The following is a 72,089-nucleotide window of genomic DNA, read 5'->3' as shown; positions in this document are numbered from 1 at the left end:
AGCCCCATAGCTCTTTGGAACACCATCCCCTCCTTTTTCTAGTGGGTGAAGAGTAATACTGCATTATTTAAATGTCTTTTATTTTTTATTTGATAGCCTTTCTCTTGATGGCTTGTGTAACTTGTTTGTTAGATGACTGTTAAATTTAAGCACTCTGCAACTTGGAGTTCACAACCTTTTTTTTTTTCTTCCCATAGCTAATCAGTGTATTATTTCAAATTTCAATTTGTATACCCATAAGTGCTGAATAGTCGTATTGAATTATTTCATTCATTATGGTGTGAAGGTTTTTTGTCCTATTGAGTTTTTCTGGGAAATCAATGGTCCTTTGACTGTCTCTATATCTTCTGTGTTTAGATCAGTAAATTTTGCTCGTGTAATGAGAAAAATTTCCTTTAATGTTATTTTGTTGGCTTTCCTTCTAGGTTTTTCATTGTTTATATAGATATGTATGTATATATGTATGTATATACTTTCATTACCCATCTATTGTTCTCTTTTCTTTTTTTATTTAGATTTACAACTGTAAAATCAATTTATTTTTGCTGCTCATTTTTTTGCTCTTCATGAAATAATTTCTGCTCCCATAATTAGCATTTATTTTAAACCACTCAGAAAAAAATTTGCAGTTGCAAATTTTCCTCAAATTTCATAGGTTCCACTGGCTCAATGATCTTGGATCATTGTCCTTCATTTTGCACTATTTATCCTTAGATGTCTGAACTCATTGACTACATCTGGAGTCCTTATTGACTACTGTTGATTTATGTGTTTGTGTTCAATATCTTTGATGTTCCTGCTTCCTCAAATTTTTGTAATGTCAGTATTTATCATCTTATTTTATTTATCACCTACTTCCTGACTCCCTAATCTCTGCTCATGATTTCCTTTGTAGCTGAATCTCAGTGTGCCAACCTCCACTTGCACTGGATAATTTATGGTTTTTCATCCTAGGTGTCCATCCCAAATTGCTTTTGAGTGGTCAAGACTTGCCCGGGTGGGCTCTTCTCCCTTAGGTTTGGTAGAGTATTTCACAGTCTCCAACACTCACAATGTCCTATCCTACTGACCTATCCCATTATCTCTATTATTCAGTTTTCTGAACACTAATCAGTGGTTCAGAGACTGTTTTCCCCACACTGGGAGTTCATAACTTTACAACATGTAATATGGGTCCTTCCTGGTTGTAACACCTGATAGGAATTTTCCCTTTGAGGCCTGTGGCTGAACTGATTTGTGTACATCGGAGAAAAATTCTGTAGTCTGAAGCTAGTATCTCCATATCACTTGAAAGAGGAGGGGAGAACTGGGGTACAGGAGTGGGTTTTGGTGCAAACTCATACCATGTACTTGCGTTTGCTAATGCAACTTTGCTGGGAGGAATATGGGAAGTAGAGGAGGGATACAGAGTGAGCTAAGGGTAATGTACAACAGTTCAAACTTCTCTTGAATTCTGGGTGTCATATTTCATGGACACAAAGGAGGTTGCTTCATCTTTGGTGTATACCTTCTGTTTTGGAAAGATCTGAGATGTTGTGGGGATTGGAGAATATGTCTAGACGGCCATCTTGCTGCTAACATGACCTGAAAATTCATATGGTCCATTATTGTTTTTTTGCTCCTTGCCAGGTCCAACATAAAGCAACTCTTCTTGAAGCATTTTTTCCATATATTCAATTTTTTAATACATAATAAGCCCTTAATAAGTGCTTTTCAACTATTGGCTGACTGGCATCTAAACTAATATCTCATTCTATCTATCATCTATCTATCTATCTATCTATCATCACAATAAAGTCTCAGTATTCTATAACTAATTTGAAAATAAATTGCAAATCTGCATTGGAAGTGAGAGATTACTCATCTGGGAAGTCTTTACAGAAATAAAATCCCAGGTTGAGCAGTTATTCCTATTGTCTATGATGGGGATTACAACCAGATTCACTTCTTTGAAAAGAGAAAGAACATACTCAATTGACTTGTCTCACTACCTGCCAGTAACTGCCAACTCTTAGTTCAGCCTGTTCTCTACTGTAAGCATTCATGTCAGACACTTATCAGGCTAAGTGCTCATCTACTTATGCCTGGGCCAAAATCTGATCCTCCAAAACATCTTTTCAGTTCTCTTTAAAAATTATCTTTCAGAATGTAATTTTTTCAAACTGTCATAGTGACTCGTAGTCTCTTTCTCTAATGGCAAGTAACTTTCAGTTCTAAGATTCTCTATTGTTTCCAGAAAAATCCTCCCCCTTTATGTCTTCCTCTCAAAGGTATAGCATCTGTTCCCAAATGCTATGTAGGAGATAATACTTAGGCTAAGATGTACTAGTGGTGATTTCTAAATTTGCTATTTTATAGTACTTTTCCAAAATTAAAAATATATATATATATATATATATTCAGTCCATTTCATTTGTCCTTGTGTGTTTGCTTAGGTATGATATTGTCTAAAACCAAAGCATTTCCATTTTGTGAAATGCTGATATGTGAGATTATTCACATACCCATACCCTCATGTCTTCTGGATGAATCAAAATATGAAACCATTTGCTCTGCTAGCCTCTATGTCAAGATGATTTTCATAACAGTTTCAACTAGTGTTGACTTTCAACTCTGTGTCATTCCACTTAGTAGCATAGAAGCAAATTGGTCACAAGGATCAGGGTACTAACCCAATCAATTGTAATTTCAGAGTTCAATTAGGAAGTATTTTAGTGTTCTTGTGAGACTTTCTTAGTTTTCATGGTGGTCTCAGGCAGCAGAGAGTCACTGTACACCATCCTATGTTCTATTCCCTTACTTTGATATTATCCCACAACCCTAATACCAGTTCTAAAAGTATGTATGGTGGATTAGGAATTGAAGAAGTTATTATTGTGTTGATAATAATGTGAGGACTATTAATTCTATAAGATGACTTTTCACTATTTCACATTTTTAAAATGTTCCTGGAAGCTTTTAATCATCATCCATGATGAAGCAAAATTTCTGTTATCTTTTTGTATCACTTGTAATTAAGTTATGATGTTCTTGGACAGTGAATCAAGCACACAATTCTGTTTTCCCAAGTAATTTGAATTTAAAGGGGAGCAGCCTTAAACAAAAGCATTAGATACAGTAAAAGTAACCTACTTTCACATTTTGAGTAGTCAAAAATCATTGCAGTAAAATTCATTCACACTATTTGTTTCTATCAATATAGTAGTGAAAGCATTCAATTATTTTTTTCAGGAAGTTGAATGTTAATATCCTTTCTTTATGCACCTCAGTAGTTTAACATAATGAAAAGAAAACTATATTTATTGGCAGAAATTCTACACAGTTGAACTTTTAAGAAAGTCCCACTTTATTTCTAGCATACATGTGCATCAAAGACAATGAAAATGCTTCAAAGACTTAGCTTCTGTTACTAATTCAAAGAGAACATATATGGAATGATATAATTGTGAGTGAAACTTAAAGTTAACTTTCATGCTTTGGAATAGGAAATAATAATGAATAAGAGCAATCTTTTTGTTCTAACCTAGTCAATGTACTGGATAGTCAAATCCAAACTTTGAATAGCCAGCTCCCTGGGACTATAGCTTCAAGGCTATCCAGATCACTAAATGACCATTTTTCCTGTATTTTTCCCCCATGTTATATTGCCCTTATCTTTAAGTCTACAATGGCCCAACCCTTTGAAATTAAAGATCCCAGTTGTCAACTGAAACTAAATGCTTCATTTTCTTATCCCACAAAAATTTTAAACAAAATTTTTGTTTCATTTGTCAAGAGAATAGGTACTTATTCAGACTTTTTTTCACTATAATTAAATATAAGCTTTGAATTTTATAAGCAATAACACAGTTACAAGAATAAACAAGAAGAAAAGAATAAATGTTGCTATGTTTGAGGGGGAAACGCCCTTAATATTTTTTTTCATTTAATTTTCAAAAGTATTTATTTAAAAAAAACATATAATGAAAATGGCCATAATTCTCTAGGCTTTTATAATTGAAGAAATTAATATCCACTTAAATGTATATCATCACTTATTGTAGTTCATTTTAAAAATTCAATCAATATGTTGACTGTACAGTTTTAAGTTGTGAATTATTTGGACTCAAGGCTCCTCCTTCCCTCCCCTGCCTCTCTCTTTCTGTCTTTCTCACTCACTTATTTGCACACACACACACACACACACACACACACAAACACACACACAAGCATATACACCCCAAAACACCATTCACATACACACCAAAACACTCAAAAATCACTTTAGAAAATGACATAACCTTATACGTGCATAGATTAACCATTGGAAGGAATCTTTGGTATTAGCTCATGACTAGGTCCTAGTACAATCTCTGAATTTTACAGTTGAATAAAATAGGATTGGATTTTTTTATTTGATTGCTTTAGTGGTTAAATTGGTACAACTTAAACTCCCATATTATTTAGGAAATATTTTTTTTATTATATTGGTTCAAAAATTGGGAGAATTGTATCTCCTCTCTCTTTTTTATGTTATCACTAGTATTTATAGAACTATATGAAATAACAACAGGGATGTATGGAAGGGTATCCTTAATTATATATTGTCAACAACATACTACTGATATTGCTATATGGCAGTAAAAATTGAAATATCACATTTTTCAAATTTCAAAACTTGTATAGCAGAAGAAAACTGAGTAGTCCATCATGAATGTCATCAGACTTCACCACAATACTAAAAGAATTTTAAAGAACAGTAGTAAAAGAGGTTAATGAAAAAAAATAGATGGTAAGAAGAGGAGTTAATAGGTAAATAAATATTTATTAAGTACTCATGGTATTTCAATCATTTTGCTAAGCACTAGGGACATAAAAAGAGGCAAAAGACAATTCCTGACCTGAAGACACTTACAATCTGGTGGGCAAAGCCAAGATGGAGTAGTAAAAGCAGAGAATTGCTTGATCTCATCACTAAATGTATCCAAACACCTGTAAAAATGACTGTAGACAAATTCTAGAACTCCAGAACCCAAAAATTACATTGTGAAACACATCTCTAGCTCAAAATTCTGGAAGCCCAACAAGAAGTCTATATTGCACTGGGCTGGGAGAAGAACACAGCACAGCATGGGATGCACTGGGCACAGATGGGACAGGGGACTGTATCACTGGCAGCTGTGGCAATTTCTAGACTTCACAATCCACAAATGCTAAGAACAGCATGGAAGGTCAGTGGGGAAATTCTGTGGGACCAAGGTGAAAGAGGAATGTAAGGTCCAGTCCCAGACTTGAAGTGGTAGAGGTGGCAGCAACAGCAGTGGTTACTTCCAGAGCTCTGAACTTGTAGATGGTGGGAGATCCATAAAGGGAAACAAAACCCCAGAAGCTAGGAACAGTACACCCACCCCTATGCCTACCCCCCACTCCCCTGAATTAGAGTCCTGCTTTGACAGGGAGTTAGAAAGTCAAGTATTTGGCTGGGAAGATGAATAAGCAGTGTAAAAAAGTCAGACTATAGCAACTTACTTTGGTGCCAAAGAAGTTAAAAGAAAATACAACCAAAAGAAGACAACAAAGTTATAGTTCCTAAATCCAAAGACTCCAAGACAAATATGAACTCATATTAGGCCAGGGAAGAACTCAAAAACGATTTTGAAAATCAAGTAAGAGAAGGAGGGAAAAAAAATTGGGGAGAGAACTGGTAGTGATGCAAGAAAATCATGAAAAATGAGTCAACAGCCTGACTGAAGACCCCCCCAAAATACTGAAGAAAAGAATACCTTAAAAATGGATGAACCCAGGGCAGAGCCAAGATGGTGGAGTAAAAACAGAACCTCTGTGTGCCTCTGGCTCCCATCACCTTGAACACTTGTAAAAAAAAAATGGCTCTGAGCACACGTTAGAGCTGCATAACCCACAAAGTGAAATGGAGAAACAAATCTCCTGCTGAAGGCAGTGTGGCAGGCTGACAGGAACTGTCTATGGTGGCAAGCTGGGAACCAAGCAAAGTTCCATGTGAGTCACATGGTGTTGGGCCCTGGGTGGCCCAACCAGCAGCAGCCTGAGCAGACTTCAGGAGAGTGAATCACCAGCAGCTGTGGCAATTTCCAGACTCCTCAAGCCATAATCCCAAAAAGAAAGTAAAAAGTCAGCAGGGAACTCTGTTGGAAGCAGGTGGAAAAGAGCTGGGTCTGTCCCCTGCCCCCAGGGTGAGAAGTGGAGGAAGAGGCTGCAGTTGCTGTCGCGTGGCTGCCTCCAGAGCTAATGGCCTGCAGATTGTAAGGGGACCGAGTGACCGTTCAGAGTGTGAGCATTCACGCTTCAGCCTGCTTGGATTTGGATCATGGTCTTGGGGTGTGTGGCCAGTGTGCCAGAGCTTGTGGGGGCTATAGAGAGGGCATGTTCCTAACACCTCCAGCAGCTGTGAAAAACCCAGCGATTTTTGGACATAACTCTCTGCAATCTGGAAGCAGAATTCTAACATGACAAAGGGCTCAAAAGTCAAGTAATTAGCTGGCAATATGAGTAAGCAGAGGAAGCCCAAACAGACCATAGAATCCTTTTGGGGGGACAAAAAGTATCAATGCATGGACTGGGAGGAAGACAACAAAGTTAGAACTCCTGCATCAAAAGCTTCTAAGAAAAATGTGAATTGGTTATAGGTCATGGAGGAGGTCAAGAAGGATTTTGAAAATCAAGTAAGAGAAGTGAAGAAAAAATTGGGAAAAGAAATTAGAATGATGTAAGAAAATCACGAAAAATGAGTCAACAGCCTGCTAAAGGAGATGACAAAAAAATACAGAAGAAAATAACACCTTAAAAAGAAGACTAACCCTAATGGCAAAAGAGGCCCAAAAAGGCAATGAGGAGAACAATGCCTTAAAAAGCCAAATTTTCCAGATGGAAAGGGAATTTCAAAAACTCACTGAAGAGAATAATTCCTTCAAAATTAGAATTGAGCAAAAGGAAGCTAATGACTCTATGAGAAATCAAGATACTATAAAATAGATCCAACCAAATGAAAAAATAGAAGGCAATGTGAACTATCTCATTGGAAAAATAATTAAATACCTGGTAAGTTCTGACACTTTTATTTTGCTGCCTAAGAAAGCTCATTTAAGAAAGACTGAAGAGAAAGTTTTATTCAGAAGTGAATATGGAATATCTAAACCTATATTTAAAAATTGTGCATCAGTTTTACTAGTTACACTGGTATATAATTCTGCATCACTTTGCCCTTTCTTTGTATGATCACTAAGATATTTCTCTTTTAATAGGAATTAAATAGATTATTTTCATTTTGTTTTTGAGAATAATTTGTGTAATATTTGTACATAATTATCTTTGCATGGATTAATCTGTCAATAATTTCTTTTAAATTCTCAGTTTGGTTAGTATGAAATTGCAAACAGCAAATTCAGTCCTTGACTATTTCAAAACAGAATAGACTTTATCAGCTCAAAGTCACAATTTAAAATGGCTCCCGAATTAATCTTCTCAAAATTTAGGTCTGACCATGTCAGTCTCCATGCTCAAAAGTCCCCAGTGGGTTCTCAGGCTATTTCTAAGATTGGGAAAATGATCCATCAAATATTTTAACTTAATCTTGCATTTGTAACAGTCAGCTCTGTGAATTAGCTCATTTTAAGTCTTAGAGCCTCTTTCCATGTGGTTCTCTCTTTTATGGTTATAATAAATTTGTTCTAGATAAAGAGTCAGGAGTAATATCTGAATCACTCAGATATCGCACTTGGAAAAATTCCTAACTTTTAAGTAGAGGTTTTGATTGCTGCTTTAATTTATACTCATATTTATCTCTAGTTAAATCCTAACCTCTGTGGTTGAAGCAATGTTGAAGGATGTGTTTGGGTAATGAAGCAGCAGACTACTAGGTTTTGGATAGACAGACTCAGAGATGGAAAGTTTGGGAAAGTCCAAACTTTTCTCTTTAATCTTCTGTCAGTCCTTGAGTAGGTGAATACAATTGATGGCTTCAGTCCAACTCAATTGCTCTGAGATTTCTATATGGAGAATGGGCTTTCTTTGTATCTCTTTTCTTTAGATAATTCATCTCTATTTTCTTTTTCTTTTTGCTGTTATCCTCTAGGTTGGCAGTTAATTTAAATCTTTAAGACTCCAATGTCTCCTCTCCCCTTCTATCCCTTGGAATATCCTTCTGGTTTTTAGAGTGCCTAATTTTTATTCAAGTTTCTCAAAATTTACAACTTTGATTCAAGGAGTCTTATAGGCCCTGTTGACACCTAGTTATTATTGATTAATGCAATCAAGAACTCTTATTACTTTAAAAAGCTATTTACTTTTAAATTGGCTGGGATAATCAATGGATATCCCACTCTTATTTGTTTTCACCTTGAATCCGATTCCCTATTTCCGAGTTTGATCAAATTACATGTTGATTTTTTAAATTGCACTCAGATTAGGTATGAGGAAGGATTCTATATCACTTGCACTGACCCCATTTCTTCTAAACTTTGCTTATTTCTAGTACTTCCCCCTCTGTCTCTATTAGTTGGTGACCATCTGCTCTATTCTAGAGTCTATAGCTTTCCTCTCAGTGCAAGGAATTATACGGTATCCGTCATCTCTCCCAAATTTGACAAAAACTGCACCTACTCCTGCTACTTTCACTCTATTCTCAACCAGTTGGTAGACCTTATACCTCATTAGTTTCTCAGCACCTACCTAAGGCTCTCCCTGGCTCTTAACAGCCTCCCCCCTCCCCTCAGAGACTGTTTACTGTACCAATATACTCATATATCCATGTAACAGGTACTGAAAGCAGCAGCACTAGCCAAGAGAAATATTTCATAAGTAAGAGGTCTTTAAGGTATGAAAATTTTAGTGAACTAAAAACTACCTATGAGTAAATAGTATGGCATGAACACATGACTAACATGAACATCTCCTATATACAAGAAGGATTAGAAGTCTTCCATTTGGCCACAAAGGGCAAGATAAGAAATAATGAATAAAAGTTGCAGAGATTAATATCATAAGAAAAAAATAACATTATCAGAAATAAGCTGCTGTGGGAGAAAGTGTATGCTTCTTCCCTTCTGGTCCTCAAGAAGAAACTGAAATAGTACTTCTTTGGGACGTTGTAGCAATTAATTCAAATATGGTTTGAATTAAGTGGCCTCGATGGATTCTTCCAATTTTGATTTTGTGAATTATCACTTGCGAAAGTTATAGAAATGTCAGCTTGTTCCAGAATAATAAAGGGATAAGACACAATGAAGTGCAAATGAAACTAGTAATTATTATTTTTAATACCGTGATAATGATAATAGAATTTTCAGGCAGGTATTTTTGATCCTTTCAAAATTTCTTTGTAAAGTGAATCCCACATTAGTTTAAGCACACCTAAGGATTCTGAAAGTTTCTTTGAAGTGATTTCTAAGATAAATGATACTTTGATCTTCTAACTGAAGGAACAATAAAATTGTAACAGAAGAAATTTCATTTGTAGTCTTAGGTGTCCATGATATGTAACCCCACTCATTAGACTGACAGGAGGTTTGTATTTTGTGTTCTTAATTTGGTCCCTCAAAAATAACAGATATGGTGAAAATTAAAATAGGAGACTACCCCCAATCTGAGAAATATCAGAATATGTCTGCTACCCACAGTCCTCACAAGGTAGCTCTTAAATACAAGTCTGCTTGTCAGTATGTAGAACAGGTAATTTGAAAAATGATTTCTAACATTTTGCCTATGAAATATAATGTATCTAGGACTAATTATGCCTAAATTTTCTTCCTTTCTAGGATGAGAATCTTGAATGCATAAACAGAATAGCTTATTCAGCTTGTAAGGAGCAGGCTGACTTCCATTTTATAGTATTCTGGGAAGAATTTAAAAACAATGACCTTCAAGGTGACTAAAATGAGTTAGGAACTCTTCTTTTCTTTACTTTTTGGGGCTCATGGGGTTGAAGTGAAGTGTGGAATATTTTATAAAGATAATTCCTTACTCCATGCTACCTACACGAAGTAAAAGTTGATGCTCATCTAGCATCAAAGAATAACAGAACTGTTTAGATTACTAGTAGAGCAACATATTTCTTTTTTCACAAATATGTTATTGTGGCAGACAAATTTTCTTTTTCTGCCTTTTATAATGTATGAAATATCACCATTTTCTAGATTAGCATTTCATTCTGTGGTGACTTCTCAGCTCTCTTTCTAAACAGTTATTTACCAGCACCAGAATGTTTGTCTTAAAATCATAATCAAAGTAACATGTATTACATCATCCTGATAAGACAGAGAATAAACAACACATAAAATCATAAATCAAAGCAGAGGCAGCTAAAGGATTGCAACTCTATCTAAAAGTTTAAAAGTCAATATACAGAGGTCTATTCTTCACTTAAGAGGTAGGCACTTGAGGAGCTAGAAATTAATGTTCATGTGAGTGAGGCAGAGGGTTTCCCATACAAAACATGAAAATGATTTTGTAACTAGGGATTCATTTAATGACAGCCAAGGCCACATGCTAGTAGCAATGCCAAATGGCAGAATCAGGTCAATAACTAAATGATTGACACAGGTTTCAAAGAAACAAGAAACCAAACTTTCCACTCAGCATTTTTCCTTATTAATTCTCTCTCCAGCTTCAAAGATAGTTTAGAATACAATCTGTAATACCTGTGTAAATTAGCAAAAATGCATAAACTTCCTCTATAATTCATTTATCCCTAACCTTAAATAAGGACTAATGAAATTTCTTTTCCTATTTCTTTTCCTTACTTCTTTTCAATTTCAAATACTGAATTAATAAGTTCACAGGGTCAGACAAAATCCTTCTTAATTTCCTTGGAATGTATTACCAATATCAGACATTGTCAGAAACAAATTAGAACAGGTAGTGATATAGATTGCAGTCAGTTTTGAGATTTTTACCCTCTTCCATTATATTTCTACCCCTTTTCAACAGCAGGTGGATGTGAGAATCTAAATATTCCAAACTTGCATGTCAAAGTCTCTGTAGAAGGGATAGTATTACATAGGGTAATACTAGGAATACAAAATTTGTGAAAACACATGGATTATTAAAAATTGAGTCAGCAGAACTTGGTAAGAATCAATCTTGTCTTGGTTTTTTTACCTCAGGTCACTCAACACTTTTGGCAGCATATATTCAATTCCTGTGCTTATGTAATGAGACCAAAATGCATTTAGACATATTTTATCAGAAAATCACATGATGTTCAGACAGAAGCAGATTTTAGACATGATATAAAATCACCTTCATTTTACACACAAAGACTCTCTGTCCAGAAAGACTAAGTTACTTGTAAATGGTCATATAGCTAGAAGTAACAAATATAGAACTAGAAAGGTGGTCTCCTAGGTCTTAAATTCATGGGACTATGAAAGAAAATAACCCAAAAGACTCTCATTGTATTTCCCCAACTCACAATGTTCAAGTAATGGTTTTATTGGTTATGTGAAAAGCTTGAGAAGTCTCTTGGAAACCAGTATTCCTCATGAATCTTATTGTCCGGTAAAATACCTGATATTGATGTGTGTGTGTGCGTGTGTGTGTGCATGTGTGTGTGTGTGTGTGTGTACAAAATATGAGTTTGTTTTTTTACATAGCACTTGCTATTTCTATCTGTACTACACCTATACTTGAGAAGAATGGTGCTATCAAAAGACTGCAAAAAGGATCTATGAGGGTCTTACTTGTAAAATGGGTTTTTCTTTCTCTTAAAATTATCAGAATAATATCTCAAAAAAGAAAATAATTTCACCATCTTTACTATTATCAATGCAATTTGACATGTAAAACTGTTGCTCCAACTTTGAAAATTCATTACTAGAAAATACTCAGAGCCTGAATTTCTCATTAGAAACATTTGGAAGTCAACCATGTGTGCATGTTTGTGTGTGACTGTTTGTGTGTGTACACACACACACACACACACACACACACACATATATATATATATATATATATATACAGCTGTTTATTCCATTTTTCTCAAAAGTTACTACTTCATTTAATTAGAAAATTTTACATCTTTGTTGAAAAAATTGTACGTCTTTGTTTTAAATTTCTCCTTTAAAAGAAGAAGATCTTTCAAGGACATAATCTTACACACAAACATATTACTGCCACCAGCTCATTTACTTAGCTGCTTAGGATATGGACTTAACTATCCATTTAAAGGGATAACAATGATATCTTTCATACTTGTTTCCTTTTATAATATTGCTAAGGTGCTTGAGTATTATGGTAATAATGTTTGCTATATATTTAAAATACAGCTTTATGTCCCATGGTTAGAGAAATTTCCTGTGAAAGGAATATAAAGGCACAGGGTTATCAAAGCATCAAGACTGATGCTTCAGACCTAAGACTAAGAGCACAGAATAACTTAACAGAAGTATAAGATAGAACATACTTATTTCTGTTTGATTTCAGGTGAGAGTTGCAGTTAACTTTTTGGAACAGTTGATCATGAAGAAAATATCTACATTATTCACAGGGTTTAATAGCCAGGCATGGTATTAATCAAGTGGGAAAAAGTCCTGTTTGAAAAGAAAATCACACAATAGGAAAGCTGAATCAAGGGGCCCTACCTCTGACTATGTCAATGTCATTCCACCAACTTTTCCTGAAAACAAACCTTCTCCTTAGTAGTTCTTGGATCACACTCTTTTTGAAAAGCTTGTGACATTTTCCTTGAATGGTAGACTACTGATAAAATAACATTCCCTTCCTTTTTCCTTTCTCTCATATGCATTTACATTGATGGTCTTAAATTCCCTTGTACCCTTCCCATGCCATCTAGAAGGAAAAAAGATATACCATATAATTTCTGGCAGGGATTGGTTAAGAAATGCAGACTTAATAATTTCTACATCACATGGTCTTAAAGAATATTACCCCAAATCATGGCAAACACTTCTTTATAGTTATCCTAAAAATCTGTAGGAGTCAGAGAGGATTCTTGGATGATGGTGGAGTAGGTTAGAAAATTTCAAGTTCTCAAGATTTTCTTCCATGAAATAGAGCACATCTTGGTGAATAAAGGGTAGAAAGAAATAAGAGTAAGGGCAGAACAGGGGTTATCTTGGGAAAATCAGAGAAGACCTAAAGCAAAATCCTTGGATGAGATTTCCTCCCCATGAAGGGTAACTGACTCCAGTGTAGGATACCCTAAAACAACTAGAATCAAGCTGCTTAAACAAGCAGAATATAGCTCTTGGATTATTTGGTTTGATAAGGCTGCCTCTGTCCCAGCCATAGGAAATTTTACTCCCAGGTCAGTATTAAGAATTGGGTGTCTGACCTGGGGGAGATCTAGGAAACCTCTGCTGAAAAATAATGCCAGATACAGCAGTGCTGCAAAAAGCAGTGTGGGGAGAAGGAACTAGAACACTCCTGGTGAGTACAGAAGAAGTGAGGGGAGACTCTGCTGACTATGGGTACTTTCAGGAGCTTGGAAGTCTTGACTTGAGTTCAAGGTCATAGGGGAAAAGTGGAAAAGATCAGAGACCAGATGCACGATACCCCATACCCCAGGACTAGTGGTGATTGTAAAATCTAAATTATTACACAAAAATGCACAGGCAAAGGAGAATAAATTCAACCATAGAGAGCTATTATGGGAAGAGAGAAGACCAGGGTTCATCTCCACAGAAGATACCAAAGCAAAGAAATCCCCCTCTACTCCAAAGAGTAATGTCAAATGGTCACTTGCCCAAAAAGAATTAACTGAAGAATTTTTATATAAAAGACTTTAAAAACCAAATAAGAGAAATGGAGGCAACATATAAAAGGAAAAATAAGAAATTACACAAAAAAGGCAAGAAGATTGTGACAAGAAATTCAACCAATTAGAAAAGGAGATTCAGAATCTTAAGGAAGAAAATTACACCTTGAAAATTGGAATTGGGCAAGTGAAAGCCATTGAATATGTATGTATCTATATCTATATATAGATAGATAAAGATAGATATAGATATATGGATACAGAAATTATATAGATAGATACATAGATATATAAACATACATATATACACATGTATACATATATAATGAAAAAATAGGAGAGAATGTGAAACAACTCAAAAGAAAAAAAAAACTGATCTAGAAAAGCAGATCAAGAAGAGAAAGTATAAGGATAATTGAGTTACCTTAAAGTTTTGATCAACAACAACAAAAGAACAATAAATCTGTGACTTTCCAGGCAAAAAGTGATGAGATCTAAATGTTGTTTCCTTGCAAAATTCATAGATTTATTTTCATTTATATTTAGAACAAATTTTATAGAGAAGTAAAACTCACTATAACATTCCCACAATTGCAAAAACATTTAAACCATAATTTGGAAATTTGTAGTACAGAACATGTATTTTGATTGCTGATAAATTTGTGATACCATAAATTTTTCCATATTGGGGAAAAGATCCTTATCTTTCTTATCTGTGTTTCTTTTGTCTGCCTCCTTGACTTTTCCAGGTCATTAAGAGATTATTTCTCAAGAAAAAAAATATTTTTAACTCTTCCCCATTGTAATGATAATTTGAAGGTCTTCCCTACCCCTTAATAAGCCTAAAGGAATGTGAACATCTTCCTCATCCCTTAAGATGCCAAATGTAATCACATGGAGGCTGTGGTGAGAGGGTTTTGTTGAATGGGTGGAGTAGGAAGGGATGGAGCAGGAAATGAATCAGAGAAGTTAGAGTAAAGGGAGAGGACACAGGCAAGGAGACAGCTAGGATTGTGAGTGTTTGTTTGTGGGAAGTCCTGAAAAAGGGAAAGACTTTGTGATGGTGGTGCCTTCTGCAGTGTTATTGTATATACATTTCTTTGTTGCTATGATAAATTTGGCTTTTGGATGATAGAATATTTTGGTTCTGTCTTCCATGTGGAGAGTCTGTCATATTTTGTGATTCAGAACTACACTGACATATTCATAGACCCCTTTGGTTCTGTGAATATTGCTTTGACAATACACTCCGTGGGCTAATAAGGCCCCAGGAAAAAGCTGATTTGTCTTTCAAATTTAGACAATATGACAAGACGATCACCACAAGGGCACTTACCTACAAAGTTCTTTAGTAAAAATTCAGTATGTACAAATGAAAGTCTCCCCTATATGTCAAATTCTGGGACCATTTAAGATTATTATACATCTTAGACTAATTTGACTAAGAGTGTTCCTAGGTGACAGCTAAAGGGACTTTCCTTATTTAATTCAATCTGTCTGAGCTTTGTTTTTAGTTACCCCCCTTGCAGCTGGGAAGAATCCACTTGCCAGGTATAAGTTACTTGACAAATATGGTTATTTGTGACTGTTGGCAGGGCCACTTATGCACAACGGTTCCTTGTAAAACAGTGATTCCCCAGCCCCTTTTTAATGGGAAGTCCCACTCTTCCTACTAGCTAATTATAGTGAGAGACCTAAGACTTAACAACCCCATCCCTACTGCTCTGGTCAGTAACAGTGAGTGGTCTGGGACTTAACTTTATAACTTCCCTAAAGGGGCACCACTAACATACATATTTGATCACTCCTCAGTCTGATCTAGGTGTCTCCCTTGAAGAAAAAAAAATCTCCAAAGGGCCTGTACCTTAAGGGTATTTTCTGGGTTTTCTATTGCCAATTATGCCCAAATAGTAACACTTCAACACAGACAGGACAGGAAGACGAACAAAGGTGAAGTTCTTTTATCAAGGGATTTACTTGGTTCAGAAGAGGTAGGACAGAGAGGAGAGTCAGATTTCTGGAGCAATCCTCCACAGAGAAACCCCCACAATGAAAATGGCACCTGAATGGTCTGCAGGTGGCAGTGGAAGACTCTCTAAGAAACTCCTCCAAGGATGAGCCTCCCCCCAGCCTCCGCCAACCCCAATTCTGTTGTGGTTGCCAAGCTCTTACTACCAAAATCAAGGTCAACCAAGATACAACTTTTCAAGTACTATCAATTTATTGACAAACTACACCTTTGCCAACAAGCATGGTCTTAGCCCTTTCATAAAATTTAAGACCCCCACATGGGGGGGGGGTGTCAGCTCTCTGTTATAGACAAAAGGACTAGCTTCCAGAATACAACTCAGAATCACAGACAGGAAAACAAAATGATTTGTAACAAAATGTGTATGTAGCATGAGGGTCTAGCAATAATCCTTCATTCCATACTATTGCTAAAAATGGCCACTGTTTGAGTCCACATTAGAGGACAGTTTAGCAAGAATTAACAAGGTCCTGACCACCTTGCATAAGAGACCAGACTCCCTGGCATCCACTTCCATCCTTCAAGGATAATGGATTTCCTTAGAGCAAGAATAGAACAGTGATTTGCAGGATAAGTGAACTTCTATACATAACTAAGAGGCAATGATTAATTTATTGGGAAGCTGAATTTCCAAACTTAACTCTGACAAAAATGAAACATGACTTTGGCAGTTAGAAAATGTCAGCAGTGATACAGAATGAAATCAATAAAAAAATAGAATCATTTTGATTTTCCCAATTATCAATATCACTCTCAATTTTTCACTCTTCTTCACTTTACATAACCAGTTGTAAAATCTTGCAATTTCTTCTTCTATAACATCATTTACTTTGATGCCCCCTTTTTGCCACTCACCAATCCACCATCCTCCATCTACACTTTCTTCACATCTTTTCATTGGCTACATTCCATTACTGGAAACCATTCTTCTATCATCTTCATCTATCATATCACCTAGTTTCCTTAAAATATAATTCCAGGACCTGTTATACATGAGGCTTTCTCCTGATCTGCTGATGTCCAATCATTAGTGACTTGTCATCCCCCAAATACACACACACACACACACACACTCACACTCACACACACATGCATCTATATGGAGAGTTGTGTGTATATATGTATAAAAGGGGAAAAACAGAATCAATTTTTATCTAGATTATACATACATCTATGTATGTATGACATGTTCTTCTCCCCTAAAAACATTATGTGTTCTTTGAGAATAGGCACTGTTTTCACATTTGTCTTTATATCTTCAACCCCTAGCACAGTGCCTGCCAAATGGCAGATTCTTAATAAATTTTGTTGATTAATAGATTAGAAGTGACTCCAAATGTACACCATTCTGTTTCAAATTTATTATCTGTCGCATCCAGATTCAATATCTGGAAAACTTATTGGGTCTTTAGTGAATAAGAACATATTTGATTATACGAATCTTAGAATTGTAGACAGAAGAGCCTCGAGCTTTTAACTGTAGACTTCATTTAGCATTTCTCAGAGGATGGCTTATTCTCTATGAATTACAAAATGATTAAACTAAGGAAAATGCTACACTAGGTAATTTGAATATATATAATTTTCAAATTAATTTAAATTCTGTTTAATCTGGGGCCGATTTTACATATGATATATTTAGATACAGCATTTAGAAAGAAAAAAAGAAGCCCTATATAAATACACTAACCATAGAATCTTACAGTAGAATTAGAGCTATGCCAGATATTACTTGGACTAATTCTCTCCTTTTAGAGAAAAAAAAAAGACTGAGGCCCAGGTAACTGATTTTTTCAAGGTCTGAGAGCTCAGCATTGACATGACTAGAACATGAATATACATTATAATTTTGCCATGATGTGCTCCTTTTAAAAAAATAAAATCACCATTTTATTAGCTTTAATTACTTTGTGGAAATAAAATCTGTTGTTTTAACTCTTTAATCAGATTTCTCTGAATTATAATGCTAAAGGCCTTTTGAACAATAATCAACACCTAAGTTAAGCAAAATATAGTATTTTCTTTCAATTATCAAATTACCTTATAACTTTATGTCATGAAGTGGTACTGCATGAATGAAAACTGACTACATGACTTGTACATGAAAAAGTGTTTCCAGGACTTCACCCCAGCCACAAATTTGCTAAATGGTGAAGAAAATTCTCTTCACACCAACTCAAGTTGTCAATATTCTATAAAATGATTGCTTAGGTTTCCTTTTGGTGTACAAATGAGTATTTAGCCTTAATTTTATTGGCAAGCCTTCAATTTGTGTTCTGTAAGTCTACCCACTATTTAAAGTAGAAAGTCATGGAAATGAGACTCACAACATAGTCCAAACGAATGTAGACTTCTTGGGTCTTGGGTGAATTCATCCCCACATTTAATCATGTCTGCAGGTAGAGTCAGAAATGAATGAAACAACATAACAACGAAAGCACAAGCACTTAACTCAGAACCCGTCCGAGCCTTCATTATCCACTCAGCAACTTCTCACCAAGCGGCTGCAGCGCATAAGGCACAATCTTAGGCCCCGTTGGGGAAATAAAAATGAATCAATGAATAAAGCATTTAGTAGGCAGTCATTGTGTATAAGGACTGTGCTCATACAAATAGAAAAATAGGGCAGTTCCTTCTCTCACGGAGCTTACATTCTTACAGAAGAGGCAGAACATATGGAAGCTTTTAGCTGCAAATCAGATGGAAAGGCCTCACTGTCATAAGGTGGTGAGACAGTCAAGGACATTATTCTTTAATGTCATTTCCACTTAAAAAATCAATCTGAATTTGAAATATTTGATAGTGCCAAGGATTTTTATGGAAAGAGCTTCTTTTTCTGGGACTTTGATAGATATTAATATACTTCCAGGAGCAGTTGCCAGGATAATTCTTCAGAGACCTTTCTTTCCAACATTATGGCTACAGAAAATAGGCTGGAGGCATCCCTGTTCCAAAATACCTTGGGTTCAATATTGTGGACATTCCCTATCAGGGTCAGAGGAGAAATAGTGAACAAGCAGTGGTGATAGTTTGACTTATTTGGCACCTGATGCTGACTTGTTTGTCCTTTATACAGCAGTTATAGGGAGATGGTAGAGATGGCTAGCTATTTCTCCACAGAAATTTTACTTGGATTATAGCCATAAGGCCTAGACTGGAAACAGATTCTTTGGTCTTGGTTGGGTGTGCTACATTTCCAAAGATATTTTTAATTCTCTTTTTGGTGGCAATTGTTCAGCAGCTGTTTCTGGTAGTGATGAGAAAGGTGCCCTTATCACAATGATTTCTCCCCTTATTGATTTCTGTAAGGACTGGCCCAGAAGTAGGTGAAATTTTTTGGGTGGTACTTTTTCCAAAGGCCCTTAGGTTTAGGTTACCAGGATGTCTCAGGAGTTGAGGAGAAATGGAAATGAAGAGAATGGATGAACAGCAGCTGTGGGAGTTGCCAGAATTTTCAACTAATAAATGCCAAAAAGACAAAATGAGATGTCAGTTGGCTTTGGGTACAGGGGATTCCAGAGAGTGATATGGCCTCTTCCCCTGGAGGGAGAAGAAGCTGAGGGGCTGAGGCTGTGCTCAGAGCTCCTGGTGTGCAGATTGTAGGGGGATCAAGCAAGCAGTCTGAGGGGTAATCATGCTTGCTTTAACCTGCTTGGATCTGGATCACTATCTTGCGTGGAGGTCCTGGGGTGGTGACCAGTGTGGAGGGTTCAGATATTGAAGCCAACTAATAGCTCCAGCAGCTGAGAAGACCCCAGCAATTGAGCCAAAGCTACCCCTCTGGTAGCAGACTTTTACTGTGGCAAAAAGCTCACAATTCAAGTAATTGAGGGGCAACATGAGCAAGCAAAGGAGGCAAAGGAAGAAGAGCAATCCCATATTGGATTCATATTTTGGGGACAAAAAGGATCAGAGCATGGAACAGGAGGAAGACAACAAATTCAGAATTCCTGCACTAAAAACTTCCAAGGAAAATATGAATTCGTTACAGGCCATAGAGGAGCTTAAGAAGGATATTGAAAACCAAATAAGAGAAGTGGAAGAAAAATTGGGAAGAGAAATCAGAATGATGTAAGAAAATCAGGAAAAGAAAGTCAACAACCTGACTGAAGAAAATAATATCTTAAAAAATAGACTAACTCAAATGAAAAAAGAGCACAAAAACACAATGGAGAGAAGAATTCTTTAAAAAGCCAAATTTTCCAGATGGAAAAAGAATCTCAAAAGCTCACTGAAAAGGATAACTCCACAGAATTAGATAGAAGCAAATGGAAGTGAGTGACTTTATGAGAAATCAAGATACTATGAAAGAGATCCAAACAAATGAAAAAAGTATAAGGTAATGAGAAATATCACATTGGAAAAACAACTGACAAAGAAAATAGATCCAGGAGAGACAATTTAAAAATTATTGGACTACCTGAAAGCCATGATCAAAAAAGAACCTAGAAATCATCCTTTAAGAAATTCTCAAGGAAAATTGCCCTGATGTTTTAGAACCAGAAGGAAAAATAGAGATTAAAAGAGTCCACCAATCTACCCTTTAAAAAGATGCCAAAAAGAAGAAAACTCCCATAAATTTTATAACTAGGTTACAGAGTTCACATATCAAAGAGAAAATAGTACAAGCATCCAAGAAAAAATAATTTCAGTATTGTGGAAACACAATCAGGATAACACGGAATCTGGCAGCTTCTACATTGGGTGACAGAATGGCTTAGAATATGATGTTCCAGAGGTCAAACCACCTGGGACTAAAACCAAAAATCGCCAACCCAGCAAAGCTGAATATCATGTTGCAGAGAAAAATATGGTCATTCAGTGGAATACAGGCCTTTTAAGCATTCTTTTTTTCTTTTTTTTTTTTTTTTGTATTTTTTACTTTACATCATTCTTTTCACAAGATTTTGGGTTACAAATTTTCTCCCCAGTTTTCCCCTACCCACCACCTGAAAACAGCGATCCCACCAATATCCCCTCCCCAATCTGCTCTCTCTTATATCTTCCTCCTTCTCCATGCTGAATTTCCAGTAGGGCATGGTGGATCTCTATGCCCCAGTGCCTATATATCTTATTTCCCAGTTACATGTAACATAATAATAATAATATATTTTTTAAATATTTGATTTTAAACTTTTAAATTCTAGATTATTACCCTAACTCCCTCATCACCCACCCTAACTGGTAAGATAAGCAGTTCAACATAGGTTGTATAAGTATATCTATTCAAGACATTTCCATAGTGGATATATTGTGAAAGACCGACTATATTTCCCTCCATCCCATCCCACCCAATATTGTTCTATTGTATACATTGATCCTGTCCCTTTTCAAAAGTAGGTACTTCCAACTTCCCTTCCCCCAAGCTTTCCCTCCTTGCCATCATCTCCTCTCTCATTCCCTTCACCCCTACTCTCCTACAGGGTAAGATACCCTATTTAATGTGTATGTCATTCTGTCCCTTAGCCAAAATCATTGAGAATAAGCTTGATTCATTCCCTTTCGCCTTCTTGTTCTTCCCCTCCATTGTAACAATTTTCCCTTTTGTATTCTATGTGAGATAATTTATACCATTCTATCTCTCCCCATCTCCTCTCATTATATTTCTCTCACCTCTCAATTTCACCTTTTAAGTATCATCCCTTCCTATTAAACTGTTCCTGTGCGTTCTGTCTGTGTTTACCTGCACACATATAAACACACTCACATATGTATTCATATGCTCATATAACCTCCTATATAGACATATATCTAAGTATACATGTATATACATTTATATTGCCTTCAACTAATACTGAAAAAAATGTTTCATAAGTTAAAATGATCATTTTTCCATGTAGGGATGTTAATAATTCAACTTTGATAAGCTCCTTATGATTTCTTTTCCCTATTTACCTTCTCATACTTCTCTTGCTTCTTGTATCTGAATATCAAATTTTTTATTCAACTCTGGCTTTTTCATCATCAATGTTTATATGTCCTCTAATTCCATTGAATGACTACATTTTTCCTGAAACATGATACACAGTTTTGCTGGATAGGTGATTCTTGGTTGTAATCCCAGCTCCTTTGACCTCCAGAAAATTATATTTCAAGACTTCTATAACTCAGTGTAGAAGCTGACAGATTCTGTGTTATCCTGATTTTGTTTTCACAACATTGAAATTTTGTCTTCTGGATCCTTGTAGTATTTTATTCTTGATCTGGAAACTCCAGAAACTGGCTATAATATTCCTAGCAGTTTTCTTTTAGGGATCATTTTCAAGAGGTGATCAGTGAATTATTTCAACCTCTATTATTCCCTCTAGTTCTAAAACATCATGGTGATTTTCCTTGAAAATTACTTAAAGGATGATTTCTAGGTTCTTTTTTGGATCATGTTTTCAGGTAGTCCGTTAATTTTTAAATTATTTCTCCTGGATCTATTCTCCGGGTCTGTGGTTTCTTCAATGAGATATTTCACATTGCCTTCTACTTTTTTCATTTGTTTGGATCAGTTTAATTGTATCTTGATTTCCCATAAAGTCACTAGCTTCCATTTTCTCAAATCTAATTCTGAAGGAATGATTCTCTTCAGTGAGAGTTTTTGGGATTCCTTTTCCATCAGGCAAATTCAGCTTTTTAAGGCATTCTCCTCATTGCCTTTTTGCCTTTTTTGCCATTTTAGTTAGTCTATTTTTTTTTTATGAACAATCGGGGTTAAGTATCTTGCTCAAGGTTACATGGCCAGTTAATTTTGGGTGTGATGCTAAGTATCTGAGCCTGGATTTGATCCCCAGGTCTTCCCAACACCGGGGCCAGTGCTCTTACTTGCTGACACACCTGGCCACCCCTAAGCAACTGGGGTTAAGTAACTTGCTCAAAGTTACACAGCCAGATGTTTTGAGTGGGTGCTAAGTGTCGGAGCCCAGATTCAATCCCCAGGTCAACCCGACACTGGAGCCAGTGCTCTTACTCACTGTGCTACCTGGCCACCCTAAGTTAGTCTATTTTTTAAGGTATTATTTTCTTCAGTCTGGTTTTGGGCTCTCATTTTACAATTTTCTTGCATCATTCTCATTTCTCTTCCCAATTTTTCCTCTACTTCTCTTATTTGGTTTTAAAAATCCTTTTTAAGCTCCTCTATCACCTATAAGCAGTTTATTCTTTTCTGGGAAGTGTCTGTTGCAGGAGTTTTGACTTCATTGTCTTCGTCTTGAACCATACCTCAATCCTTTTTGTCCCCAAAAAAGGAATCCAGAGTCAGACTGCTGTGCTTGCCTTACTTCCATCTTTTGCTCATGTTTCCCCTCAATTACTTGACCTTTGAGCTTTTTGCCACAGTAGAATTTTGCTACCAGAGGGTTGGAACTTTATCCCAGTTGTTGGGGTTTTCTCAGCTGCTGGAGCTATTAGTTGGGTGCCTTCTTTGAAGCCTCCACACACTCTACCACACTGGTCATGCACACCAGGACTTCCACCCCAGAGAGTGATCCCTATCCAAGCAGGTTAAAGCAAGTGTGATTACCCCTCACACTGGTTTTTTGTTCCCCCTACAATCTGCAGACCAGTAGCTCTGAAGCAGCCATATGGGTCCAGCTGCACAGCCACAGTGCCTCAGCTGCTTCCCCCTCCAATGGGTAAAGGACTGACTGCACTCCTGAACTCCCAGTTCACAAAGTCCACAGAGCACTGACCTCCCATTTTGTCCTTACCATCTGTGGGCTGATAATTCTTAAATCTGCCACAGTTGCTGGTGATCTGAATTCCCTCCATTTGCAGGCTTGTTGTGGCTGCCCTGACACTAAAACCATGGTCTTGCGTGGGGCTGGGCTTGGCTTGGCTCCCATCGTGCTGTGCTGGCTGCTTCCTGCCAGCCTCCCTGGCTGTGCTCAGCTGGAGGTTAGCTTCTCTGTTTCATTTTGTGTCTTCTGTAGCTCTAAAGTTTGTTCACAAAACTTTTGAAAATTGGGACACCATACTCTCCAAATTGCAAGCAGAGCCTTACCTTAATAAATGTTTAAAAGTCAAGGAATAGGCTGGGAAAATAACCAAAAAATGGAAAAAGAACCCAGACTATAGAATCTTACTTTGGTGACAAGAAAGATCAAAAGAAAAGCTCAGGAGAAGACAATAAAGTCAAAATTATGCCCAGAGCCTCCACGGGAATTACGGATTGTTCTCAGGCCATAGAAGAACTCCAAAAGGAGTTTGAAGACCAAGTTAGAGAAGTAGATGAAACGTTGGGAAAAGACATGGGAATGGTTCAAGAAAATTGTGGGAAATGAGTAAACAGTCTGCTGAAAGAGTGCCCCCCTCTCCCCCCAAAAAAATATACTGAACAAAATAACAAACTTAAAAAAATCCTAGGACAAATGGCAAAAGAAGCTCAAAAAGTCAGTAAGAAAAAGAAAACCTTATAAAACAGAATTAGTCAAATAAAAATGGAGTTCCAAAAGCTCACTGAAGAATACAATTTCTTAAAAATTATAATGGAGCAAATGGAGGCTAATGACTCTATGAGAAAGCAAGAAATTATAAAACAAAAATAAAGGAATGAAAAAATAGAAAAAAATGTGAAAGATTTCATCTGAAAAACAATTGATATAAAAAAATTGATGCAGGAAAGATAATTTTTAAATTCTTGAACTACCTAATTGCCATGATAAAAAAAGAAACCTAGACATCATATATCTATAAATTATCAACGAAAATTACCCTATTATTCCACCACAATCAAGGTATCAAACGATTTAGCAGCTCCTACATTAAGGTGATTGGAGGGTTTAGAACATGCTTTTGGAAGTCAAAGGAGCTAAGATTAAAACCAAGGATCACCTACCCATGGAATGTAATCCATGTGGGAAAAGATGATATTTTATGACATAGAGGGTTTCAATGCATTTTTGAGAAAATTTCAGAGCTACAAGGACAATTTGACTTTCACATACAAGATTCAAGAGAAGCATGGACAGGTAACAGGAAAGAGGAATCATAAGGGATATATAAAATTTGAACTGTTTACATTCCTACATGGAAACATGATATTTGTAACTCATGATACCTTTCTCTTTCTTAGAGTAGTTGGACAGAATATATGTAGACTGAGATACACTGTGAGTTGAATATGAAGGAATGATATCTAAAAATAAAATTAAAGGGTGAGAGAGGAATGTACTGGGAGAAAGAGAAAGAGAAGAAAGAATGGGGTAAATTATCTGACAGAAATGAAGCAAGCAAAGTTTTTACAGTGGAGGGGATGACTGGGTAGGTGAAAGGGAATTAGTGAACCTTACACTTATCAGAATTGGCTTAAGGAGGGGGGCGGAGCCCAGATGGCTGAGTAGAAGCATGACCCTCCCCCAGCTCTGGCTTCCACCTTCCCCAATCCATGTAAAATGGGGACTCTAAACAAACTTTGGAGCTGCAGAACCCAAAAAATGACACAGAGAAGCTAACCTCCCACTGAGGACAGCCCAGAAGGCTGGCAGGAATCCAACACAGTGCTCTGGGAGCCGAGCCGAGACCCACACTGAGGCTTTAGCCCCAGGGCGGACCTGACCAGCATCTGCCAGAGGGACTCCAGATCAGCAGCAGCTGGGGCTGTTTCCAGATTTATCAACACAGAGATGTGAAGGACAAAGTGAGAGGTTAGTGCAGTCTGTACTTTGGGACCAGTAAGTGGGAGTGCGTGGCTTTTACCATCTGGGCGAAAACCCACTGAGGCATTGGCACAGCCAGGTAGCGGCTTGCAGAGTGTAGGGGGACCAAGCACCAGTCTAAGGGGTAATCACTCTTGCTTTAACCTACTTGGATCTGGATTGCAGTCTAGGGTGGAGGTCCTGGGGTGTGTGTCCAGCTTGCCAGAGCGAGTGGAGACCTCAGAGAGGGCACCCATCTAATACCTCCGGCAGCTGAGAAAACCCCAGCATTTGGGAGGAAAGCTCCCCTGTCTGGTGGCAGAGTCCTACTGTGGCAAAAAGCCCAAAAGTCAAGTAATTGAGTTGAAAAATGAGCAGGCAAAGGAAGCAAAACAGACAGAATATTCCAACAATACACTCCTATTTTGGGGACAAAAAGGAGATAAGCATGGAACAGAAGGAAAACAGTGAAGTCAGAACTCCTGCACCCAAAGCTTCAAAGGAAAATACAAGCTGGTTACAGGCCATGGAGGACCTTAAGAAGCAGATAAGAGAAGTGGAGGAAAAATTGGGAAGAGAAATGAGAACAATGCAAGAGAATTATGAAATATTAGTTAACAGCCTGACTGAGGAAATTAATACCTTAAAAAACAGATTGACTCAAATGGCAGGCTCAGAAAGGCAATGAGGAGAAGAATGCCTTAAAAAGCAAAATTTGCCAGATGGAAAAAGAATCAAATGAGGAGAATTGTTGCTTCAGAATTAGATTGGAGCAAATGGAAGCTAATGACTTTATGAGAAATCAAGATGCTGTTAAACAGATCCAAACAAATGAAAGAATAGAAGGCAATGTGAAATATCTCATGGGAAAAACCACTGACTTGGAAAATAGATCCAGGAGAGATAATTTTAAAATTATTGGACTACCTGAAAGCCATAACCAAAGTAAGAACCTAGAAATCATCCTCCAGGAAGTTCTTAAAGAAAACTGCCCTGATGTTTTAGTACCAGAGGGCAAAATAGAAATTGAAAGAATACCTTCTGAAAAAGATCCCAAAAAGAAAACTCCTAGGAATATTATAGCCAGGTTCTCGAATTCCCAGATCAAGGAGAGAATATTACAAGCAGCCAGGAAAAAACAATTTAAACGTTGTGGAAACATAATCAGGGTAATGCAGGATCTGGCAGCTTCTACACTGAGGGATTGAAGGGCTTGGAATATGATATTCCAGAGGTCAAATGAGTTGGGGTTAAAACCAAGAGTCACCCACCCAGCAAAACTGAGTATCATGTTTCAGGGGAAAATATGGTCATTTAGTGGAATAGAGGACTTTCAAGCATTCTTGCTGAAAAAACCAGAGTTGAATAGAAAATTTGACATTCAGATACAAGAAGCAAGAGAAGCATGAGAAGGTAAACAGGGAAAAGAAATCAGAAGGAACTTATCAAAGTTGAACTATTAACATTCCTACATGGAAAAATGATAATTGTAACTTATGAAACTTTTCTCAGTAGTTGAAGGGAATCGAAATATATTTCCAGTGCATCCCTCTTTTTCACCTCTCCACTGTGTTCAAATCATCCCAAAATTATTTACTCACCCACATGCCCTCTCCATGTAGACTTTTAAAATACCCTAATAATGATAAAGTTCTTAGAAGTTACATGTATTGTTTTCCCATATGGGGATGTAAGCAGCATAAACATATTGAGTTTCTTCTGATATCTCTTTCATGATGTTTATTTTTTAGGCTGCTCTTGAGTGTTGTGTTTGTATATCAAATTTTCTATTCAGCTGTGGTCTTTTCATCAGAAATGCTTTCAAGTTTTCAATTTAATTAGATATCCATTTTTCCTTTGAAGGATTATTGTGAGTTTTGCCTGACAGGTTTTTATTGGTTGTAATGCTAGATACATTAATAGTCTAGACAAAGCATCATGAGATCTAAAAAATGGTAGCACTGTGAATAGGGAAAAGCTGTGAATGTGAGAGATGTTGTAGAAATTGAATTAAGAAGATTTACAAAGTGATTAGGTATGTAGTATGAGAAAGAATGAATACTTTAGGTTGATTATGAAGTTGCAAACTTCTGTGACTAGAAATATGGTTGTGTACATGACAAAATTAAGGTATATTTTAAAAAGTTAATATGAGGGAGGAAATTAATAAGTTCAAATTTAAATATATTATGGCCAGAAAACATCTAATTTGAAATATTTAAAATAGAGTGTTTGTAATGTGTGAGTAGAGATGAAAAGAGAGACTAGGTTTGAATGTATTGATTTGAGAATTATCTGTGTAAAAATTAAATGCAGCACAGAAGAAAGATAATGATTAAAATATAAGAGGAGTAAAGTAGATACCAAAGCAGGCTGCTTTTTCTAGGAATTTTACTGTGAAAGCTATAGGAGAAAAACTGGATGATAAATTGAAGAAATGGTAGGTTCAAATGAAGGATTGCTTTCATCACTGACATTGTCAATTCTTGTCATTATCATTGGCCTTGTTTTAAGGTAAGTGGAGTAGTGAATTCGTAGACATTATTTGTAGGCAGTAGGGAATGAACTAGTTCATATCAGAGACTACTATTCTACTTGCCTTCATCGATGTTTTCTTTACTAAATTCAGCATAATCAAAAAGGTTCTAATACCTTGAAAAGATAAAATAAATTGGGTTGTTACCACTTACTGAAAATTGCACATTTCTATTACTTTAAGTCTTTTTTGCCTTCAATAAGTTAGCATAGTTTAAAAAATAATACAAATCACAGTGCCTTATATTAGTTTGAATATGACATAACTGAAGTCTTTGCCATCTAAATTAGATTTTCCTAATGAAAACAGATAAAATAAAACATTAATACTTCAAAGCTATTATTTTCTATGTCACCTAATTTTGATGACTTCACAGTATTGCTGCACTCCCAGCTATAGCTGATAACTTTTTTAATTTCTCCCTATCTCATTCTCTGACATTTAATAACACAAGAGATGAATATGTGTGATTTGGTAAAATAATATGATTTGTACCATGTGTTGTAGATTACTGTCAGATGTGACAAAAAGAAGGCTGCACAATTTAGTTTTCCTTTGATTATTTGTGCAAGGTTTAGTAACATGCAAGGACTACCACAAGAAACAATGTATTGTATAACACCTGAAAGAGATGGGACTGTAATGGGGGATGGGTCATTCATATATGACATCAAAAAATAATGTTAATAACCTTTCTACAATCATATCAATTCAATGTCAAAATATCTAAATGAAAACATCCAGCATGCTTCAAAAGCACAGTATCCTCCATTTAGGATTGTTGTAAAGACATGGAAGTGAGTCGTGTTGAACAAGCAAGAGTGCCCACATAAGCTGGATGACAAATTACAAAGTCAGGCACGTGCCGCTTTCCAGAGCACTGCTGCTGTGTATAGCTTTCAAGATTCTGATTGTATACTATTGCAAAATGTCTATTTATTCAATAAAAATTCAGAGCAAAGCATTCACAGAAAATCAAGTTACAGCATTCAAAATATTACAACTAGTCACAGAAAATCTAAATACAACATTCACTATGTCACAACTCAACAACTTATCAGTAAAATGGCCACATAGTTTTCATCAAAGTTGTCACATGGTTTTCAAAAAAGTACATTCATTTAGTCAATCACAAAATCCTTAATTCAATCACAAAGTACAAAAGTCAAAGTTCTCCACCCCTATGTCACAGTAAATCATAATCTTCTCAGTCCTTGCACAGTATCCAAGTAAAGTCTCCTTTCAGTCTGACTCAAGGCTGAGTCTCAGCTTCCATGGTTCCTCTTCCACGTTCCCAGCTCCAACTGTCTCCTGGGTTCAAAGGCAGGTGGCTCCCAATTCCTTGTCCAACTCCTTGTGCAGTTCTTCAGCCAGTTCCCATTCCATATTGAAATTCAGTGTCCAGTCCACCTAAAGTCCTTCACAGTTCCTGTTTCTGGGAAGGCAAATTTTGACAGAGCCATGATAATATTCTTATTCATTGCTGATACTATCATTAATTCACTGTCTGCCTGTGAAATCAACTCAGACCCACCAACAAGGTCTGAGAACTAAACACAAATCATCAACATAGAAATCAACACAGACCCACAAACAAGGTCAAAGAGGTCAGCACAAATCATAAGTAGAGTCCCAGGACCTCCAAAACCCTCCTGCAGGACTTCTATAAACATACAACCATCAAATCCTCTTTCAGGGCTTCCAGTAAGGTCCCAAGCATCACAAACAAACATCAACACAGACAGAGCAGACAAACAGAGTGCCAGAATACCACAAGTTTTCTCCTTCTTGCCTCTGCCACCACAAGAATCCTCTTAGTTATATTTACTCTAGCCTGTAAATTCTCCTTTATGTGGTCATTAAATCTTCCTCTTTCTGTTGCAGGAGTGCATGAGTTCTAGGCTTCACAAGTTGTGTGGTTAACATATTCTGTTTCTTACACACTAGATAAAAGGCTCAAAAGAAACTTGAAGTGAAACAAGGTGTTAATTCAACAGCTGAAAAAAGTTGTGAACTACTTCTGCACTTGCCATTACACAAATCCATAAAAAATATTGAATATAGTTAACAATGCTTAAACAAAAGAATAACCTACAACAATAAGCATAATAAAACCAAGAATCCAGTAATACCACAGAATAAAGTTTCTAAGTTAAATGGATATCACTTTGTCCACCCTGCTGGACCTGATCAAGAATCCCAATACCTGTTAAATACTCAACAATTGCTTGAATACTCTTAATGAAGGGGAATTCCATCTCCCCTCTTTTTCCTCCTGACAGTTTGTCATGTTTTGTAATGAGGTAGCTGCAAAGATATCTAAAATTCACTTAAATATTTATGCATTAATTGTAATAAGTATAGGTGAATTCTGAAAAATAATTCATTAACATCTAAATTGTTTTATTAAAATAAACCATATTATAAAATCAGTGCTGATTTGCAAGCAAAATAATGCTCCTACGAATAATCCATAGGTATTTAAGATACTTTCTAATTTTTTTTGCTGATTTCATTCTCAACTCCTGTAATCTTTTCATGGCAGGCACCTTGTAAATGTTTTGGTTAGTAAGGAAAAAAGACTGGCTTTGGACAAAAGGAAATGGACAGGAAAAGGGTATATTTTATCTGATATCAACAAATTGTAATATCAAAAATTACCCACTGCTGAATTAATCCATATATCAATGCAGTAAATGGATGCATCCTTTTGGTGTGTCCCTCTAGCAAAGCTGATCACAAGCCCAGTTGACTTTAATACAGTATATCTTATTCACAATCTATCAGATTTGAAAAATTGCTTCCTAGTGGGCAAATTTAAGATCATGCATAAACATTCAAATTACTGGGATTGAATTTGAAGCTTTTTCTGTTCAAAAGGACCTGCCAAAGCTTTCACTCTGTTGGTATATCCTTAATAGCTTTAGTGTCACTTCATGTTATGATGAGACATCTGAGTAGGACTTCAGTGGAGGAATACAGCATGTTTATGAATAATAATATAAGATATCACAATTATTCTAAAATACATTATAATAATAATTGAAGTGTTGGAAATAGGATCTGAAAGCAATGACTTCTGTTAAATATCTAAACTTGATCAAATGAAAAAAAAAATGTGGTCTTCCAAAAAAAAAATTCTGATTTCATATTGGAAAAATGGGTAAAGAAAAAATGTTTGATTTAATCACATAGTTTAATTTTGTCTTATATCCATGTGAATTTTCTTCATCTGAGTGTAAATATACATTAAGCTTTAAGCTCCATAAGGTCAAGGTAGCTCAGTGTCCGTGAAAGTAAAGCAGCTAGAGAAACCTGCAAGGTGACAAAAGATATGTTGATCTCCCTGGAGTTGTGTCAAAAAATAGAAACTCTGACATAATATTACTTTTAAGGGTTAACAAATGAAGAATATGAGCTGTGCAACTGGCATAGAACAATATGGAAGGTAAAAAAAAAATGTAAATAAAATTTTCTTGTACCAAGTATATTTTGTTTGTTTTTCTTCAAATACCATGTGTCATGAGCTATCTATGGCCAAAGATCACATTTTTTTTCTATTGTAGAGGAAAAAGTAAAATGGCTAGTGGATTGTCCTCCTTTTTCCAGTTATCAGGGAGAATGAAATACTTCTCTAAAAAATGAAAGAAGTGTCTTAAATATCAAACAAAGACAAAAAATGGGAGGCCCAGACACGGCAAGGGCAGTGTGTAGAGGCCCGGACAATGCAGAACGCATAGGCCCAGACAAGGCCTGGTCAACATGGTGGCAAATTGATCCACCAACCACAAGGGCCATTCCCAGGCCTATCACCACAGGGCTGGGATCTGACCAAGCTGGGTAAGAGATATATACAGGGCCTGTGGCCATGGCAGCAACTGCTCCTGGAACTACTAACCCACAGCCTGGAAATCTGAACTTCCAGGTACCAGGATGGCAGAGTAAACCCTGGCTGCTCCAATCCCTGCTCTGAAGCTGAAAACATAGTAATTAGTGCCCCAGAGTAAAATTTTAAACAGTAAAGGATTGGGAGCCCTAGATGAAGGGTGTGGCTAAGACCCTTCCTCAAAATGGGTAAAAACAGACTGCAAAGACAAAGACTCTAAAATCCTATTATTGTGAGTGGGAGGAGCCAAATTTAGGAGGAGACAGCATTGATTTGACATCCACAGCTGAAGCCTCAAAAGGGAATATGAAATGGTCCTCAAACACATAAAGCATTCTTAGAAGAGCTCAAAAAGAACTTTGAAAACCAAATTAGAGAGGTTGAAGATAAAATGAATAATTCTTTTTAAATCTAAATATCAAAATTAGAAAAGTATGACAATGAATAAAACAGCCCCTTAAAAAGAAAAATGAGTGAACTAAAAAGGAAATCTGAACATATGGAAAAGGAGCTTCAAAACTGAGGAAAATAATTCAGTAAACATTAGAGTCAACCAAATTGAATCTAATGACTCTATGAGGCACCAAGAATTAGTCAAACAAAACATTAAGAATGAAAAATTAGAAAAGGTGGTAAAATATCTCAATGGAAAAATAACTGACCTGGAAAACACATCCAGGAGAGATAATTTCAGAATTATTAGTCTACTGGAAAATCATGATGAAAAAAAAAAATTAGCCTGGAGAACATCTTCCAAGAGCTCATCAAGGAACACTGCCCTGAGATACTAGAACCAGAGGGTAAAATAGGAATCAAGAGAATCCACTAGGCACCTCCTGAAAGAGATCCCAAGTTGAAAACTCTGTGAAATGTTGTAGCCAAATTCCAGAACTATCAGTTAAAGGAGAAAACACTACAAGCAGCCAGAAAGAAACAATTCAAATGTGGTGGGACTACAGTGAGGATTGCACTTTATCTGGAAGCCTCTACATTGAAAGATTGTAGGGACTAGAACATGATATTTTGCAAGGCAAAAGAACTCGGATTACAACAAAGGATCATCTATCCAGCAAAAATCAGCATAATATTCCAGGCAAGGAGATTGTCATTCAATGATATAACAGACCTCCAGACCTTCCTGATGAAAAAGCCAGAGCTCAGTGGAAAATTCAACCTGGAATTACAAAACTCAAGAGATACATAGAAAGGTAAATAAGGAAAACACACACAAACACACACACACACAAATACACATAATTTGTTATTTAATAAGAGCAAAATTGTTTACATCCCCATATAGTAAGATGATACTTGTTAATATTAAGGATTCTATACTTATGGGAACATCTAAAAGGGATATAGATAAATATAGGATATAGGTATAAATTTAACAAGATGATAATAAAAAAAATATTAAGGGCTGCAAAGGGACTACAATGGAAGAAGAGGAAAGAATAAAGAAGAAAAGGATAAACTATGCCATGCAAAAATGTGTAAAAATATTATAGTAGAGGGAAAGAAGGGAGGGAGATGAAAATTATATGAGATTCACTCTCATTGGTTATGGTGTAAGGAGGGAATAATATTATCAGTTAAGTATAGAATTCTATCAAGAAGAGATGTAAAATCTGCCATAATAGAGTGAAAGAGGTAAGGGAGCAGAGCATTGCATGAGATCTATTCTCATCAATCTTGGTTCAAGGAAGAAATAACATACTACATTAAGTATAAAAATCTATCTTACCCTACTGGAAGTAGGAGGGGGGAAGGGCTAAGAAAAGGGAAGGGTGCTTAGAAGGGAGGGAAGAAGTAGTAAGATGGAAGTGAGGGGGGGCTGAGAATGAGGGAATACTAAGGGAGATGGTAGTCAAAAGGAAAACTCTTAAGTAGGGGAAGGGAGACAGGGAAAAATGAAAGTATAAATAAGGGAGGGAATAGGATGGAGGGAGAGACAGATAGTAATCATCACTGAATGTGAATGGAATGAACTCTCCATAAAATGGAGGCAGATAGCAGTATGCATTAAAAACCATGATCCTACAATATTCTGTTTACAAGAAACACATTTGAATGAGGGGGGTACACATGGGCTAAAGGTAAAAGGCTGGAGTAAAATATATTAGCCCTCAACTAAAGTTAAAAAAAAAGCAGGGATAGCCATCTTTATCTCAGATAAAGCAAAAGTAGATCTAATTAAAAGAGATAAAGAAGGAAACTATATACTGCTAAAAGGCACCATCAAAAATAAAGCAATATCATTACTAAACATGTATGCACCAAGTGGTACAGCATCCAGATTCCTAAAGGAGAAGTTATGGGACTTAGAGGAAGAAATAGATAGCAAAACTATGTTAGTGGGGAACTTCAATCTTCACCTCTCTGAGCTTGATAAATCTAAATAAACAGGAAAGAAGTTAAGGCAGTAAATAGAATCTTAGAGAAGATAGATATGGTAGACTTCTGGAGAAAACTGAATGGGGATAAAAAGGAATATACATTCCCCTCAGTGGTACATTGCACATACACAAAAATTGACAGAGTACTAAGGAATAAAACCTCACAATTCAGTGCAGAAAGGCAGAAATATTAATTGTATCCTTCTCAGATCATGATGCATTAAAAATTTTACATCATGAAGTGCCCTGGAAGGATAGACTAGAAACTAATTGGAAAGCAAATAACATAATCCTAAAGAATGAGTGAGTCAAAACAAAAAATTATAGAAACAATCAGTAACTTCATTCAAGAGAATGACAGTAAAGAGACAACATACCAAAACTTGTGTGATGCAGCAAAAGCAGTTCTTAGGGGAAGTTTTATATATCTGAATGCATACATGAATAAATTAGAGAAAATGGAGGTCAATAAATTTGGCGTGCAACTGAAAAATCTGGAAAAAGAACAAATTAAAAATCCCCAATTAAATAATAAATTAGATATAATGAAATCCAAAGGAAAGATTAATAAAATTGAATTTAAGAAAACTATTGAATTAATAAATAAAACTAAGAGCTGGTATTATGAAAAAAAACAATAAAATTGATAGACTTTTAGTCAATATGACAAAAAAAGAAGAAAAAAATTACAAGTATCAAAAATGAAAAGAGTGAATCTACCTCCAATGAAGAGGAAATTTAAACAATAATTAGAAATTATTTTGCCCAATTGTATGCACAGAAATTTGACACTCTTAGTGAAACTGATGAATATCTAAAAAATATATAAATTGCCCAGATTAACCAAAAACTAAGCAAACTACTTACATAACCCCATCTCAGAAAAAAAAAAAAAATTGAACATCCATTAATGAAGTCCCTAGAAAAAAATCTCCAGGGCCAGATGGTTTTAGTAGAGAATTCTACCAAAGATCTAAAGAACAATTGACTCCAATACTTTACAAAGCTTTCGGGATAATTGGAGAAGAAGAAGTATACCAAATTCTTTTTATGACACAAATATGGTGCTGATACGTAAATCAGGAAGAGACAAAACAAGGAAAGAATATTACAGACCAAATCCCCTTATGAATATAGATGCAAAAAATTCTAAATACAATATAAGCACAAAGACTACAGCAACTCATCACAAGAATAATACACTTTCTTCAGATAGGATTTATTCCAAGAATGCAAGCATGATTCAATATCAGGAAAACTATCAGTATAATAGATCCCATTAGCAACAAAACTAGCAGAAACCATATGATTATCTCAATAGGCTCAGAAAAGGCTTTTAACAAAATACAAAACCTATTTCTATTAAATACACTAGAGAACATCAGAACAAATGGGGTCTTACTTAAAGTAATAAGCAGCATCTATCTAAAACCATCTGAAAGTATTATACATGATGGTGATAAACTAGAAGCATTTTCAATAAGAGGAGGGGTGAAACAAGAATGTCCACCATCACCCCTTTTATTCAGTCAGGTACTAGAAATGTTAGCAGTAGCAATAAGAGAAGAAAAAGATAAATTGAAAGATTCAAATAATGCAAAGAAAACACTAAGCTATCACTCTTTGCAGATGATATGATGATATATTTAGAGAATCTTAGAGAATCAATAAAAAAAAAACTACTTGAGGGAATAAATAAATTTGGCAAAGTTGGAGGATATAAAATAAACCCACATAAGTCCTTGGCATGCCTATATATCTCAAAAAAATCCAACAGGAAGAGATAGAAAGAGAAATCCCATTTAAATTTCCTGTAGACATTATAAAATATTTGGGAATCTACCCGCCAAAACAAGCCCAGGACTTATATGAACAAAATTACAAAACTCTTTTCACACAAATACAGTCATATATAATTATTTGGAAAATCATCAATTGCTCATGGTTGGGTGGAGCTAATACAATAAAAAAGACAATTTTACCTAAATTAAATTACATTTTTATTGCCATACCAATCAATCTACCAAAACATTACTTTGTAGAGCTAGAAATAATAATAGCAAAATTCATTTGGAAGAATGAAAGATCTAGGATATCAAGGTAATTAATGAGAAAAAATGCTAGGGTAGGTGGACTAGCTATACCACACTTTAATCTGCATTATAAAGCAGCAGTCATTGGTACTGGCAAATGAATTGAGTAGTGGATCAATGGAATAGATGGGGTGCATGATACTCAGGAGTCAATGACTATAATAATCTACTGTTTCATAAACGCAAATACCCCACTTTTGGGGATAATAATGCACTATTTGAAAAAACTGCTGGGAAAACTGGAGCATAGTATGGCAGAAATTGGGCATAGACCAATATCTAACACCATACACTGAAACAAAGTTGAAATAGATTCATGATCTAGGTATAAAGGCTTATACTGTAAACAATCTGGGAAAGTAAGGGACAGTTTACCTGTCAGATGTATGGAAAGGGGAAGGCTTTGTGAAGAAACAAGATTTACAGAGCATTATAAAATGCAAAATAAACAATTTTGATTACATTTAATTGAAAAGTTTCTATACAAACAAAGCCAGTGTTACCAAAATTAAAAGGGAGGTGGAAAATTGGGAAAGAATTTTTACAATTAGTGTCTCTGATAAAGGCCTCATTTCTAAAATATAGAAAGAATTGAGTGTAATCTAAAATAATATAAGCCACTCCTCAATTGAGAAATGGTCAAAGGATATGAACAGGCAGTTCTCAGAAAATAAAATTAAAGACATCTATAAGTACATGAAAAATTGTTGTAAATCACTATTGATTAGATAAAACATATCAAAACAACTATGATTTACTCCATCTCGTTGGTCATATTGGCTAAGATGACAAAACAGGAAAATGATTAATGCTGGAGAGGATGTGGAAAAATTTGAAAACTGATGTGTTGTTGTTAGAGTGGTGAACTGATCCAACCATTCTGGAGAGCAATCTGGAACTATACCCAAAGGGCTATAAATAATTGCATACCCTTTAACCCAACAATGCCACTTCTAGAGTTATATCCCAAAGAGATCAGAGAAAGAGGAGGAGGACCCATATGTACAAAAATATTTATAGCGGCTCTTTTTGTGGTGGCAAAGAATTGGAAATCAAGGGGATGCCCATCAATTGTGTAATGGCTGAGCAAGCTGTGGTAGATGAATGTAATGGAATACTGCTATGCTATAAGAAATGAGGAACAGACGGGCTTCATAATAACCAGATGCTGAGCGAAAAGAACAGAACGAGGAGAAATCTGTACACAATCACAGACAAAACATATGTGTGATGACTAACTTCAATACACAGGGCTCCTCTCAGCAATGTAAGGTTATAAGAGAACCCCAAAAGACTCATGATCAAAAGAGATAATCACATCTGAAGAAAGCGATGTGGAGTATCAATAAAGATGGAAAAAAACTACTTGCTCTGTGTCTTTTTCTTATTTTGTTTTGCTTCTTCTTTCCCACTGATCATTCCATCAGTTATAATACTTCTTTTCCACCTGACTAATTATTAATGTGAAGATATCTGTAGATTTTATATTTGAGTGCATGCTGCAATGATGGGAAGGGGTAGGGGGAAAGATTAGGAGGTGGAAAAAATTGGAAACTCAAGGGACTGTGGAATTGAATGTTGTAAACTAAAAGTAAATGAACAATTAATGCTTATAAGAAAAAAGATAAAAAATGAAAAGTTGTCAAAAGGAAATCAAATAGAAGAGTGAGGTATTAAGAAGAGTATTAATATTTTCCTCCATTTGGGGATAAGGGTGGTCTTCTCTACCTTCTGCTGAGAGGCCATTCAATGATAATCAGAGAAATAAGGGAAGAATATTGTTGATTGCTGAGGGATATCAAAAGAGTTAATTGTCAATTTCATATCAACAACAGAGTAATAAACTTTCTTCCCAGTGCATGTAATTGGTTTATTTCTATGCAATTCAAAATGTTTTTCATTAAATACTGATCATTCCATCAGTTATAATACTTCTTTTCCACCTGACTAATTTAAAGGTACAGAACTCACAAAGTGACATAGAGAAACAAATCTCCCTCTGAAGATAGCACAGCAGGTCAACAGGAAATGTCTATCGCAATATGCTAGGAGCTGAGCACAGAACTGCATGAGCCTTGTGTTTCTTGCCCCAAAGTAGCCCCAACAAGCAGGGACCAGAGAAGACTTTAGAAGGGTGCAGCACCAGCAGCTGTGGTGGTTTCCAGACTCTTCAAATCATAAACACTAAAGAAAAAGGAAAAGGTCAGTGTGGAACTCTGTTGGAATGGGGGGGGGGGGGATCGAAGAAAGTGGTCTGGTCCCTGCCCTCAGGGCAAGAAAGAGCAGAGGTGTGGTAGGTGTGCAGCTACTGCATGGCTTCCTCAGGAGCTTGTGGCCTGCAGATTGCAAGGGGACAAAACAATCATTCAGAGTGTAGTTGCTCTCACTTTGACCTGCTTGGATCTGGATTGTGGTCTTCGGTGGTGGTCCTGGGGTGTGTGGCAAGGTGCCAGAGTTTGTGACAGCTATAGAGAGGGCACCTTCCTAATTGCTCTGGCAGCTCCAAAAATTCCAGCAATTTGGGACATAGCTCTCTCCACTCTGGAAGCAGAGTTGTACCATAGCAAAAAGTTGAAAAGTCAAGTAATTGGTTGGCAATGTGAGCAAGCAGAGGAAACACAATCAGACCATAGAAGCATTTTGGGGGGACAAAAAGTATCAAGGCATAGAGTGGGAGGAAGAGAGAGAAGTCAGAACTCTTGCATCAAAAGCCTCCAAGAAAAATATGAATCGGTTACAGGTCATGGAGAAGCTCAAGAAGGATTCTGAAAATCAAGTAAGAAAAGTCGAGAAAAAAAATTGGGAAGAGAAATGAGAATGATGCAAGAAAATCATTAAAAGTGAGTCAACAAACTGCTAAAGGAGACCCAAAAATACACTGAAGAAAATAGCACCTTAAAAGAGATTAACTCAAATGGTAAAAAGCCCCAAAAAGCCAGTGAGAAGAAGAATGCCTTTAATTTGCCAGATGGAAAAATAATTTCAAAAATTCACTGAAGAGAATAACTCTTACAAAATTAGATTGGAGCAAATGGAAGCTATTGGCTTTATGATGAATCAATATACTATAAAACAAAACCAAAGAAATGAAAACATAGAAGGCAATGTGAAATATCTCATTGGAAAAACCACTGACATGGAAAATAGATCTAGGAGAGATGATTTAAAAATTTTTGGATTACCTGAAAGCCACAATCATAAAAAGAGTTTAGACACCATCTTTCAAGAAATTATCAAACAAAATTGCTCTGATATTCTAGAACCAGAGGGCAAAATAGAAATTGAGAGTATTCACTGATCACCTCTTTAAAAAAGATCTCAAAAAGAAAACTCCTAGGAATATAATAGCCACATTCTAGATTTCCCAGGCCAACGAGAAAATACTGCAAGCAGTCAGGAAGAAATAATTTGAGTATTGCGGAAACACAATCTGGATAACCTAAGACCTAGCAGCTTCTACATTGAAGGATTGAAGGGCTTGGAATATGATATTCCAGAGGTCAAAGGAGTTAGGACTAAAACCAGAAATCACCTCCCAAGAAAATTGAGTATGAAGCTACAGGGGAAAATATGGTTATTAAATGAAATAGAAGATTTTTAAGCATTTTTGATGAAATAAGCAATGATGAACAGAAAATTTGACCTTCAAATACAAGAAGCAAGAGAAACATGAGAAGGTAAACAGGAAAAAGGAATTGTGAGGAACTTATTAAATTTGAACTATTTACATTCCTACAAGGAAAAATAATAATTATAACTCATAAGACTTTGCTCAGTATGAGGATAGTTTAAGGGATTATACACACACACGTATATATGTATATATATATACACACATGCATATATATATACATACATACATATATATATGTATTATGGGAGGGTATATGTGTATATAAATATATATATATATATATATATATGAGTGTGGGCATATGTATGTTCATGTACACATAGACAGAGGGCACAGGATGAGTTCAATATGAAGGGATGATATTTAACAAATAACATTTAGAGGTGAGAGAGGAATTTATTGGGAAGAGAAAGGAAGAGACAGATTAGGGTAAATTATCTCATATAAAAGAGATAATAGAAAACTGTTACAATGGATGGGAAGAGCAGGAATGGGAAAAGGAATGGGACAACCATATTCTCATTAAATTTAGCTTAAGGAGAAAATAAAATACACACAATTGGATATCTTACAGGAAACTAAGGGGGTAGGGGATAAGAGAGAGGATGATAGAAGGGAGGTCAGATTGGGGGATAGGTACTTAGAAGCAAACATTTTTGAAAAGGGAGAGAGTCAAAGGAGAAAATAGAATGAGTGGAGGGGGAATAGGATAGAGGGAAATATAGTTAGTCTTTCACAAAAATACAGCTATGGAAATTATTTGGGTAACTACACATGTACAACTTATATTGAATTGTTTATTTTCCCAGTGGGGATGTGTGAGACTGGAAGAAGGAAAAAAATCTGGAACTCAAAGGTTTAAAAAGAAATGTTTAAAAAAAGTGTTTTTATATGCAACTGGGAAATAGGATATGCATGCACTGGGGTATAGAAATCCATCTTGCCCCACTAGAAAGTGATGGAGTTATGGGGAAGGATATAAGAGAGAACATGTTTGGGAAAAGTGTATTCAGTAAGCCTTCTATCTTGGGGTGGGGGTAGGGGAAAAAGGGAGAAAAAATTGTGACTCAAAATCTTGTGGAAATGAATGTTGAAAACTAGAAATAAATAAATAATCTTTTAAAAAAGATGTGACACTTGAATTGAGCCATGAAAGGAACTAAAGGTCCGACTGAGGAAGTGAGAAATTGTGTTCTAGGCATAGATGGTAGGTTGTGAAAAGACAAAATATCATGTATACACTCATTTAATTGGAATGATGAGTGTGCAAAGTAATTATATTAAATAATTTTAGAATAATGCGTTAGAGCCAGATAATGAACATAATGAAATGGGAGGGTTCAGAGGGACAGGGAAGGGAAACAGGAGAGAGAAGGAAAGAGAAGCAGAGAAAGACAGACAGACAGAGACAATGACAGAGAGAGAGACAGAGAGTGAGGAGAGAGACAGAGAGAGAGGAGAGAGAGAGAGACAGAGAGAGAGAGAGAGAGAGAGAGAGAGAGAGAGAGAGAGAGATTTATTTTATTCCAGTGTCAAGAAGGAGATAGTTAATCTTATAGAGTAGGGGAAATAAATGATCAGATCTATATTTTAGGAAAATCTATTTGTCAGTTTTGAAAATAAAATGAGGAGGGCAAATCATGGAGATAGTGAGACCAGTAACAATCAATAGAAATAGTAAAGGTGAGAGGTGATGGGTGCTTGAACAAGGTTATTAGTTGTGTGAATAGAGAGGAGAGAACAAATATCAAATATATTCTTTGAACTAGATGTTCTGGAATTAGAATAAAGAAGATGTTTAAAATGTTGCTAGAATGTTGAGATTCTAATTGAGGAGTTTAAACTGAAACTAGAGAAGAAAATTACCCCTCAGAAATCTGAATGCAATTTATCTCCTGCACTTACACACATGCCTGACACATGGTAAGCAGTTAATGAAAGCTACTTTACTGACTTGGCAAATAATTATATATGAAGGGAAAAGGAGAACAGATATCAAAGATGGCTCTGAGATATTGAACTAGGATGCAGAAAAAAAATGATGGCTGCATCAACAGATCCAGTTCAAGTAAGAGAAAGACAAATTAAGAGCTCCATTTTGAATATATTGAGATCTAAATTCCTAAAGACATGCAAGTAGAAATGTCCAGCAAATAGTTTGTGATGTGAAAATAGACTTTAGGACAGATATCAAGGGTAAATAAATATATTTGGGACAATCTATATGGTGATGATAATTCAACCCACTGAAGTCAATGAAATCACCAAAAAAGAGTGTAGAGAAATATCAGGGCCTAAGAAATGAGCATGAAACAAACACATTCAATGAAGATAGTGAATAAAGATGAAGCAAGGAATATTAAGGACAGCTTAGACATATAGGAGAAAAATCAGGAATTAGCGATATCATGAAGCCCCAGGAAGCTGATAGTAGCCAGAAGATGTTGCATAGTGTTGAAGGAATAGCACTGAAAAAAAATCATTACATTTCAGAGCTAATGATCGTTCAGGACAAATTTGCATTTTCTCTTTTCTGGGAACAAGTTTGGTCATGGAAACTGCATGTAATTGTGGCCACTACTACCAGATTATTCTCGGTTTCTCGATTTATATTATTATGTAGGGGAGCTAGGTGGTGCAGTGAGTTCAAATCTATCCCAACTGAAGGGCATCCCCTCAATTTACACTTCTTGGCTACCACAGAAAGAGCAGCTATAAATATTTTTGTACATGTGGGTTCTTTTCCTGTCTTTAATGATCTATTTGGGATATAGCCTTAGAAGTGATATTGCTGGAGAGTTGCAAATTGCTCTCCAGAAAGGTTGGATCAATTCACAACTCCACCAACAATGAATTAGTGCTCCAATTTTCCCACATCTTCTCTAATATTTATCATTTTCCTGTTTTGTCATGTTGGCTAATCTGATAGGTGTTATATGGTATTTCAAAATTGCTTTGATTTGCATTGCTCTAATCAATAGTGATTTGGAGCATTTTTTTATATGACAATAGATAGTTTTAATTTCTTTCTTTTTTTTAAATTATTTTTTGTGTGTTTTTGCTTTCTGGGGGCAGGGGAGGGCATAGCAATTGGGTTTAAGTGACTTGCCAAGGTCACCCTTCTCATAAGTGTTATGTGTCTGAGGCTAGATTTGTAGTTTTGATATCCTACACTGAAAACTGCTTGTTCATATCCTTTGACCATTTATCAATGGGGGAATGATTTATATATATAAATTTGACTTACTTGTCTATATATTTTAGAAATTAGGCCATTATCAGAGACATTGGTTGTAAAAATTCCATGTTTTCTGATTCCCTCCTTATTTTGGTCACATTGGCTTTGTTTGTGCAAAAATTTACAATTTTATGTATTCAAAATTATTCATTTTGCATTTCATAACATTCTCTGTCTCTTGTTAGGTCATAAATTCTTCCATTATCCATAAATCTGACAGAAAAACTATTCATTGCTCTTCCTAATTTGCTTATAATGTCAGCCTTTATATCTAAATCATGTCCCCATTTGGAATTTATTTTGTTATATAATGTAAGAGCCAATCTATTTCCAGTTTTTTAATTAAAGTTTTCCAGTTATCCCAGTAGTTTTGGTCAAAGAGTAAGTTCCTGTCCCAGAAGCTGTGGGATTTGGGTTCATCAAACAGTAGATAACTGTAGTCATTGGCTCCTATGTCTTGGGTACCTAACCTATTCCACTCTTCCACTTCTCTATTCTTAGCCAAAATCAAGTACTTTTGAAGATTTCTGCCTAATACTCCAATTTAATATCCTGTATAGCTAAGCCACCTTCTTTTCATTGATTCCCTTTATATTCTAGACCTTTTGTTATCACAGATAAATGTTGCCATTTTTTCCTACCTCCACAAAATAATTTTAGTAGCTTGATTTTTATGTCACTGAACAAGTAAATTAATTTAGGTAGAATTGTCATTTTTATTATATTAGCTCAGCCTACCCACAAGCAACTGATGTTTTTCCAATGATTTACATCTGACTTTATTTACGTGAAAAGGGTTTTGCAGTTGTGTTCATATAGTTCCTGTGAGGTTTGGCAGGTAGAATCTCAAAAATTTTGTTCTGTCCACAGTAACTTTAAATGCACTCTCTCTCTCTCTCTCTCTCTCTCTCAATATCTCTCTCTTTCTCTGTATATGCATATATACGTATGTGTGTGTGTATTTCTCGATCTCTTGCTGTTGGACTTTGTTAGTAATATATAGAAAGGTAAATTCCATTCTGTCTCCATTCATTTTTCTCTAGAGGTCTACCATGTGAGGGTTTGTGTATGTTTACTTTATATCCTGAAAATTTGCTAAAGTTGTTTCTTATTTCAAGCAATGTTTTACCTGATTCTTTAGTATCCTTTAAGAATATCATCACACCATCTGCAAAGACTGGCAATTTGTTTTCTGATTTGCCTATTCTAGTTCCTTCAATTCTTTTTTCTTCTCTCGTTGGTAAAACTAATGTTTCTAGTACCATACTGAATAAGAGTGGTGATTATGGACATCCTTGTTTCACCTAAATCTTATGCTGCTGACTTATCCTCCATACATATAATGCTTCTTAATGCATTTATATGTATGCTACTTATCATTTTAAGGAAGTCTCCATTTATTACTATGCTCTAGTGTTTTTTAACAGAAACATGTATTGTATTTGACCAAGAGCTTTTTCTGCATCTATTGAGATAATCATATGGTTTCTCTTAGTTTTGTTGTTGATATGATCAATTATGTGAATAGTTTTCCTAATGTTGAATCAGTCCTGCACTCCTGGTATAAATCCTACCTGATAATTATTCTCATGATAAATTGCTGTAATCTCTTTGCTAATATTTTATTTAAAAGTTTTGCATGATCTGGAACTATGCCCAAAGGGCTATAAATACTTTCATACCCTTTGATCCAGCAATACCACTCCTAGGGTTATATCCCAAAGAGATCATAGAAATGGGAGAAAGACCCATATGTACAAAAATGTTTATAGCAGCTCTTTTTGTTGTGGCAAAGAATTGGAAATTAAGGGGGTGTCCATCAATTGGGGAATGGCTGAACAAGTTGCGGTATATGCATGTTATGGAATACTATTGTGTTATAGGAAATGAGGAGCAGATGAACTCCATATTTACCTGGAGAGGCTTATGCAAACTCATGCTGAGTGAGAAGAGTAGAACCAGGAGGAATTTGTACACAATTACAGACACAACGTATGTGTGATGACCAACTTTGATAGACTGGACTCTTCTTAACAATGCAGGGATATGTCAATCCCAAAATACGCATGATGGAGAGAAAAATGTGCATCCAGAGAAAGAACTAGAAAGAACTAAATTTATATCCAGGTGGAAGCAAAATACCTGATCTTTTTTGTTCTCTTATTTGATTTTATGTCTTCTTTACCATTTTTCATTCCAGCTGGTACAATCCATCCTTATAACCTGACCATTGTATAACGTGAAAGTATTTACAGATCCTATACTTGATTATAAGATGCCATGGGGGCGGGGGGAAGGAGGGGGACAAAATGTGAAATTCAAGGAATTGTGGAATTGAATCCTGTAAACTAAAAGGAAACAAACAAATTAATAAATTAAAAATTGAATTAAAAAAAATAAAAGTTTTGCATGTATCTTTGTTAGGAGAATTGGTCTATAATTTTATTTCTCTGTGCTGTCTTTTCCTGGTTTAGGTATGTAGCAGCAAGTATCCCCATGTCCCCAGGGTGGCTGCCAACACAGATTCTTAGATCTGCTTTGTTAAGGGAAAGAAACTCAAAATGGGTTAACAAGCTTACTTTAATCAATCAAACATATATCATTTACCTAGTTCAGGGGAAAAAAAGGTCAGCACCCCGAACTTCAGAGTATATAGACAGAATTATCAAGACAGAGAAACAGATCAAGTAGACAGGTTTCCAAACTGTCCAACCATTACATCCATACCAAATCAACATCTGGGTTTTTCAAAGCTGGGGCACTCTAAACAACGTCTTCCCAGAGTCTCATCTGATCAAATCACGGAGCACTTCTCAAAGTGAGCCGCAAAGCCTCATATCAGCGATTATATAGCCTTCTCCTGGGTCAGAAAGCGTGACCACCCTCTTGACCCACTGCGCAATCACACAGCATCAAGATGTGGGCATTCCTGAAAACCAAGCCTCCTGCTGCAGGCTCCATGTGACCACATTTAGCCTATTAGGAGGCAGAGTATATTTTCAAATCAAGGAAGTTTCTCAGAGTCTCTTAAGCCTATCAAAGGGCTTAGGAGTAGGGAAGATCTTTAAATTTGCATTTCCATTACAAGGTATAAGTGCCATATTTGTATCATAAAAAAGAATTTGGTAGGACTCTTTATTTGCCTATTTTCCCAAATAATCTACCTAGTATTGGATTTATTGTTTTTTAAATGTTTGATAGAATTTGCTTGTAAATCCATCAGGCACTTGAGATTTCTTCCTAGGCACTTCATTGATAGTCTATCCAATTTGTTTTTCCTGAGAAATGGTTATTTAAGTATTTTATTTCTGTTAATCTGGGCAATTTATATTTTTTTTGGTAAAAATTCATCCATTTCACAAAGATTGTCATATTTATTGGCATATAGTAGGGAAAAACTGTTTCCAAATATGGTTTTAATTTCCTCTTCATTGGTGGTTAATTCACCTTTTTTTCTTTTTTGATACTCATAATTTGGTTTTCTTCTTTTTGAAATCAAATTAACCAAAGATTTATCTTTTTTTTTTTCAAAAAAACAGTTCTTAGTTTTATTTATTAGCTCAATAGTTTTCTTGATGTCAATTTTATTAATATATCCCTTGTTTTTCAGTATTTCTAATTTGATATTTAATTGAGGATTTTTAATTTGTTCTTTTTCTAGCTTTTCCAGTTGCATGCCCCATTCATTGGTCTTTCTTTATCTCTTTTATTTATGCAAGTTTTAGAGATATAAAACTTCCCCTAAGCACTGCTTTCTCTGCATCCCATAAGTTTTGTTATGTTGTCTCATTAAGATCATTCTCTTGAATGAAGTTACTGATTGTTTCTATGATTTGTTGTTTGACCCACTCATTCTTTAGGTCTAGATTGCTTAATTTCCAATTAATTTTTAGTTTATCTTTCTGTGGTCCTTTATTACATATAAATTTTATCTCACCATGATCTGAAAAGGATGTGTTTAATTTTTATTCTTTTCTGTGCTGGATTGTGAGCTTTTTATGCCCTAGTACATGGCCAGTTTTTGGGTATGTGCCACCTACTGTCAAAAAAAATGTAAGTTTCTTTATATCTCCATGCATTTCTTTGCAGAGGTCTACCACATATACCTTTTCTTAAATTCTATTCAGCTCCTTAACTTCTTTCTTGTTTATTTTGAGATTAGATTTATTAAGTTCCAGAGAGGGGAAGCTTGAGGTGCCCCACTAGTGGAGCTTTTCCATATTTCTTCCTATAACTCTCTTAATTTTTCTCCTAAGGATTTGGATGCTATGCCACTTCGTGCATATATGTTTAGTAATGATATTACTTCATTGTCTATGGTGACTTTCAGCAAGATACAATTTCCTTCCTTATCTCTTTTAATTAGATCTACTTTTGCTTTGTCTCAGGTTAGGATTGTTATGCCTGTTGTATTTATTTATTTATTTTTTACTTCAGCTGAAGCATAATATATTCTACTCCAGCCTTTCACCTTTAGCCTGTGTGTATTCCAGTGTTTCAAGTGTGTTTCTTGTAAACAACACATTGTTTCTAGTTTTTGACAAGAAAAAAAAAATTGGGTTAAAATAATGATCAAATCTTGATAAAATCACCAGACACCTCAATTAGAAAATATGAGTCACTTAATGGAATGTTTCAGAAAGGTCAGTTTTAGAAATTGCTTAGAACTTAAATGATACCCTACCTCATCTCACATGACACACTTGTTTGAAGCAACTAGAAGGATGATTCAGCATCAGTGGGATGTCATGGCAAGCATAAGTTTTCTTTCTTAAAACAAATGTTCAGTAGAAATAATTGACTTTGTAGTTCATGTGAATGTTCAAGTAAGGAGATTAATATAAAGAGTAAAGTATCGGGGCGGCCAGGTAGCTCAGCGAGTAAGAGCACCGGCTCCAGTGTTGGGACGACCTGGAGATCGAATCCTGGGCTCAGGCACTCAGCACCACACCCAGAAATAACTGGCTGTGTAACCTTGAGCAAGTTACTTAACCCCGATTGCTTAAAAATTAAAAAAAAAAAAGAGTAAAGTATCAAAACCTTAGGAAGCAGATGAGACCAAATTGGAGTGAATGATGCATACTCCAAAAATAAAATTATAACTTGCTGATATTGATTTGCACTAACCTCCACTATAATTTGAAAATGTGATGAGCCCAGTGTGCAGGATGACATGGGAACAAAAAGGGGAGTGAGGACTTTGATCTTGGAAAGATTTAACCTCAGCTAATTCTAGAGCAATCTTTCACACATGTGCCAAAGTAGTAAGGTAAGGACACTGCACTGCAGATGTAGTCTTGAGACCCAAATACCATAGGAAATTTAGAGAAAGATGGAATTGTGGAGAAAACCATGCTGTCAGGAAAGATAATTGCAAGAAACAATAGAGCCCAAAAAAGGCACAGTATACACATAATGTGACTGAGAGACAACCAGAAAAGTAGATATATCTTTTGTTACAAATGAAGATAATCATATGCAGCTTGAATGTTATAGCTCTATGAATGAAACTTTAGTGATAGAAAAGCTGAAGTACATAGGACCAGTTTTGAGGGAAAATAACAGAATCAGGGAATGAAGTCACCCTGGAACCTTCCAGACAGTGAGCATAACCTTGCCACTAACTGCTAAGGTCCTATACCACCTATGTGTCTGTGTACATTATGTTCATGTCTTGGACAGTGAAGCAGAAGTGTACCTAATTTTCTATTATTTTAATTAGATTCTTAATGTAAAAAACATTACAACCTTTGGAATGACTTTGACTTGAAATATTGAGTTACAGAAACCATTTATATTTGCACTATAGTAGTAAGATTTACATGTTGCCTCTCTGGATCCTCACCACAGTCCTGAGGTAGATATCATTTTTCTCTCATTATATATATAAAATGTGGCTAAAGATGACATGGTTAATAACTTTCTGAATCATATTTGATTTCCTGACTCTGAGTCCAGCATTCCTTAACACCTGAACTAAGCAGGTACTGGAACTTGTTAAGGAGATCTGAGGTGTCAATAGGAAAGAGGACACTTTTACTCTGCTATCGGCAGACACAGAAATCATCTGTGACATTGCAGCACTGATTGTAATGAATGCTAATCGGATCTAGATGTGTATAGAGAAGTGACTGCGAAGCTGATAAGACCTGTGTTCAAATTCCATCTGGGACACATCCTGGCTATTTGACCCTGAATAAATAACTCTACCCTCAGTGATGTAAGCAAGTCTCTAAGGTCTCAAGGTCACATATGGCCTTCTAGGTCCTTGGGTATAGCTTTTTTTACTGAGTCCAAGTTTTACAGAACATATCCTTTTGTTAAGGAGAGATGTTCTGTGATGATTTAGTTCAATCAAAGGGCCACACTTGGGTGGCTAGGTGGTGAAGTGAATAGAGTACTGGCCTGGAGTCAGGAGAACCTGAGTTCAAATCTGGCTTCAGACACTTAAGACATACCAGCTGTGTCACTTTGGGCAAGTCACTTAACCCAAATTGCCCTCCAAAAAGCAAAAAAAAAAAGAGAGGGGCCCCACTTGAGGACCTAGAGGGCTACATGTGACTTACAGACTTCAAATTCCAAGCACTTGCACTAAGTTGTAGAGAACTTCCTTGCTAAATGGAGTTTTATCACTGTGCAGTTCCCTATATCAAGGAAAGAATAGGTCTATCTCTCTCTGTATCAAGATATTTATTTAATTTTCTTCTTCTCTCTGATTTTCATTAGATATGTGTCATTACTATTGGGACCTTTATACAATAGACTATTAGGTTTTGTTTTCCTATCCATCCATCTCTTTTGTTTTGTTATACTGATTAATCCATTAATTTTAATTTTTTAAATTGTTGTATCTTTCCTGATTTATTTAACATCTGTTGCCTCTTTGTTATTTCTATTTAAAGAAATAGTATTTATATAGAGATAGTATTTATCCATATGATTAATTTTTTATACTTTAATGCTAATTTATTTCCATAGGCTTTTCTCTTTTTTTCTCTCCCATTTGCATATACCAAAACACCAAGTTTCTTGATTTTGCTTTAATCTTTAATTTATTTGATTTGATTATATATTTTCCCACATTTTATCCTTTTCTTTCACTACTGAGTTAATTGAATAAAAATTTACCCCATCTTTACTCCTTTAACCACTTTTCATATACATATATGGATATAAAATTGACTATGTATGAATATATAAAATATTGCACATATTACATTATATATATATATGTTTTCTATGCCCTTTTCCAAAAAGTTAAATGTTTTTCTCCTCATTACTTCTCCTTTTTCAATCAAATTTAAATGCTTATTTATATAATGAAATGCCATTTAACAAAATACTTTTAAATCATGTCACATTTTGTTATTAATGTATGTAATATTATATTTTATTACTTATTTTCTCTTTTTCCCTTGTGCATTTAAAGATTTTTAAACACCAGATTTGAGCTCCTTCATCCATATAATTCCTATGTTATTACCTTTGCAAATGTTGCTTTGCCCCCTCTTTATTCTGCTATGCCTCTTAGAAAATTCAATTGAGGAAAGGAACATATGATAGAAATTATCTTTTTAAAATTTTATCAAGGCCTTTTCTCTAGATATTTTCAGTATTTCAGGCTTTTTTGTATTCTGTAATTTTTTACTCTTTGATCCTTCCCCTCCCTGCTATGAAGACTGGGTTACAGGGTTGCCTCAGCCTTCTCTTACTGAGGTATATGCAAATCAGTGATCTAGGCCCTTTCTTTCAGTAAACCCTGGACAAGAATAGCCTCAGCTGATTTTCCATTCCCCTTTGCACTAGATAGCTCCCTTCTTCTCTGTGTTTCTGACTATAGACATCACTTTTCCCAGACCAAGCACATATTTAACCTCATTTGTGGCCTCCCCTCTGCTTACTTAATCCGTGTTTCTGTGCAGAATCAAAATATGCTACTTCTTTAAAGGTTTTTTTTTGGGGGGGGGGGTATATGTATAGGCAGAGTTAATATAGTAATGGTACTTTCCCAGTATACAGTTGAAGCCTGAATAGTATGTCTTTAATTTGCTTAGTTAGACACCATTCGATTTTATAAGTCAGTCAAGAGGGGTCCTTAGTGAGAGTTCTAAAAGCATTAACATATTGTAAATTTGAGGAATTTTTACCTTACTCAGGATTTCTGTCTTCTTATATTGTGCATTTAGTTGCAATCACTCATCTTTGCCAATGAATTACTGCATTTTCATCTTTGAGACTGAGGAAACTTTCAGAAAGAATCCATTCTGTCATCATTAGGGACATATGTCCCCCTTCCACTTTTGCTTAGAAACTATTTTTTTTCTGGTCTGTATGTGGACTGAGTTTTAAAGAATTTAAGAAAGAGAGCGTCCATCATTCAGTAATGGCTGAGTTAAATAAGGTGACATGTTTCAATAATAATGATGACTTGGAGGGAAACAGTGGTTACTTCTAATAGCATCTAAATAAGCTGCACACTTTGATAAAGGAGGGAGGAAATGCACTAGGCATCAAAGCTGAATTTTAGAAAGCAACATATTTAGCAGCTAAATACCAAATTACAAGCTTTACATCATCAGCACAGTAAGTTTGCAGTTGATTTATCTTGTTTCCATGATGTTGTTTCTTGTAGTGTCAGAAAACTTAGGCTTTCACAGATTTATCTCTTTTATGAATGTTGCATAAACTGCAAATGAAAATTTACACATCTGAAACAACAGCATCCAAAATTATTTTAGTGCTTCATCTACTTCAGTAAATTTAAATCAAAATGAGGAAAATATGACAGACTTGAACCATCTATCTACTGAACTGCCACTTTTTAATTATTTTAATTTTTCTTTACCAAGAGTAATGAAATAAGGTAAAAAGAAACTATAGATATTTTCCATTCGTTTACACTTTATTTTATAGCTAGTAGCTAGTATGGGAATGATAGATTTTGCAGATAACCAATCAGAGTTATTCTGATATAAGTAAAAAAAATGAAGTTAGGAAAAAAAAAGAACTGACATAATGCTAACATGAATTATGACTTTGCTTTCCAACACTTAGTTTTAAGGATATAGTACCATTAAATCCTGAATTTACTTCATTGTTATACACTAGCAACTATTTCTTAAAGTGATAAATGATCCTTTAATGTAGCAGAAGTTTGTAAGTATTTATGTAGCTATACTTTTACAAATGTGTAGCTCTCTTTTATAAGTAAGAGAGGTACAATACGCACAAACAATACACACAAATATTGCCAGATTTTTGAATACTGGCTGGCTGAAAAATGCTACCACAGTAATGACCAAATAGCAGAAACAAATATTTATTGTGCAGCTACTACTTGTGACACATTGTGCAAATTGCTATGGAGGAGGCAGAGATTTACAGAACACAGTCTCCTCTCTCAAGAAGTTTATATAATGTGTATAGAAAGAAAAATTAATGAGAAGTTAAATAAAAACATAAGGAGCTAAATAATAAGCCTATATTGAAGTTACCCCCAAATAGCAGATGATTAATAATCAAATACAAACAAACATAACTGCTATTAATTCAGAGCCATACCTGCACTGATAGAATGAGTGTTTCCATTTGAATGCATGTAATTTGAGGAAACCAAAGCTCATTGCATATATTTGCCTATTTTAAATGGTGGTGTTACTTTTTGTTTTCTATATTCTATTGTTTAATACGAAAACAAGATGAACAATTTTTTATACAAAACAGAAAAAAAAGAACAATGATTGAGTATGAAACCATGAATCTCTACTAGACATGACTCATTTTTAAGTGTATAATAAATTCAATATTTTACTTTCGATTTTTTTTGTTTCTCCAATTTTTCTATGCTTTTCCATGTGTTTTCTCTTAAGGGTTTTAATGACTCTTATCTTCCTCTTGAGGGTGTGAGTGTACAACACTATCTTTGCTGTACTTCTCAATTCCAAATTATGCAACAACTGAAAAAAGAAAGAGAAAAAAAATCTTTTCAACGAGTAAATATAGTGAACCAAAACATAGAAATATATTCGGCATGAATCAGAATGTATATCTCAATAGACTCTACGATTCGGTAACCTCTTCAATAGAAAATGGGTAACTTGACTTATTGGTAGTGATCTGGATTCATGGATGATGATCATTGCCCTATGAGAATCTTTTTTTTTTTCAAAATTGTTTGTCTTTTGGCTTATTGTTATTATATAAATTATTTTCTTGGTATAACTTTATTCTGAATTCATTTATGCAAGTTTTCTCATGTTTCTCTGAATTCCTTCTTTTCATCATTTCTTGTGGTACAATAATAACAAATTGCATTCATACATCATATATGGTTGAGCCATTCCCCAAATCATAGACAGTAAATTTGGTCCTAGTTCTTTGCTGCAATGAAAAGAATTGCTACAAACACACACACATATAGATCCTTTCCCTCTCTCTGTGGGATATGTCTGTTATTCATACCCCTGGATGGAAGCCTCTGCACACTTTAATGAATTGAGGGATAGTTACAAATTGGATTCCTGAATGACTGGACCAATTTACAGTTTATTACAGGACATTAGTGAGCCAATCTATCCACTGCCTCTCCAGGCAACACAACTTTCCTTTTCTTGTTGTTGTCTTTGGTATTCTGACAGGGGGAGGATAGAACTAAACAGCTGTATTAATTTGTATTTCTTTATTTGTCATTTGGTTCATTTTATATGATTACTGATAGCTTGGATTTCTATGTTTGAAAATTACTTTTGTGAATCTTTTGATCATTTATCTATTGTGGTTTTTTCTTATATACTTTGTTCAATTCTTATATTTCTTGGGTATTCACTTTATCAAAACTCATAGACAAATTTTAATTTTTCTGTTCTCAGGAGAATATTTTACATAGTAATACCAATATTATATGACCAACTTTGAATGACTTAGGTATTCTCAGCAATACAGTGGTCTAAGAAAGTTCTGAAAAACTTATAATGAAAAATACTATCCAACTCTGGAGAAAAATCTAATGGACTCAGGATATCAATTGAAAGCACACATTTTTGGCTTATTTTTTTTTCATTATTTCTATCTGTGTTTTCTTCCACAACATGATTAATATGGAAAATTGTTTTGCAAAACTGTACATGTATAACTGTAAAGTAATGCTAAGGAAAGGCAACTTCCCAAGGTTTGAAATACCAGCATAGGTGCTTTCCATTTTATTCAGGGACAAATTAAGAACAGAGAAGATCAAAATATGACATCATTCAAAATACAGCATTTACTAAATGTGATTAAATAATCTCCAAGTACTACCCCACCCCAGGACCTTCCAATCATTCAATCAATTACAAAGTCCCTGTTCTAAACACTACTCCACCCCTAGGCTGTACCTTCATTTAGTCGCTCACAAAGCCCCTCTTCTCAAATGGAGATTAGTTTCCAAACATAAGTAAAGTACATTCATTTGTTCAATCATAGAACACAAAAAGGCCAAAAGTTCCCCAGCCTGGATCACAATTGAATCTACCCCAGAGTTACAACAAGTTTAAGCACAACATTTAATACACAAATGGAGGTCTTTTCTTCATCTTGACACTAGGCAAGTTCTCAGCAATCTTTTTTCCTGGGGAGACAAAACTTAGCAAGTCCACAAGATACATTGCCAGTCTCTTCATTAATTCATCCTCTGTCTACAGAACAGTCCTAGGACCCCTAAAAACATTAGCAAAACCCTCTTCCAGGATTTCTGTAAATATACAACAAGAAAATCCATCTTCAGGGCTTCGGGACCAACAGCAAGGTTCCAAGAATTCTGCAACAACAGCACTGTCCTTCACCAGTGGACAGTATTAACTCTCTGTCTGCAGAACAGTCTCAGGAGCTCTTAACCAAAGGAAAGGTTCCCACACTTCTGCAACAACAGCACTGTCTTTCAACAATGGTCAAATCTGGCAAAACAACACCAAAACAGACAGACTAAGTACCAGCATAACAGCCATGTCTCCTCAGTCCTTGGCAGCTCTGGGTGGCAGGTCTCAAAAGTCCTAGGCAATCCAAAGTGGCCCTCAGCAATACTCTCAATCTCTCTCTGCCTCCAAAGGTGCTGCTTCCAAAAAGTTTTTCTGCATCTCTCTTGTGTCTCTCCAAATCTACATCACCAGCTCCTCCCAGTTCAGCACTCTCTTTTCATGTCAACAAGTCCATCCCACAAGTGGGATTAACAAGCTCTGGGTTTTAACACAATCAAACCAAAAACCAAGCCAATACAGGGGAATCTTTAAATGCCATTACTATTACAATAACCTAAGTCAATTTACTTGACATTTCAAGAAGGGGTAGGGGAAGAGGAAGAAATTAGAACTCAAATTAAAAAAAATACTTTAAAAAGTTTTTATGTATAATTGGTAAAATAAAATTTTAATAGAAAAATTATGTTCTAATTTTAATTCTAATGATTTTATGTTGGCAGAAATTTTTCAGTTTTATATAATAAAAATTGTCTATTTTTTCTTCTAGGAACATTTTTATCCCTGGCTTGGTCATCAGTCCTTTCCCTAATTATAGTTTTGCAAGGCATTTCCATCCTTACTTCTCAAACTTGTCTTTAAAAATATCTGTTATATTTATATTATGAGTATGAATTTATTTTGGAATACAATATTAAAGTTAGACAAAATCTACTTTCTGCCAGACTGCTTTTCAATTTTTAATAGTTTTTTTTTCTAATGTTGATAGCTCACTCAGTGAATTATAGTCTTCTCATTTATCAAATACAGTGTTACTTAACATGTTCAATGATTTTATAAGTTTTTAACTTAATAAGTAGATTTGATAATTAATGCTTTGTAGTATATTTTTATATCTGGTACAGCTAGACCCACTTCTTTTAGACTAAAAGTAAATGACAGGGGGCACAGCCAAGATGGCGGAGTGAAAGGAACAAACTTGAGCTCTTCGATGAATTCTGTCAGTAACCTCTAAGGGGTGAATCTGAATGGATTTTGGAGTAACAGAATCCATTGGGAGATGGAGTCTGGCAGATTTCCAGTCTAGGAAAGAGCACAAGTAGGACTGTGCAGGGGTAGTACAGAGTGCACAGGGGCTGCACCAGTGCACACCTGAGAGGAGATCACAGTAGAGTCAGTGGGAGCCTGGCCAGTGGATTCACCCTCCCCAAGGGCAATTCTCAGGCCTTGGCACCAATGGACAGAGGTTCTGTCAGAGCTGGATAAGAGACAAACACAGGACCTGGCACAGTGACAGCACCTTCTCCTGGGGCTCTCAACTCACAGACTAGATGATTAAAAATCACCTACCTGAACATCTGGCAGCCAACATGGCAAAGTAAACCTTAGCTGCTCTAATCCCCCTCCCTGAGCCTGAAAACCCAGAGATTATTGCCCCACTGTAAAATCCTGAAGTAGTGGAAGCAGTGGCAGGCTTGGGACTCACAGAGGAAGGGTGTAACTGAGGCTGTACTGAGCCTGAAGTGACATCAGGAGTTGTCCCAACAAACCACATCTCAGCTTACCAGTGGGAGATCCCAAAGCCCAGGGGGATGGAGCCAGCAAGCACTAACACCAGAAGCCTATATGTGTGCCTTAGCATAATCATTGGAATCTGCATACACCAGCAGGGCAGACCATCAGCTGCTGAGCTTTCCCAAGCTCTAGCCCAGGGGCACAGAGGAGGAAATCTGAAGAGGTCAGACCACCCCTCCCCCATACCTTACTCTGTGAGCCTCAGGGTAACCCAGGGGAAACTCTGAAAGTCCTGGCCTTGACCGTATTCTAGACACAGAGGCTATAGCTCACAAAATCAACAACCAGGCCCCTAGCACCCAGCCTGAGAAGCATGGGTCAGAGCCCTCTATACCACAAAAGTAGAAATCTACTTTAAAAGCAAGCAAGTGGGCAATCACAATGGGCTGGAAGCAAGTGTTTAAAGCAAAACCAAAGATGCTTGAATCGTATTATTGAGACCAAGAAGAACCAATCTCAGAAGAGGACACCATTGACTCTATACACACATGTGAGACCACAGAAGGAAATATGACCTGGTCTCAAGCCCGGAAAGCATTCTTGGAATAGCTGAAGAACAATTTTAAAAGCTAAATTAGAAAGGCAGAAAGTAAATTGAAAATTTATTTTAAAAATACAATAGATAAGATGGAAAACAAAATTTCACTGTAGAAAACAAATCCTTAAAAAGTAAAATTTGTGAATTGGGAAGGGAGGTTCAAAATCTAACCGGAGAAAATACATATCTAAAAATGAAATCTGAATATATGGGAAAAGAACCTCAAAAACTAACAGAGGAAAATAATTCACCAAAATTGGAATCAGTCAAATAGAAACTAATGACTCTCTGATTCATCAAGAAGCCATCAAACAAAACCTAAAGACTAAAAAATTAGAAGAAAATGTGAAATATCTCACTGGAAAAAAAACTGATTTGGAGAACAGATCCAGGAGTGATTATGTAATAATTATTGATCTACCAGAAAGCCATGATGAAAAAAAACAGCCTGATAATATTTTCCAAGAAATTTTCAAAGAAGCTATCCTGAGGTACTAAAATAAAATGGTAAAATAGTTATCAAAAGAGTTCACTGACAACCCACTGAAAGAGATCCAAAGTTGAAAACTCCAAGAAATAGTGTAGACAAATTCCAGAATTATAAGGTCAAGGAGAAAATATTGTAAGCAGCCAGAAAGAAACAATTCAAATATCATGGAACTGAATTCAAGATTACACAGGACCCAGCAGTTTCTTCATTAAAAGATCAGAGGGGTTGCAATATGATATTTCATAAGGCAAAAGAGTTTGGACTACAACCAAGGATCAACAACCCCGCAAAACTTAGAAAAATTTTCAAGCAAGAAGAGAGTCATTCAATGAAATAAGGGAATTCCAGGGGATGGCTGGGTGGTGCAGTGAATAGAGGACTGGCCCTGGAGCCAGGAGGACCTCAGTTTGGATCTGGCCTCAGACACTTAATATACACACACACGTGCACACACACACAAACACACACACACACATGCATGCACACACACACTAGCCCTGTGACTTTGAGCAAGTCACTTAATCCCAATTGCCCTACCTTCCCCCCTCCAAAAAAGCAAAACAAGAAAAAAAGAAAGAAAGAAGGGACTTCCAGACCTTCCTGAAAAAAAGCCAGGGTTAAATGGAAAATTTGTTCTCCAAATACAAGATTCAAGAGAGACATACAATGGTAAACAAGAATAACACACACACACACGTAGGTATGCATACTCACAAACATAACTTATGAATCAATAAGAGCAAATTGTTTACGTCCCTATATGGGAAGTTGATACCTATCAATATTGAGAATTGCATAATTATTGCAACATTTCAAAGGAATATACAAAGATGGAGTGTGTGGGTATAAAATAACAAATCTGATAGTAAAAAAAAATATTAAGGGGTGCAAAGGGATTTTAATGGGAGAAAACGAAAGAAGGAGGAAGAAAAAGGTGAACTATGCCACATGAAGAGGCATAAAATCATACTATAGGAAAGGGAAAGAAGGGAGGGAGATGAAGGTTATATAAACTTTACTCTTATTGGTTTTGGTTCAAGGAGGCATTAATATCATCAGTTAAGTATAGGATTCTAACATGAAAAGAAACCAAAATCCATTATAGTAGAGAGAAAGGAGGAAGGAAGAGAGGCACTGTATGAAATTTATTCTCATTGGCTTGGGTTCAAACAGGGAATAACATACTTTGTTAAGTATAAAAATCTTTTATGCCCTACAGGCAGTAGGAGGGGAAGTGGGGAAAAGGGGGCAGGTTGATAGAAGGAAAGGAAGAAGTAGTAAGGGAAAATGGTTACTAAAGAAAAGGGTGTGCATAGGGAGGGAATATTGAGGGAGGAAGTGGTCAAAGGGAAAACTCTTAAGGAGGGGAAGGGAGAAGGAAGAAACAAAACCATAAACAGGGGAGGGAATAGAATGGAGGGAAAGACAGTAATTATAACTGTGAGTATGAACGGGATGAACTCTCCCATAAAACAGAGGCAGATAGCAGAATGGATTAAAAACCATAATCCTATCTATCATAGGCTCTCTCCAAGAAACACATTTGAAACAGAGGAATACTCACAGGCTAAAGGTAAAAGGCTGTAGTAGAATATATTATCCTTCAGCTAAAGTAAAAAAAAAAAAAGCTGGAGTAGCAGTTCTTATCTCAGATAAAGCCTGAGCCAAAATAGATCTAATTAAAAGAGATAAAGAAGGAAACTATATCCTGCTAAAAGGCACCATCAAAAATGAAGCAATATCATTACTAAACATGTATGCAACAATTGGTATAGCATCCAAAATGCTAGAGGAGAAGTTCAGGGAATTAGAGGAAGAAATAGAGAGCAAAACTTTACTAGTGTAGGACCCCAATCTCCTCCTCTCTAAAATTGATAAATTTAACTTCAAAATAAACCAGAAATAAGTTAGGGAACTGAATAAGATTTGAGAGGAGGTAGACATGATAGACCTCTGGAGAAAACTGAATGGGAATTAAAAGGAATATACTTTTTTCTCAGCACATAAACAAAAATTGTCCACATACTAGGGCATAAAAATCTCACAATTCAGTACAGAAAGGCAGGAATATTAAATGCATCCTTCTCAGATCATGATGAAATAAAAATTATATATAATAAAAGACCATGGAAAGATAGACTAAAAACTTGTAGGAAACTAAATTATTTAATCCTAAAGAATGAGTGGGTCAAACAAGACATTATAGAAAAAATAACTTCATTCAAGAGAATGATAATCATGAGACAATATACCCAAACTTGTGGGATACAGCAAAACTAGTTCTTATATAGGGAAGTTTTATATCTCTGAATGCATACATGAATAAAAGAGAGAAAATAGAGTTCAAAAAACTTGGCGTGCAACTGAAACAGCTAGAAAAAGAACAAACTAAAAATTCCCAATTACATACTAAATTTGAAATATTGAAAATCAAAGGAGAGATAAAAAAAATGAAATTGCGAAAACAGTTGAATTAATAAATAAAACTAAGAGCTGGTTTTATTAAAAAATAAAAACAATAACATTGATAGACCATTAGTCAATGTGATAAAAAAAGAAAATAAAATGAGTATCAAAAATGAAATGTGTGAATTTACCTCCAATAAAGAGGAAATTAAAACAATCATTAGGAATTATTCTGCCTAATTGTATGCACATAATTTTGACAATCTTAGTGAAATGGATGAATATTTACAAAAATATATCTTGCCCAGGTTAACTGAGGAGGAAGTAAATCACTTCAATATCCTGATATCAGAAAAAGAAATTGAACAAGCCATCAATGAACTCCTTAGGAAAAAATCTCCAGGATCAGATGGATTTGTTAGCAAATTCTATCAGACAGTTAAAGAACACTTGATTCTAATACTTAACACACCATTTGGGAAAATTGGAGAAGAGGAAGTCCTACCAAATTCTTTTTATGACACAAATATGATGCTGATACCTAAATCAGGAAGAGACAAAACAGAGAAAGACAATTATAGACCATTTCCCCTCATGAATATAGATGCAAAAAATTTTAAATAAAATATTAGCAAAAAGTCTACAACAAACTATCAAGAGAATAATAAACTTTAATCAGGAAAGATTTATTCCAGGAATGCAGGGATGGTGCAATATTAGGAAAACAATCCATATGATTGGTCATAACAACAAAATTAGAAGAAACCATATGACTATCTCAATAGATGCAGAAAAGGCTTTTGACAAAATACAACACCCATTCCAATTAAAAACACTAGGAAGTATAGGAAAAAGTGAAGTCTTCCTTACAATAATAAGTAGCTGTGATACTAATGGCAATTAAAGATTCCCCTGTATTGGCTTGGTTTTCAAATTGATTGTGTTAAAACCCAGAGCTTGTTAATCCCACCTGTGGGATGGACTTTTTGATGTGAAAAGAAAGTCCTGAACTGGGAGGAGCTGGTGACATAGATTTGGAGAGATAAGAGAGAGGCGGAAGATCTTTTTGGAAGCAGCACCTCGTGGAGAGAGAGAGAGACTAAGAGAATTGCTGGTGGCCGCTTTGAATTGCCCTGGACTTTTGAGACCTGCCCCCTGAGCTGCCAAGGACTGAGGAGACATGGCTGTTTTGCTGGTACTTTGTCTGTCTGTTTTGATGTTGTTTTGCCAGATTTGTCCACTGGTGAAAGACAGTCCTTTTGTTGAAGAAGTCCTGGAACCTGACTGTTCGCTAAGAAGCCCTGAGACTGTCCTGCAGACAGAGAGTGAATACTGTCCACTGGTGAGGGACAGTGCTGTTGTTGCAGGGGTCTGGAGACTGTCCTGCAGACAGAATGAATACTGTCCACTGGTGAAGGACAGTGCTGTTGTTGCAGGGGTCTGGGAGCCTTTCTGTTGGTTCAGAAGCCCTGAAGAAGGATTTTCTTGTTGTATGTTTACAGAAATCCTGGGAGAGGGTTTTGCTAATGTGTTCAGGGGTTCTAGGACTGTTCTGCAGACAGAGGATGAATCAATGAAGAGACTGGCAATGTATCTTGTGGCCTTGCTAAGCCTTGTCTCCCCAGGAACTAAGATTGCTGAGAACTTGCCTCGTGTCAAGATGAAGAAAAGACCTCCATTTGGGTATTAAGTGCTGTGTTTAAACTTGATGTAACTCTGGGGTAGATTCAATTGTGATCCAGGGGTGGGGAACTTTTGACCTTATGTTTGGAAACTAATCTCCATTTGAGAAGAGGGGCTTTGTGGTGGACTTAATTAAGGTATAGCCTAGGGGTGGAGAAGTATTTAGAACAGAGACTTTGTAATTGATTGAATGAATGGAAGGTCCTGGGGTGGGGTAGGCCTTGGAGATTATTTAATCACACTTAGTAAATGCTGTATTTGGAATGATGTCATGTTTTGACCTTCTCTGTTCTTGGTTTGTCACTGAATAAAATGGAGAGCACCTATGCTGGTATTCTGAACCTTGGGAAGTTGCCTTTCCTTGGCATTATATTACAGTAGCATCTATCTAAAACCATCAACATGTATTATATGTAATGGGGATAAGCTCGAAGCATTTCCAATAATAACGGAGGTGAAACAAGGATGTCGACTATCATCCCTCTTATTAAATCTGGTACTAGAAATGTCAGCAGTAGCAATAAAAGGAGAAAAAGAAATTGAAGGAATCAAATTAGGCAAACAAGAGACTAAGCTATCACTCTTTGCAGATAATATGATGATATGCTTAGAGAATCAAAGAGAATCAAGTTAAAAACTAATTGAATAATAAATAAATTTGACAAAGTTGCAGTTTTATAATAAACCCATATAAATCCTTGACATTCTTATATATTTCTAATGAAATCCAGCAATAATAGAGAAATTCCATTTAAACTTACTGTTAACATTATTAAATATTTGGGAATCTACTTGCCAAAACAAACCCAGAACCTATATGAACACAATTAGAAAATATTTTTCACACAAATAGTCAGATCTAAATAATTGGAAAAACATCAATTCCTAATGGCTAGATCAAGCTAATAAAAATGACAATTTTATCAAAATTAAATTACATATTTAGAGCCATACCAATCAATCCACCAAAAAAATATTTTGTAGAGGTAGAAAAATAGTAATAATATTCATTTTGAAGAAGAAAAGGTCCAGAATATCAAGGGAATTAATGAAAAGAAGTGCTAGGGAAGACAGCCTAGCCATATAAGATTTTAATCTGTATTATAAAGTAGCAGTCATCAAAACTAGTTGGTACTGGCTGAGGAATAGAGTAGTGGATCAATGGAATAAATTAGGTACACAAGACACAACAGTCAATAACAATAGTAATTTACTATTTGACAAACGCAAAGACCCCAGTTTTGGGTCTAAGATCTCACTATTTAACAAAAACTGCTTGAAAAACTGGAAAATATTATGGCAGAAACTGGGCATAGACCCATATCTTACACCATATACCAAAATCAGTTCTAAATGGGTTTACAATATAAATATAAAGGCAGACATTGCAACCAGTTGGGGAAATCAAGGAATAATTTATCTGTCAGATTTATGGAGAAGGGAACATTTTATTAGCAAACAAGAATTACAGAGCATTATGAAATGCAAAATGGATAATTTTGATTACATTAAATTGAAATGTTTCTGAAAAAATAAAGCCAAAGTAACCAAGATTAAGAGGGAAGTAGAAATTTGGGGAAAAAATTACACTACCAGTATCTCTGCTAAAGGTATCATTTCTAAAATATACAGAGAAGAGAGTCAAATCTATAAGAATACAATTAATTAAGGGTGGTTACATGATGCAGTGAATAGAGCACCAGCCCTGGATTCACTCATATTTTCTCTCTCTCTAAAGGAATGCAAATAGTTCTGCATTGTATACTTCCTTCAAATATTTAAATATATTGACTTTTCAATGTTTTTTTTTAATTTCTGTTTTTGCATTTAATTTTTTTGTAATCAACTTTGGTCTTTTCCTGAGGAATAAATGGAAATCCTCCATTTCATTAATAATTCATATTATCCCTGTAGGATTTTACAATTTGGGTGGACGTTTATTTTCTGGTTGAAAATTTTATCTCTGGACATTTGGATTATTATATTTCAGTTATTTTTTCTTTGAAATGAGAGCTTCTAATTGTTATATGATGTATACTGTGGCTTTTTAGAACTCATATTTTCTGACTGCTGCAGTATCTTTTTTTTTCTTCTATTGAAAAGCTCTAAATTTTGTTTATAGCATTCTTTGGAGCAATAAATTTCTGTGAGTGGTAGATTCTTTCTATTTTCATTTTGTTTCTGGTTAGTTAATGTGAGTACATTTTATTCTAGGTCAATTGCTTTTATTTAAAAATCGTTTATATTTTCTTTTATTTTAGGTTTTACATTTTTCCTAATATTTATTTTTTTATTTGATCAGTTATTTTATTTTTGTCTGTTTATTTTTAGTTTTCATCATTCATTTCTACAAGATTTTGAGTTACAAATACTCATACCCATCTTTCCCCTACCCCTACCCCAAAATAGTGAGCCTACTGAATACCCCTTCCCCCAATCTGCTGTTTCTTATATCCTCCCCCATTCCCCTTCTAACTTTCTAGTAAGGCAAGATGGATTTCTATACCCCACCACCTGTATATTTTATTTACCAGTTACATGTAAAACATGATTTTTTAATCATTTGTTTTTAAAACTTTGATTTCCAAATTTGATTCCAAATTTCCAACTTTGATTCCCTTCTTCCCTCCTCACCCACACCCACTGGGAAGATAAGCAGTTCCATGTAGGTTGTACATGTGTAGTTATGAAAAACATTTCCAAAGTAGATATATTGGGAAAGAATAACTACATTTCCCTCCATTCTATCCTGACTACTACTTTTTCTATTTTCTATTTTTACCCTCTCCCTTTTCAAAAGTGTTTGCTTCTAACTACCATATCCCCAAATATGCCCTCCATTTAATCACCCCCCCCATACTCTTCTTCCCTACTTTCCTGTAGGGTAAGCTACCCAATTGAGGGTGTATGTTATTCCCTCCTCAAGTCAAATTTAATGAGAGTATGAATGACCCATTCCCTTTCACCTTCCTGTTCTTCTCTCCATTGAAACACTTTTCTCTTGCCTCTTTTCTATGAGATAATTTAGCCTATTCTATCTCTCCCTTTCTCCTTCTCTCGTATTCCTCTCTCACCTATTAATTCTATTTTTTAGATATCATCCCTTCATATTCAACTGATCTTGTGCTCTCTGTCTATGTATATGTGTACACATTTATACACACATTGGTATTCATACACACATACACCCTCCAATATATAGATATATGTGTGTGTATACACACACACATACACACACACACACACACATATATATATATTCCCTTCATCAATCCTCTGTATCAGCAATGCCATATTCACAATGTCTATGGAGATTACAGATATGCTGATATAATTATCCATCACAAAATATATCATGCTTGCCATATGGGGGAATAAGCTAGAAAATTTATTAAGATACCAAAAGACTGAGTCCCAAAACCAGAAAGTGAAAGCCATCAGAGTAGTTATGACATTGGCACAGGTAGATAAAGTAGAAAGCACCCACATTTTCAAGCCTTTAAAACAGAACAGGCTACCTCAGGCAAAGGTCCTCCTCTCCCCACTCACAGCAACCACCCCGCGTCCGGGAAGCGCGCTCCCAGCATCTCCAGCCCCTGGCAGTCCTCAGCAGGAGTCCTTAGCAGAAATTCTGGCTAACTCAAAAAGGGCTTCGCGCTGCCGCTGCCTCTGCTGCTGCCACCGCCATCGCCACCACTGCCAGCCACCGTAGGAACTCTAGTTTGGCTTCCGCTTCCTCTTGCTCCACCCCTTCCTGCTATGTCAGCAAGTCCAATGGGGTATGCAAGATCTTTAAATCCCACAACCCTTACATCCTCATACTGAGAAAAGTCTCATGAGTTACAATTATTGTTTTTTTCATGTAGGAACATAAATAGTTTAACATTAATAAATTCCTTATGATTTCTTTTTCCTGTTTATTTTCTCATGTTTCCCTTCTTATATTTGAAAGTCAAATTTTCTGTTCAGCTCTGTTTTTATATTTTTTTATTTAATTTTATTTTTCAGGGCAATTGTGCTTGAAAATTTCTTTAAAGATTGTTTCTCAGCTCTTTTTTTCATCATGGGTTTCAGGTAGTCCAATAATTCTTAAATTATATCTCCTGGATCTATTTTCTAGGTCAGTGATTTTGTCAATGAGATATTTCAGAATATTTCTTTCTATTTGTTTGGATATGATTTATAGTATCTCATTTTCTTATATAATCATTAGCTTCCAGTAACTCCAATCCAGTTTTGAAGGAATTATACTCTTTAGTGAATTCTTGAAATTTCTTTTCCATATTGAAAATTTGGCTTTTTAAGCATTCTTTTTCTCATTGGCTTTTTGGGCCTCTTTTGTCATTTTGAATTAGTCTACTTTTTAGGGGGTGATTTTCTTCAGGATTTTTTTAGGTCTCCTTTAGCAGGCTGTTGACTCCCTTTTCATAAGTTTCTTGCATCGTTCTCATTTCTCTTCCAAATTTTCCTCCATTTAAAAAAATGTTTTTTTTCAACATTCTTCTTGACCTCCTCCATGGCTTCTGGCCAGTTCATATTTTTTCTTGGAAGCTTTTGATGCAGGAGTTCTCACTACATTGTCCTTCTCTTGTTCCATGTTTTGATCATTTTTGTACTCAAAAAAAGGATTGTATGATCTGATTTTGCTTCCTCTGTTTACTCATCTTGCCAATTACTTGACCTTTGATCTGTTTTCCATGGTAGATCTCTGCTCACAGAATGGAGAGAGTTTTGTCCCAAATTGCTGTGGGTTTAGTAGCTGCCAGAGCTATTAGTTGAGTGCTCTCTATATAGCCCCACAAGCTTTCTCAATGGCCCTTCACCCAATGACCACCACCCACGACCGTGATCTAAATCCAAGGGGGTTAAAGTCCAGACTGCACTGACCTCTCACTTTGTCCTTCACATCTATGTGTTGATAAATCTGGAAATGGCCACAGCTGCTGCTGATCTGGAGTCCCTCTGGCAGGTGGCTGGTCAAGCCTGCCCTGGAGCTAAATCCTTGGCATGGGCCTGGGTTCAGCTCCCAGAGCTCTGCACTGTATTCTTGCAGACTGTCTGGGCTGTCCGCAACAGGAGGTTAGCTTCTCCGTATCATTTTGTGGTTTCTGCATCACCAAAGTTTGTTCAGAGTCCCATTTTTATATGGATTGGGAAAGGTGGAAGCCTGAGCCACAGGAAGGTCATGCTTCTACTCCACCATCTTAGCTCCGACCCCCTACGTTGATACCTTTAATGTAGTAGTTGCTAGATGTTGTGTTATCCTGTTTGTGTTTCCACAATTCTCAAATTGTTTCTTCCTGACAGGTTGTAATATTTTCTCCTTGACTTTGCAACTATGGAACCTGCCTATGATTCCTGACAGTGTTCTTTTTGGGATCTTTTTCAAGAGAGGATTGGTGAATTCTTTCAATTTCTCTTTTGCCTTCTGGTTCCAGAATATTAGGACAATTTTCCTTGAGAATTTATTGAAAGATGGTGTCTCAGCTCTCTTTTTGCTCATGGCTTTCAGGTAGTCCAATAATTTTTAAATTATCTTTCCTGGTTCTATTTTCCAGGGCAGTGGTTTTTCCAAAGAGATATTTCACATTGCCTTCTATTGTTTCATTCGTTTGGATCTATTTTATAGTATCTTCATTTCTCATGTCATTAACTTCCTGTTACTCCAAACTAATTTTGAAGCAATTATTCTCTTCAGTGAGTTTGTGAAATTCCTTTTCCATCTGCCAAATTCATCTTTTTGAAGAATTCTTCTCCTTATTGGATTTTAGGGCCTCTTTTGCCATTTTAGTTAGTCTATTGTTTTAGGTGTTATTTTTTTCAGTATTTTTGGGGTCTCCAGCAGGCTGTTCACTACCTTTTCATGATTTTCTTACATCATTCTCATTTCTCTTCCCAATTTTCCTCCACTTCTCTTACTTGATTTATAAAATCCTCCTTGAGCTCCTCCATAAATTTTTTGTTTTTGACTTCATTGGCTTCTGGTTCCATGTTTTGACCATTTGGCTCCCTAGAAAAGGATTCTATGGTATGGTTGTTTTTCCTCTGCTTGCTCATCTTGGCAGGCAATTACTTAACTTTTCAGATCTTTACCACAGTCGAACTCTGCTTGCAGAGTGGAGAGGGCTTTGTCAATTCACTGGGGGTTTTGCAAATGTTGTCAGAGGTCTGAGGAGGGTGCTATCTCTACAGCCAACATAAGCTCTGAAACACTGAAGTTTCTCACCAAAGGACCACTGCCCAAGACTGAAACTGAGATCCAAGAAGGTCAAAGCAAAAGTGAAAACCCTCTGAATGGTTACTTGTTCCCCCTAGCATCTGTAGGCCAGGAGCTCTGGAGGCAGTCACGTAGAAGCAGCTGCAGCCACTGCACCTCTGCAACCTCTCACACCAGGGACAGGGGCGGGACCACGCCTCTGTCACCTACTTCCAACAAGTTCCCCACTGACCTTTTACTTTCTCTCTGGCATCTATGGGTTGAGAAGTCGGGAAAACACTACAGCTGCTGGTGATTCACTCTCCTGAAGTCTGCTGTGGCACATCTGGGCCACTGGTCAGGGCATCCTAGGTCTGGGCCCATGCAACTTGTGAGAAACTGCACTCAGCTCCCAGGTTTAGTGTGACAGACACTTCCTGTCAGCTTGCCAGCCTGGCTTCAGTGGGAGATTTGTTTCTTTCTGTCACTTTGTTGTTTCCATAGCTCTAAAATTTGTTTAGAATCGTATTTTAGAGTTATTGGAACTTTTGGTACATAAGCTCATGCAATTTCCTGCTTTTAATGACCTAATATTTCTAATTGAATTAGGAATTCATTCATTTAAGTTTGTTCAGTTCTAACAGTCCACATTCTTTTAGATGAGGTTTTGAATCACTTCTACTAAGCTATTTTCCTTCTTTGCTGTAAAACTCTCATTTCATATCTAATTCATTTCTTTGGTGGCATTATTTCAATATAATTTTATTTATCTCTTGGTCAAATTGTGTCTCTGTTTTGGGCCTTGTTTATAGATGTTGTTTGAGTTTGTTTATTTGTTTGTTTGTTTGTTTGTTTTTTCTTTTGGGTGTTTTATTTTAGATGCTTAAATCAAAACTTTTTTTGCCAGGGCCAGACTCTGAATAATTCTGAAGGATAAAAGAGCCATTTGACATTTGGAGACTAATTCCTTCAAATACTTTGTGTTCTGTTATTTAAGAACACAATTTACACATTATTTATTTTAGAAAGAATATATATTTCAATTTATCTTTTACTTTTTAGAGCTTTGTGTTGCAACGTTTTCTGTTCTTGATGAAAATTGAAGAACAATTTTATAACATTTCATAATTTAATGTCGTACAAGTACTTTTCATATAACTCTAATAATAGCAAAGACGTATTACCACTTTACACAAGATATCAGCTAAGTCCTCCTGCCCATTTAAGTTTCAGCAAATTGGGTGGTAAATAATGGTAGAAATTCTGTAAATTACATCAGAAGTTCTTTTAATATTTAAAAAATGATTTTTTTTTCTTTTTGGAGGGCAACTGGGTTTCAGTAACTTGCCCAAGGTCACACAACTAGGTTTTGTTGTTGTTGTTGTTTGCATGTGTTAAGTGTTTGAGGGTGGATCCAAACTCAGGTCCTCCTGACTCCAGGGCCAGGGCTCTACTCACTGTGCCACCTAGCCACCCCATAAAAGATGAATTTTTAAACTTATGTCAGGCCTGTTCTGTTGTTGGAGGTAGCAAAGCTATCTAAAGAAAAGAAGGATGAGGTTACATGCTTGATCTGTTTTTTTTTTTCCATCTCAAATATCAGATACCATCAATAATGACTGTTTTTAGTATAGTTTGAGAACTGGTAGCATCATTTCTTTTTTTATTACACCCTTTGAAATCTCTGACCTTTTAATCAAAATAATATTTTTTTGTCATTTTGTCTGATTTTCTATAGTATGTCATTGATTGATGTAACTCTAAATCTGAAGAGTAGTGTGGAATTATCATGTATTTTTTTCCTTGACTGGTACATTTCAGTCATCAGCATTATCTTTCAATATTCTAGGTACTTATTTTCCAATACAGTTGTGTTCGTGTCTTTGCTTCATCCATGTTAATATGTGTATGTGTATTTCTCTGAAGACTGAAGCATTTCTCCTTTATTTATTCTTCTTTTTGTATTTTTGTGTCAGTTTTCTTTTGCAATATGGATAACATAGAAAAAGATTTTGTATTACATCACATGTATAACTGATATTAAATTGCTTGTTTTCTCAAGGAGAAAAAGAAAATCTGAAATTCAAATAAAAAATAATTTTCCATGTAATTGTTAAATAAGAAATATTAAATAAACATTTATTGGGAAATAATATACATATATTTAAAATCATAGTTTATCCTAATCTTAACTTGAATTTCTCTTTCTTTCTTTGTCTTCTACCTTGCTTTGATTAGTAATATACAGATAGGCTGATAATGCTCTTGAAGTTACCTTGTATCCTATTCTAATGTCGACTCTAAAGCCTACTCTAATGCCAAATTATTGTGTAAAGATGATGAGATGACTGCCTACTCAGCTCCCTGACTTTCCTTAAGTTCTAAGTAAAATCTTATCATTAATGGAAAATTGTCCCCATCCCCTCTTAATTCTAGTGCCTTCTTTCTGTTCATTGTTTCCTATTTATCTTGTCAATAGCTTGCTTTGTTTATATTTATTTGCATGTCTCCCCCAATAAAATTTAAGCTTCTTGAGTATATGGGCTGTCTTTTGCCTCTTTTTCCTACAGAGCTTAGCACAGTGCCTGACATATTATAGACACTTAACAAATGATTATTTATTGGTTGCTTAAATTTTAAGAGTCATGGCAGTGAAACAAACTTCACCAGATTTTATAATCCTTGAATAATTTAGAGTGTTATTTTAGCGACAGATAAATCCTACTTTTCAAAGACCAACCTACCTGTTGAATAAAGTATAATTTGTCTAGTCATTTCACTATGAATTATATTGCCTTAGCAATCCAGAAAGCAAATAAAACAAAATGGCCTCTAGGCTTCCATAGCCACCTTTTACTTCTTTAGTGACAATGGTGGGGTGATGGAAAAAAGAATAGAGGGGGAGAAAAACTGTCATTTTTAGATCATCTATAAAATTTTACTTAATTTTGGTACTAAAAATGTGAGATAATTGTCTAGTAAAGAAGTGGATATATTCCTTGAGGAGTTGAATTCTTATAATTTTGAAATTATTTCAATAAATGAAACCAGATGATAGAAGGGAATTGAAACTAAATGAATGAATACATTTTTAAGCACTCATTATGTATTAAACCCTGCACTAAATCATTGGGATATAAAAAGAAAAGAAAAGTTGCCCTTAAGAAGCTCACATTCTTATAGAAGATAATAAAAAAGAGGAGGATTCAATTAAAGCATCAAAGACAAAATATTGCTGTTCTAGTGTCAGGAGAGAATGGCAAGACCACACAACTATACAGGGCCTTAGCAGAGTAGATGGCAATGATAAGAATCTGGAGAATGCCAGAGGAAAGTAAAGGGTCAACTGGAAGATAATACTCTTGGCTCACTAGGAAGTTTATAATTCTAAGTAATTTTTTGTTCACGTAACAGGAGAAGACCTCCTTCACACCAGGCTTCTTCACTGGTCTTTTGCAGATTGTTTCTGATTCTCAAGACCCTGGGGAAAAAAATCATAGACTTGTGAGGGTCCTAGATACTCTAGTCACAGCTGTTGCCTGACATGTTAATTCCACCATCTCCCAGCTCATAAAAAGAAATTTAACATGCCACAAATAAACTAATTTGCTGGGTATAGGTAGTGAGAGGCATTATGGAGAGAGTAATTCTTTAATCTTGATTCTCTTTAATCTTTTGTATATTACAACATTTTCCTCCATCATACTTAACTTTTAACCAGAATTTTGATCAGTATCTGGACATGGAGATTTTTCTTCAAATGTTTCCAAATTTATACTCCCCAAATTAAATCTCAGACCTATATCATTAGTGCTTACTTCTAAGTCAGATAATTAATTTCCTTATCTATATTTGCTTCAAATTCTTTCCTTTTACTCCACTTCTCCAAAGTGCTGATTTTTCAGAAGCCAGAAGTAGATGCAGAACTTGACATCCCTTCTGAAAAATAATGAGATCTAGCACTTTCATTACTCTTGGTGAGTATTTATCTCATTGGGGAAGATTATAATGCAGCCAAAAAAAAATAGAAACACCTGAGATTGTGCTGGATTGGGGAGTCAGACAACTCCCCAAAAAGAGACTCAATGAATA

The sequence above is a fragment of the Petaurus breviceps genome, unplaced genomic scaffold (genome assembly GCF_028583685.1).
Source record: "Petaurus breviceps papuanus isolate PSGF00001 unplaced genomic scaffold, PetGlider_PUasm1.0 183, whole genome shotgun sequence".
Taxonomy (NCBI): domain Eukaryota; kingdom Metazoa; phylum Chordata; class Mammalia; order Diprotodontia; family Petauridae; genus Petaurus; species Petaurus breviceps.
The sequence above is the reverse complement of the archived record's forward strand: the minus strand, read 5'-3'. Positions refer to the sequence as shown.